The sequence below is a fragment of the Mytilus californianus genome, unplaced genomic scaffold, assembly GCF_021869535.1.
Source record: "Mytilus californianus isolate M0D057914Y unplaced genomic scaffold, xbMytCali1.0.p SCAF_6, whole genome shotgun sequence".
Classification (NCBI taxonomy): Eukaryota; Metazoa; Mollusca; class Bivalvia; order Mytilida; family Mytilidae; genus Mytilus; species Mytilus californianus.
The window spans coordinates 30,956,410-31,028,498 of record NW_026262712.1 but is presented as its reverse complement, the minus strand read 5'-3'; the positions used below and the strand labels follow the sequence as shown (position 1 = coordinate 31,028,498).

Below are 72,089 nucleotides of genomic sequence, written 5' to 3'. Positions count from 1 at the left end.
GTGGAACGAATCTATCCCATCGAACTAGAGATAAAGGATACTACAGATACAGTTAACTCTGCCTCATATCTTGACTTAAATCTAGAAATTGACAATGAGGGTCGGTTGAAAACAAAACTTTACGACAAAAGAGATGATTTCAGCTTCCCAATTGTGAACTTTCCATTTCTATGTAGCAACATTCCAGCAGCGCCTGCATACGGAGTATATATCTCCCAATTGATACGATATTCCCGGGCTTGTATTTCCTATCATGATTTCCTTGATAGAGGATTGCTGCTCACAAGGAAGCTATTAAACCAAGAGTTCCAAATGGTGAAGTTGAAATCATCCCTTCGTAAATTTTACGGACGCCATCACGAGTTGGTTGACCGTTATGGAAAAACCGTTTCACAGATGATATCGGATATGTTCCTTATGTCGTAACTACAATACCCTGCCCTTTTCACGAATGTGACCTACCGATTTAGACTATTGACCGGATTTGTAATAACATAAGAACACGACGGGTGCCACATGTGGAGCAGGATCTGCTTACCCTTCCGGAGCACCTGAGATCACCCCCAGTTTTTGGTGGGGTTCGTGTTGCTTAGTCTTTAGTTTTCTATGTTGTGTCATCTGTACTATTATTTGTCTGTTTGTCTTTTTTTTTTTTGGCCATGGCGTTGTCAGTTTGTTTTCGATCTATGAGTTTGACTGTCCCTCTGGTATCTTTCGTCCCTCTCTTATATGACAAGCATTTATGCGCACCAAAACAACAATTTTTAATGATATTATATTCCAGATGTATTTGTCAATCCTATGGAAGAGAAACAAAAAAAAAGTAGAATAACAGAAGAATGAAACATAAAAGTACAAAACGGATAGAAACACACACAAAGTAAATTGGTGGAACAAAAAACACAACACAAATTAAAATAACAGTCTAACAGTCGTGACTATTCACAGTAATCATGTTGACTAAACAACATGGTCACTTTCGACTATTTCAATAAGTCATATGGACTGCATTCAATTGTCAAACTGACAAATGTGCATAGTCAATTGAACAATCAAATTCGTCATAACGAGTATAACATATGGTCATTTTGACTTCCAAACATAGTCATAATTACCACCCTACTCAGTCAAATGTGACTACCCATCTAGTCAAACGACAAAGAGCATAGTCAAAATGATTAAAGTGCATTGTCATCTAGAGGACAGTCAAAATGACCAATTAAATTGGTCAAATTGACTAATTTATGTTTTCAGTGCATAATTGAATAAAGTTGACCGTTAATAGATATAAGAAGATGTGGTATGAGTGCCAATGAGACAACCCTCCGTTGGCCTATATACCTTTACCAAGGAAATGCAATCAACACTAAAATCGTTAAAGGGACAAAGCTGCCGACTTGCACCTTTACATGTTATACGAGTGTTCAAACGCCCGTTTACGGGACGTATTATGGTATACCGTTGTCTGTCCATCGTCAACACTTCGGGAAATAACTCAAAAACGCTTTCACCAATTTTCATAAAACTTTGGTGAATTGCTTATATCAGTGTCCGCTTGAGATCGTGTTTATTCGAATTAATCGGTCCAGGTTTTGCTTGTAGACCACTTTTTCACGTGAAATTATTCGCGATCAAATCGATTTACTGCTATGGTAATGAAACGATATGTGGAAAAAAAGAAAGAAAGAGATGCCGGCTACTGAGCCATGAGCTAATGTTCAGGTTGGAACCCCGGCTGCATGGTGTAGTAGCAATTTCTGAAGACAAACCGTGGTCTACTGTTACATTGTTTTTATTCCCTCTTTAATTTTTGTTTTTGTATATGAAACTGTTCGTATCGGAAAACTAATAGTGAACTTTGAACGTATATTACTGAGGTAATAATAAGGCCGAGATACAGCAAAAAGGGCTATGTATGGGCTTTGTTCATTGTTGAAGGCCGTACGGTGACCTATAGTTGTTAATTTCTGTGTCATTTAGTCTCTTTTGGAGAGTTTTCTCATTAGCAATCATACCACATCTTCTTTTTTATATGTGACAGATTTTGGTCAAACTTTGTAATACTATACAAATTTGTCTAGTTTTACTATTACCAAAAACCGAAAAACTAATGCATCTTTCTCTTTTAATTTTTGAAAAATTACTGAATTAGTTCTTTACAAAGTGATGCACATTTGTCTAGAAAGTACATAAAATCAGCGAAAAAACGATCTAAAATTTGTCTTATAATCATCAAATCTATAGTTATTAATCCATAGCTTGTTTTAATTGATAACCTGCTGATACCAAAATTTCTGCTTTAATAATGTGAAATTACTATTTTGACTTGAAGGACACATAATAGCTAAACCAAACTAACTTGAGTCCTTGATTGAAACAACAACAACACACAGACAATCAAACAAACAAAGAAACCCAGTATTCTTAAATTAATATTTATTTTCATTTTAGTTATTTCACGTATACGTATAAACTTAACAATATAGCACTATTTTATAGACTTAAAAGTGTTTCCAAAGTTAGTACAAATCCGGCTTATCGTCTGCTATTGTCCTTTGAAGAAGTTCTTCTCGTAATGTTCTTTTTGATTCCCCGGATGAAGAATAGCAGTTTCGACAGTGGTTGTTTACTATTTGAGTTTTTCTTCCGGCAATTCTTTAGAGATGCTGGATTGGTGGTCATCTCATTGAGATTAACACTGGTACTGGTACGAGGCAAATGGCGATTTCTGTTCCAGAATTCCGATGACGTCACTTCTGAGTCATCGTCACTGGAAAAGCTGTCATCAGAGTTAAATGTGCTTGATAACCTAGCTGACATACCAGTGGTGTCTGAATCTGAGTAGGAATTGTTGCTGTCGACATTAAAATATCTATGGTAGTGCTCTTTGAGTGATGCAGTATTTGTGCTGTTATCAATAGACCATGTCATGATACTTCCGGAACTAGTTGTCTCCTGGTTATGTTGTTGTATATCTGCTATAAGATCTTCCATCATGGTAGATGAGGCAAGCGGTGTAGACCGGTTTTTACGACTTCTGTTGTTTCTAAGGATGGATTCTGAACAATCTTCTATCATAGTGGATGAGGCTAGAGGCGTAGACGAAGAAGGTGGAACAGAAATTGTCTTAGCTGGTGGAACGGCTGCCTCTGAATTTTCGTACTGGCCATAGTATAGTATTCTAGAGAGTAGTTCCTCCTCATAGTCTATCTCTGGTTCTGATTGGTCGTCGCTGTCACATGGTTCTAAGTCAGTTGACATTAATGAGGTTGTGTAGATGTCGTTTGCATCGACACTGAAGCATTCTGATGAATCAATGTTATTCCGAAAGACTCCTGTTTCAGATTGTTTCTTTGCGGCAAAGCTTGATGTGTCCAAATTATTCTTCTGGGATGACAAGAAGGCAGCTGATAGGTGTCCTAGAACTGTTTCCATAGTAACGGCATCCTTTTCGAGTGATGGTTCTCCAACTTTTCCTTGAACCTAAGGAACAAAGAAACAAATATTATCATATTGAAATTATAGAGACAATATGAGTTTGATAAGAAATACTTGCTGAATTTTAGTTCAAATACTAAATAAATATAAAGTAATGTCTCGCGGGAATAATAAATATCTAAATTGTATATCTTTTTGGAAAAGTTTGCTCTTTTTTATATCAAATATGCGAAAATATGCACTCATGCCAGTCTATCAAGAATGAATAAATTTAATTACATCACCTTATTATCGAATCAAATTATAGAAAGAAAAAAAGAATCTATAGACGGTTTGTTGAGATTTGAAATTAAACTTAAATTTTGACATTATATTTTTTTTTTATTTTAATTTTTTTAATTTCTTTTATCTAATACTTAAGGCCTTTTCTTTTAGTTTGAAATAATTAATCCTGTGTCGTACAGTATTTGTATTAAAATTAATAAATATGTAATACTTACAATCTTTGACAAGATAGACAATGCATCTACACCAGCAACAACCGTGTTCAAATTTTCTTGGAGCAATATGTTGTTTATCTCTCGATTTGAAACTAGAAGTACGCTTTAGATAATCTTTGTATTTTTGTAGTTAATATTCATTCAGGTTTGTATGAAATATAATGGATTATGTTTTCTTTTTATACATATTATGTGTTAGTGTAAATGAAACCGATTGAGATCTCGTTGAGTTCGTGACTTTGTTGTATTAATACGAGTAAAGTAGACTCAAACTATGGACGACGATTTAATTTATTGATTACAAATTAAACTTAATGTTTGTTTTATATCAATCATAACATGTGTTTCCAAGAGTGCGCGTGCTCAATTACATAAAACAACAATAACGGTATATTTTGGATTAATTACATGTATATAAACATTAATTGAATGATAGTTTTGAATTGTACATTTCTCAAAAAGGAGAATCGGATACAGTGTTTGTAATTAATTAATCACCGAAGTATGGAAGGGAATATCCGCCTTAATTATACATTTCTTAATTTGCAAAATGCAATTTCTTTATTTGTAACATGCAGTTTCTTAATTTGTAAAATGTAATTTCTTAATTTGTAACATGCAGTTTCTTAATGTGTAAAATGTAATTTCTTAATTTGTAACATGTATTTTTCCATCCGTTACATGACTTTCTACATTTCTTGATTTGTGAAATGTAACCTCTTAATGTGTAAATGCAATTTCTTAATTTGTGAAATGTAATATCTTTGTTGAGTGTGACAGTTCTGGTTTTGCCATCGATATAGTTTTCGTAATAAATATGAATTTAACTAAGTTTCTGGGCTCGAAGTTAACCGAATTTTCTCAGAATTCTCACCTGTGTTCATTTTTATCTCCTTTCATTAATTATAAGGGTTTTAGGTCCATATTTGTTCAAAGCCTTTAAGTTTTCATTCATTTTATTCTTAGCTGATTTTACATTCAGACCGTAAGTGGGATTTACCTCGTGCAGAAGCGCGAACTCTTAGTAACTTAATTTCATTTATTTATTGATACATATTTTAGTCAATCAGAGCATTGATATGTAAAAATTATTCGTAGTCTTTCGGGTAGATAGTTATTTTTAGATCCTAAAAGCTATGCAGTTTACGAAGTTAAAACTTGTGAACTGTAAAGGGTTCATTTAAGCTTAAAAGGTCAGACTTTTTCTACTATATAAGTCCGTATATTTCTTATATTCATTGGTACATGTCTAAAAGCGACAGGTATGTTACCAGAGGGAATTGTGTTCAATTCTAGTTTTTGAGACCGTTTACTTAGTTTAGTACCGGGAGGGGGGGGGGAGGGGGCAAGGGGGTTCCAATAACAGGAAAACAGCAAATTGATTTGGTTTATAACTGATAACAAGGAATTGGAAAGGGATAAAAACAGATAACAGTAAATGAATAATTAGAATTTGAATAACTTTCTTAAAATATCTTGGATTTCTACCAATCTTGGACAGAAGCTTGTTTATGATCATAAAATAGTATCTAGAAGTAAATTTTGTAAAAATATAATAATAATCCTACTTATCCGTATTTTACCTATACATGGACTTAAGTTTTTCTGCCAGTTTACACTCTGTGGTTAAAGTTTTAAAAAAATTAATAACTTTCTTAAACTATCCTGGATTTTTACCAAACTTGGACCAAAGCTTGTATCTAGAAGGAAATTTTGTAAAAATTTATTTCTTGTATTTCTATATTTTACTTATAACATGATTGTATAAATGGACTTTAATAAGTTTTTCTTTCAGTTAACATTACATACAGTCTGCAGTTAAAGTCTTTAAAACATTTATTAGATTCATAAACCATCCTGGATTTTTACCAAACTTGGACAGAAGCTTCTTACAATCAAAAGATAGTATATAGAGGAAATGTGTTTGCCCCAGCCGTAGCGGAGGGGGCATTAAGTGTTACCCTTGTCCGTCTGTACATACGTCCGTCCGTATGTGCGTACGTCCCAAAGTTGGTTTCCATTCTCTAACTTCAGTTTGCCTCAACCAAATGCTATGAAACTTATACACAATGCTTATTACCACAAAACACAGATCAAGTTTGAATTTTGGTGGTGTCACTGTAACCGTTCTAAAGTTATGCTCCTTTACAAACGAAAAAAATTGCTGAATTTTTTGTTTCCGTTCTCTAACTTTAGTTTGCCTCGACCAAATACTATGAAACTTATACACAATGCTTATTACCACAAAATACAGATCAAGTATGAATTTTTGGGGCGTCACTTTACCCATTCTAGAGTTATGCCCCTTTACAAATGAAAAAATGCTGAAATTTTTAGTTTCCGTCCTCTAACTTTAGTTTGCCTCAACCAAATGCGATGAAACTTATACGCTATGCTTATTACCACAAAATACAGATCGAAGTTTGAATATTGAGGGCGTCACTTTAATCGTTCTAGAGTTAACTTATGCCCCTTCACAAATGGAAACATTGCTGAATTTTTTATTTCCGTTCTCTAACTTTAGTTTGCCTCAACCAAATGCTATGAAACTTGTACACAATGCTTATTACCACAAAATACGGATCAAGTTTGATTTTTGGGGTTGTCACTAAATTTTCTAGAGGTATGCCCCTTTACAAATGGAAAAATTACTGAATTTTTTGTTTCCGTTCTCCGAGTAAATTAAGTTTGCATCAACCAAATTTTATGAAACTTATACACAGTACGTAATACCACAAAACTCAGATCAAGTACAAATTTGGGTAGAGTCACTTTTACTGTTCTTCAGTAATGTCCCTTTATAACTGTATATGATATGCAAGCGTGGGCATCATCTGTGTCCCATGGACACATTCCCCATTTATTTAATAACTTTTTACCCATTTTGTTGAGCCTGCGACTTACATCAAAAGTAGGCGAGACACTAGTACTGGGTTCCCCGGAACCCTTACGAATTTTTGTAATATTTTAAAAGAAATGTTCGAATTTAATATGCACATACAGGGAAACAAGGATCGTTATCCCTATACGTAAAAATCAAGATAATTCTAAATACATGTTCATAGAAAAAGGAATTTATTACAAAGGATAATAATAATATATACTGTAATGGTCCTGGACCCAACTAATATTAAAATGCTTATGTGATGATCTGTGATTAAATATAAGAAGATGTGGTATGAGTGCCAATGAGACAACTCTCCATCCAAGTCACAATTTGTAAAAGTAAACCATTAATATAGGTCAAAGTACGGTCTTCAACACGGAGCCTTGGCTCACACCAAACAGCAAGCCATAAAGGGTCCCAAAAATGACTAGTGTACTGTAAACCCATTCAAATGTCTATATGTTAATTGAATCCTTCTTCGAATACGGGACCCAGGGGCGGATCCAGCCATTTATAAAATGGGGGTTCCTAACCTAGGATAAAGGGGGAGGGGGAGGGGGTTCCAACTATATGTCCCCATTCAAATGCATTGATCGTCCAAAAAAAAGGGGGGGTTCCAACCCCAGGAACCCCCCCCCCCCCCCCCTGGATCCGCCACTGTTGGGACCACCATGTTACTAGTGGAAAGATCCCAATTCAATTTCTACTGAAGATTGACTGTCAAGATGCTAACATTCCAATTTTCAATAACAGGTAACAGCAAATACGTTCTCACAATAACAGATAACAAAAAAACTAATAGTCCAATAACAGCTAACAAGGAATAAGACAATAACATCGAACAGCAAATATATTTTCAGAATAACAGATAACAATGAATTAAATTGCCCCAAAACAGCACAACAGTTAAACCCCTTGCCCCCCCCCCCCCCCCCCCCTCAGTACCAGAGAGGATTGTCTGTCTGGCAGTGTTAAGTTATCTCAGTCGGGTATGTTTCTCATGCCCGTTTACTAAAACCAAAGGTCAACATTTGGTGTATGGTAGAATTTTATGGTGTACATGTCTGTCAGACAGGTTTGTCTGACCTTGGCCGAATTTCATGGTTCATGGGTCAATATAAAAATAAGAAGATCGATGTAGCATGATTGCAAATGAGACAACTTTCCATCAGAGACCAAATGACATAGAAGTTAACAACTAATGGTCACCGTACGGCCTTCAACAATGAGCAAACCGATGGAAGTTTTTTTTTTTTATTAAATCAATTTTGTTTTAGCTAAATTTAATCATTTTGGGCTAGAGTATAAACAAATGGAGAAAATATTATGCAAAGTTGACTCTTAGATGAACTTGGCCATTCCCTAAGCTTGTGACTTTTCTTCTTATCCTTACATCCCTGGCTCTCAAATGTTTAGGTTTTATCGTTCCTGATGAATGTATATATCTAGCAAAGCGATTCGGACGCACGAAATTTATAAAGTGATATCTTCATCCATTACACTAGATTATCCAAAAGGACAATCAGTGGCTGATCCAGATATTTTCATAAGGGGGTCACTGACTGCCTAAGAGGGCGTCCATTCCAGTCATGCCTTAGTAATTCCCTATATAATCAACCAAATTTTTCCCACAAAAGGGGGGGGGGGGGTTCGGACAGCCTGCCCCACGCCACCCTAAATCCGCCTCTGACAATAAGACATCTATTGATATAGCATTCTAATAATAATTACGAACAGTTTTCAACAGATAAGTCCTTGTACCATATGACAAGTACTGACTTGCACCGGAACAAAAAATTTGAATACATTTAACAAAGGATACCTTTACCAATGAAATACAATCAACACCAAAATCTTAATAGAACAAAAACGCTAAAACACAAAGACAGTCGCTGACAAAGCTACTGACTTGGAATGGGCATGTTTACATGTTACGAGTTTAAACTAATACGTTATTATGGCAAGCCGTTTTACTATTTATTCTAACCTCAAGATAACAAAATTTTTTTTGGACCTTTTTTTGCATAAAAACATTAAATAATTGTGAAATGCAATAATATAACGGTTCCTGACTTGGAGCATGTATATTTTAAAGTTAAAGTGTCAGGGTTTGACATTTTTTATGCCGAATTCTCTCCATTAATTGTCTATAGTATATTAAAATGATTGGAAGGATCTTAACAGCAGTAGACCAATAACGAGAAATTTCAAATTCTAGGGAATAGGGCGTTACTTAACATTTCAATATCTCTCTATTTTAGATTAAGTTCTGGTTTCGTTGAACGACGCACATGATACAAGACAAACAAACACTGAAGTTTAAAGTTCTTTCGTTCTAAATATTGTAGGCTTTAATGTGGAAAACATGATTGAATATGAAAAATTTTCGTCATTGTACAACAGTACTAAATTAAAGCAATCATGTCACTGTCTAGTTCCGATAGGTGGTATATGGTACATAAATAAATATGGTGCTTGAACTTCATGGCAAAATGTAGGTCAATGTCACTAAGTTACTCACTCATGGATTTTGAAAAAATATGATACTACCATTTAGGCTATCCAGATGGGAAGTAAAAATGCTATACCAAATATACATGCTCTATGGTCGGGTTGTTGTCTCTTTGACACATTCCCCATTTCCATTCTCAATATTATGTTACTAGTATAAATGTACCTTAACGCAAAACCTAAAATGAACATAGAAATACTGACGGACTCTCATTTTCAATGAATGGTTAGATTAGAGTGGATTCATTAGAACCATTTCAGAGTATGTCTTTAATTAATGAATATGATAAATTGCCAGATTCAATACAATATTAGCAGATTACGATAGTTTTTTGTTTTGTTTTTTAAAAGGGGGGGGGGGGCGTACGCCCATTACGCCCTCACCTGGACCCGCCCCTGTGATATATCTTATAAACTGTATATATGAGATATCTTATAAACTATATAAGATATCTTAAGAATTATATAAGATATCTTATAAATCATATAAGATATCTTATTAACTATATAAGATATCTTATAAACTATATAAGATATCGTATGAACTATATGAGATATCTTATAATCTATATGAGATATCTTATAAACTATATGAGATATCTTATAAATTATATAAGATATCTTATTAACAATATAAGATATCTTATTAACTATATAAGATATCTTATAAACTATACAAGATATCTTATGAACTATATGAGATATCTTATAAAATGTATGAGATATCTTATAAACTATATGAGATATCTTATAAAGTATATAAGATATCTTATAAAAACAAGATTAATATTATAGTATATCTTAAAGTTCGAATAAATAGTATAACAGCTTGCCATATGTTATGTACTAAATCCTCCCTATACATCGATCATGGAATTACAAATGATTTTACCTGTTCATGTCTCGGCTGTATATAGACAAACTTATTTTGGCATTAAGAAAGATTGTAAAGTTTACATGTCCATCAATCTATTAATCTGACCTTGTTCTTACTTGAACTATTCGTTCGTCAATGTGAAGTGTTAGCGGGCAGGTTCATTTTAGAATTTATATAGGTAAACACAACTATATTTGTTGTTTAGCATGATTGTCACATGGTTGGTACAGTGTCCGGTTGAGATTGTGTTTATCACGGTAGGTGTAGTGTCTGGCTGAATTCGTGTTTATTTAAGTGAATCGGTCCAGATTTTTTTCGAGTGTAGAACAAACAGTATAAACATAAGGAGATGTAGTATGATTGCCAACTATCCACCAGTAAACAAATGAAGTGGATGTAAGCAATTATAGGCAACCCTACGGCCATCAACAATGTGAAAAAAACATACTGTATAGTCGGCTTTAAAATGCACCGACATCAAAAATGTGAAACAATTCAAACAAGAAACACAACGGCCTAGTTTATGATAAAACAATTTACAAAAAACAAATATGACAGACATGAACCAACGACAACCGGTGAACTGCAGGATCCTGACTTGGGAAAGACACATAAAGAATGTGGCAGGGTTAAACATGTCTGTGAGCCCCTAACCTAGGACAGTGGTGTAACAGCACAACATTAGAACACACTGTAAAAATCAGTAGCAGTTGGCTCAACTCAACAGATTGGTAAGAGGCACACAAAAAAAATAAGATAAAAAATAATGATAGAAAAAAAATCACCGCAGTTACTGAAAGCTAGTTAAAAACCAATTACAACTAATAAATAAATCATGTTCTCCAAGCCTAAAGTATCAATCAATGTCCCTTTAAAGATTTTATAAAATATTATTCTATCATAATCAGTAAAGAAAATTGAGCCTGTGGATTCTCGTTAAAAGTAATGCTCTTATTTATTGATTGAAACCACTTTTCAGTCGATCTTGCGCAAATACGGTTTAGAAATGACATTATTGCGATTGATGAAAATGGACAGACATGTGCGTTAATTATTCCGACTTCAGGAACTGTTGAACACAATTAATGCTATCAAAATTCAAAATGCGATTTAACATTTTTGAGAAACTTTTATATATACCGTCGTTTTTTTTTTCTTCTCAATAATAACATTTAAACAACACCAAACATGTTAACATGGTCATAAGTTAATGATTTACGGACAATCAGAATACGTTAAATCATACCTTGTTACGAATAAGCTATACGAATACAATAATTCGATTGTGTGATCTTTTATTAGATACTGAATTTCAATGGTGTTTTTAAACGTTGTGTTAATCTTATCTCACTGAAGAAAACCTTTTTGGGAATGTCACTTTTTTTCTGTTATTTACGGTACGTGGACTACATGTACTTCTTTAGCTGGTATTGAAACGATACGGAGAAAAAAAAGAGAGGGCGGTTTACTAATCCATAAGCAAAATTATAAATGGTCGGTTTCGAACCACGACTGGTGTAATGACAATTTCTGAAGACAAATCATGGTCTACTAGTACTGTTACAAGTATGAAATTGTCATTATTCCCTCTTATTTCTTGTGTGTATATGAAACTGTTTTTATCTGATAACTGTTACAGGCTCAATTTTAATATTGAACTTTGAACGTATATTTCGCAAGTAATGTTAAGGTACACATAGATTCGGCGAAAAACGTTCTGAAATGTGTCTTAAAATCATCAAATCTCCAGTTACTAATCTATAGATTTTTTTAATTGATAAACTGATGATACCGAAATTTCTGTGAAATTACTATTTTGACTTGAAGGACACATAAAGGCTAAACCATACTAACGTGAGTCCCTGATTGAAACAACAATAACAAACAGACAAACAGACAGTATTTTTAGAATAATATTTATATTTATTTTAGTTATTTCAATGAATACGTTTAAACTTAACAATATAGCACTATTTCATATACTTCAAAAGTGTTTCCAAAGTTAGCACAGATCCGTCTTTTTACTTATCGTCTTCTATTGTCCTTTGAGGAAGTTCTTCTCGTAATGTTCCTTTTGATGCCCCGGATGAAGAATAACAGTTTCGATACTGGTTGTCTACTTTTTGAGTTTTTCTTCTGACAATTCTTTAGTGGAGATGGATTGACGGTCATCGCATTGAGGTTAGCATTGGTACTGGTACGAGGCAAATGACCATTTCTGTTCCAGAAGTCCGATGACGTCACTTCCGAGTCATCATCACTGGAAAAGCTGTCGTTGGATTTAAATGTGCTTGATAACCTAGATGACATACCAGTGGTATCTGATTCTGAGTAGGAATCGTTACTATCGACACAAAAATATCTGTTGTAGTACTCTTTGAGTGATGCTGTATTGGCACTGTTTTCGATAGACCATGTCACGATACTTCCGGGATTAGCTGCACGTGTGTCCTGGTTCTGCTGTTGTATGTCTGCTATAAGATCTTCCATCATGGTAGATGAAGCAAGCGGAGTAGACCGGTTTTTACGTCTTCTGTTGTTCTTTAGTGTGGATTCAGAACAATCTTCTATCATAGTGGATGAAGCCAGAGGCGTAGACGAAGAAGCTGGAACAGAAATTGTCTTAGCTGGTGGAACGGCTGCCTCTGAATTTTCGTACTGGCCATAGTATAGCATTCTAGAGAGTAGTTCCTCCTCATAGTCTATCTCTGGTTCTGATTGGTCGTCGCTGTCACATGGTTCTAAGTCAGTTGAGGATGTATCGGTGTCGTTTGCGTCGATACTGAAGCATTCTGATGAATTGATGTTGTTTCGAATGAAGTCAGTTTCAGTTTGTTTCTTTGTTGCAAGACTTGATGTGTCCAAATTGTTCTTCTGTGACGACAACAAGGCAGCTGAAAGGTGTTTTAGAACGGTTCCCATATCAACGTCATTCTTTTCGAGTGATGGTTCTCCAGCTTTTCCTTGAACCTATGAAACAGAAACAAATGTTATCAAATTGAAATTATAAGACAATAAGTGTTTGATAAAAAAAGTACTTGCTGAATTTCAGTTCAAATACTAGTACATGTATATAATAATGTCTTGTGGAAAAATAAATATCTAAATTGTATATATCTTTTGGAAAACTTTGGTTTTTTTTTATATCAAATATTGGAAAATGTGTACACATATCAGTCAATTAAGAACGAATAAATTCAACTACATCACATTATTATTAAATTAATATTAGAAAGACACAAAGAATCTATAATATAGACGGTTTGGTGAGATTTGAAATTAAACATACTATTAAATTTTGACATGATATATTTACTTTAATACTTTAGGTCTGTTTTTTAATCTGAAATAATTAATCCCGTGTTGTACAGTGTTTGTGAATTCATAAATAAAAAAAAACTTACAATCTTTGACAAGATAGACAATGCATCTTCACCAGAAACAACCGTGTTCAAATTTTCTTGGAGCAACATGTTGTGTATCTCTCGATTTGAAACTAGAATATAAAATTGAGAATGGAAATGGGGAATGTGTCAAAGAGACAACAACCCGACCACAGAACAGACAACAGCAGAAGGCCACCAACAGGTCTTCAATGCAGCGAGAAATTCCCGCACCCGGAGGCGTCCTTCAGCTGGCCCCTAAACAAATATATATACTTGTTCAGTGATAATGAACGCCATACTAAACTCCAAATTGTACACAAGAAACTAAAATTAAAAATAATACAAGACTAACAAAGGCTAGAGGCTCCTGACTTGGGACAGGCGCAAAAATGCGGCGGGGTTAAACATGTTTATGAGATCTCAACCCTCCCCCTATACCTCTAGCCAATGTAGAAAAGTAAACGCATAACAATACGCACATTAAAATTCAGTTCAAGAGAAGTCCGAGTCTGATGTCAGAAGATGTAACCAAAGAAAATAAACAAAATGACATTAATACATAAATAACAACAGACTACTAGCAGTTAACTGACATGCCAGCTCCAGACTTCAATTAAACTGATTGAAAGATTATGTCTTCATCATATGAATATCAGGCACAATCCTTCCCGTTAGGGGTTTAGTATCATACCATCATAACATATATGAGAAGAACATAACCCGTGTCATGCCAACAACTGGTTTTTAAATAAATGTGTTTAGTGCCGATGCAAAGACCTTATAAGTGAATCAATATTAACGCCAAAATATGCAATCTTTAATGACCTGACAACAGTATCGTAACTATATCCCTTCTTAATAAGTCTATTTAAAGGTTTTGTTAGTTTCAGAGGTGAATACTGACATTTTTGTGCTTTATAAAGAATATTTCCATAAAAAATTGGATGTGAAATACCTGAACGTATAAGAAGTCTGCATGTTGAGCTATATTTACGAATGATGTCCTTATACCGATGATAAAATTTAGTAAATGTTTTGACTAGTTTGTGATATCGAAAACCCTGGTGTAATAATTTTTCAGTAATACATAAATTTCTCTCGTTAAAATCTAAAACATTGTTACATACACGAGCGAATCGTACAAGTTGAGATATATAAACACCGTAAGATGGTGACAAGGGAACGTCACCATCTAAAAATGGATAATTAACGATAGGAAATGAAAAATCATCTCTTTTATCATATATTTTAGTATTAAGCTTTCCGTTAATGATATGGATATCAAGATCGAGGAAAGGGCAGTGGTCATTGTTAGTATTAGCTTTATTTAAAGTAAGTTCAACAGGATAAATTTCTTTAGTATACATACTGAAGTCGTCATTATTGAGAGCCAAAATATCATCCAAATATCTAAAAGTATTATTAAATTTGTGTATCAGATGTTGTTTCGATGGGTCTTTACTGATTTTTGTCATAAATTGTAACTCATAGCAATACAAAAAAAGGTCCGCAATAAGTGGTGCACAGTTAGTCCCCATTGGAATTCCGATAACCTGACGATATACGGAATCTCCAAAGCGAACAAAAATGTTATCTAGTAAAAATTCAAGGGCATATATAGTATCAAAGCATGTCCAATTGACATAGTTTTTTTGTTTATTGCTACTAAAAAATGACCTAAAAGAGTTTGAACATATATATTCACATTCTGACTTTTTAAATGCCCATTTAATTAGGTGTGTGAATTTTTTCTTAATGAGAATGTGAGGCAATGTGGTATATAGGGTAGAAAAATCAAAACTTTGAACAGATTCAAAATCACCAATATATGCATGCAATTTATCAAGTACTTCCAACGAGTTCTTGACACTCCAAAAGTAATTAATTCCACTATTTTCGAAGGCCTTTTTTGAACAATTTATTATCAGGTTTTTGATTGTACCAAGTGTACTGGTAAGAAGAATAGACAATTTAGTAGTGGAACAATGGCTTGAAGACGAAATGAATCTATATTTGTAAGGTGTTTTGTGTAGCTTCGGAAGCCAATACATAGTTGGGACTTTCATTGTATTTGGTTCTGCTTGTAAAGCGGTAGCTAAAAGTTTATGTTTGTTACAGATGTCGTTTTCTGAAAATGGAGTCAGTTGGAATGTTGGTGAATTGGTGATTTCTTTTTTCAGAACCTCAATGTAAAATTTACGTCAAACAATAATAATATTATTAGCAGCTTTATCGGCCGGGACAAAAACAAATTCCTTGGCTAGTTCTTTTAGTTTATGTTTGATACGAGAAATAGGTTTATTGTGGTTATTGTTAAGAGTAAAATGTTCTTTAAAATGTTGAATACGTATATCAACTATGTTCATTACTGATTTAAAAAAAGAGTCCAAAGATTTTTTGTCAGCTTTTTCCCGTTTTATCCATTTCAAACAGTAAGTATGGAGTGAGTCGTGGATGATATTACGACACTCATTCCAATTAATAATTGACGGGGGACGATATTTAGGTCCTTTACTGAGGAATGATTTTAACTCTCGGTCTTGAACGATGTTAAGATCTCCTGTTATAACATGGGAAATGGGTCCATAAATGTATTCGGAATTACTGCAATTACATGAAGTAGGTGTATTTTCACTGATATTAACATCTTTACACAATTGGCTATAATTAAACACAAATTTCCGGGTAGATTTCTTGTAAATATAACAAATAAGAGGGAGCTCAGTATTATCAAAATATCCCGGAATTTGTTCTTTAACAGAATGGTCGTTAAAAATACCGGCAATATTTACAAAATCAAAACCTTTATTGACATACTTTATTTTAATAAACTGTTTTTTATGATCTTCAGGGCGATCAATTTTGGGAAACAGTTTAGAATAACAATATGCCATTATAATTTGAACGATTTCATACTTAGGACTGCTATATGAAATTGTGTTGCAATCCTCTAAAATTTTATTTATCTTATTAACCGGTAATGAACAGAGCTTTGTTAACAGATAATGTCTGCCGTTGTTTTTTGAAATAGAAATTAAGTCCGAAATATTGGTATGATTGGTCCGAAATTTTCTTTGATTGCGATTTTTTCTACGACCATGAGAACGGTTTTTACGAACAGTTTTAGAAACTATATCCAAAATGTTAACAGAATCGGTTCTTGATATATTACCAATTCCCATGATATTATCATTAAGACCGAGAGGGTAGACTGTCTGTAATTTTTTAATCCAATTTAATTCAATTATTTTCCGCGATCGTACAAACTTTGAATGAGATTCACCAGGCTGCTTATTTACTACTTCTAAAGGTTGAACTGCTAAATATTTAATAGGATGATTGTGCTTCTTAAGGTGTTGATAAATGATACTTTTGAATTTATTGGGTCTTTTAAAACGATACAGATGTTCTTGAGTGCGTTTAGATAAATATCGTCCAGTTTCACCTACGTACTGAATACCGCATCCCGGTTTGTTTCATGTGAGTAAATAAATTATACTGTTTGTTTTTCAAGTTATATCAGTTTCAAAATTTAAAGAAAATGTGCGACCATTAAACGTGGACCTTACCGTATTGTTGGTGGAAAGACGGGGACATGTAAGTCATTTTTTGGCATGACACTTATCGATAGAAGGGTAACCACGATTTTTATTGTTAAAAATGTTAGCGATGGTAGTATTTTTAGATAAGCGATAAAAGAAGTACACTTTAGATAATCTTTGTATTTTTGTGGTTAATATTGATTCGGGTTTGTATGAAATCTAATGAATTATGTTTCTTTTTATATATATATGCAAGGTATATATTTTTGTTTGTGTAAATGAGATCTCGTTGAGCTCGTTACTTTGTTGTATTGATACGAGTAGACTCAAACTCAGGAGGAGGATTTATTTAAGTGATTACCAATTAAGGCATAATGTATTTGTTAGATATTAATTACAACAGGTGTATTCAAGAGTGCGTGTGCTCAATTACATAAAACAACACTAACCATAGATTTGTGATTAATTAAATAATCTTTAATTGATGATAGTTTTAAATTGAACCTTGCTAAAAAAAAAAAAAAAGAAGAGAGATACATGCATGCACTTAATTATTCAACGAATTAACTTAATAACAATATGACCTGTTTGGCATACGATATTTTTACATACATCTGTATTTTCAAATAAGGAGATTTTTGTAAAATATTACAAAATTTGCAATTTCTTTAGAAACATGAGAAAAAAAGCGTTGGATTGTAAAACCACATTATTACTGATTGTATAATTTCATGTATATGGACAAACTGTATTTCTCATTTTACATTTCATTCTTGCTAAAAAAAAATTAATGTAATTGGAAGCATGAAATTCACCTATAAAATATTCTATTATTTGTTTACAAAAGCATGTAAAAAGATGTAAAATAAGTTGTAATGTTAAAGGATGAACAACTAAATTACGTTTCGTTATAACCATTTAAATGTTGCAAGCAGAAAATCCCAGAGTAACTATGTAATTTTGCACGATTTACTATTTACCTTCTTATAACAAAAATAAAACCAAAACTTATAACTATTACATATGCGTCCGAAGCGCTTTTCTGGATTTGTTTTCCTCAATATGGAACGCTCAAAGCAGAGAGCTATTGCATGATAAGACTTTAATCATCAAATTATTCATTTTTTTTCAATCTTAATGTTTCCCGCCACTATCCTTTTAAGCAAGAAAAAGGGCAACCAATGTTAACCACTTAAAAGAAGTAAGGCACATTATTTATGAGAAAATTTAGAAATTAGAACTGTATTGCTTTTTTTAAGAATTTGCCCAAATGCCGACCGAAAAATCTATAATGACAACTTTTAAATTTCTCCAAAATAAACGACAATTAATTTCCATTTTCCTACCTATATTATATATGAAAAACAGAATAGAGGAAAACGTCAATTGGACAGAAAACAAGCAACATATGAATACGTCACATCAGATTGAATGAAAAAAAAAACAAGTAGTCACGTGATATGAATAACAAAATGGCATACGTCAATCAATGACTATTCCGCGTTTCATACAGAATATCTTTCGTCGATACTTTTAAACCCAATAAAATTACAAATAAAAAGCATCCAATTGATATCATTACATGATCCTGATTCGAATGCTATAACTGAGGATTTGGATCGGGGGTCCTTAATTTCTTTACTCACGGTTTATTTATTTAGCCCATTAGTATCTACTCTTTATGATTTAGCACCCAATTATTCTCTATTCTTTATTTTTTTGCCTACTTTTCTCTATTCTGTATTTCCCCCCTTTAGTCTGCGCTTTTTGACCATTATTCTCTATTCTGTAAACCACATCCAGACCCTCATAACTGACGGGTTTTCTATTATAATCGAATAACTTGTTGCTGTCTTTTTGTTTCAGAGTATCAGATCCGTGCGCTCGTGTTTATTGTACATGTTGTTGAACAAAAATACAGTGTGGATGAAAGGCACATTTTCTTTCTTTCTTTGTAGAATGATATTTTAATTTTGACCATTGTCAGATTGAATTCTCGTGTAAGTAGTGCATATTGAACTTTTACAACCCTCCTCTAGTAATTTTCAAATGAAAAGTATTGTCTGAAGATTTTGTTTTGGTGGGCTGCGTTTACCCATTTGACTTCTTCATGTTCTTGTTAACAAAGGTGTGCAATTTTTTTTCGATGTCCTCATATATATATAGGAAATTAATAAATCTACTTCTAAGTATAACTGAAGAGTTGTGGAGGGTAGGAGAGTGTCATCCCGAATTCCCGGAAAAATTAACGCTGATTCCCGAACGCTTGCAATAAATACCGCATTCTTTCCTAGATCCCCAAAAAATTAATTATAAATTCCCAAGTCCCGATAAGTGTAAATCCCGAATTCCCACAAGAATAAAGGCTGCCCTCCCGAAGCGCTTTATATCAGTGATGGGTTTTTCGGACTTCATATTGGCTGAAATGTTTAAAGTTTGACTCGTATTTCCTCTTCGTATCGACTCTTCTGCTTTGATTTTCGTATTGTCCTCCGCCCTAAAATATTGCTTCATTTACAGATCACAGTGAGACGTAATGATTATATTAAACTAAATTAATCGCGAATGGAGAACTTGGAAAGGTAAGGGAACGACCATTTAACTTCAAGGGGGTGTATGGTTTTGTCTTAAAAAAATATTCTGATTCCCACATTGATGAAAAAAAGTATTCTATTCAAGCAGAGGACAAAAACAAATTTTCTGAATCCAGATTTTCCACATACCTTATAGTGTTAAATTTTGAACAAAATAATTTGATTGATAGCGTTGAAAAACAAAATAAAATTGTTCGCGCAAAATTTCTGACTCAAACAAAAAACCATAACCCCCCACTTGAAGTTAAATGGTTGTTCTCTAAGTCTTATTAATGGACAAACCAACTCGTTTTGCTGTACGAAATTTATTCTGAAGAACAAACTGCTGATATTTCTTTGTTGACAGCATGTGCTATTTTTTTTTTTTTATTGAAAGTACTTTTTGGTAGTCCAGCCAGATATCAATATCACAAGGGAAGCCGGCTTGATTTAAAAAAATTAACAGCCAAATATTTCTAAATGTTCATGTCACTACCTGAACAATCAAATTCATAATTCAAAAAACTTGTTAGTCCGAAGCGCTTTTTTTCTATTTTTCAGGAACGCTCAAAACAAAACATTTGAAAAACAGGTAGGTATGCTTAAACATACACTGAAACGTTATCTTGAGTCAGGCAGGCAATTCATCAATGGTTGATTAGTTATTGCTTAGAAGTTGTCCTATTTCACTGTTTTTACGAGAAGAGGAAATTATAGTTTGTTTTGTTGGTTCAAGGTTTATTACCTTTGAAAGTCAATGTTAAATTTATTCACAACTTCGTTTGAACTCGGTATAATTCAGAGCATAACATATAATACAGTGACCTCTCTAATGTCTCATAGTTTATCTTGTGTTGGTTGGTTTCTGTCTGATCGACGTATAACCAACTACCCCTTCTATTCATATGAATTTTATCCAAAAAAATACATATCAAAAATATATAGATTGACATAAAATAATGAGATATTGTATTATTTCCAGTGAGACAACTATCCAATAGAGACCAAATGAAACAGATTTCAGCAACTATAGGTCACCGCAAGGTAAGCAACAATGAGTAGAACCAATACCTTATAGTCAAATACAAAATGACTCGATATGACACAATTATAATGTGAAACAATTCAAACGTAAAAAAAAAGGTCCAGACTTATAACTGTTAAACACTTACCGAAAACTAAATGACAGACAACTATGCGCAATCCTCCTCTAACCTGGGAAAGTGGTGTAACAGCACAACATATGAGCAAACAGTTAAAAATCCGTAAGAAATTGCTTGACCCATCAGATCGGCATGAAGCACAAAAACAACTAACATGAAGACAAAAGACACAATGTTCAGATCTAAGAGGGGGCGGACAGGGGGTATCCTTCTCCCACCTCCCGCCCCCTATCTCCCACCTCCCACTTTTAGAATAATTTTTTCTCTCCCACCTCTTTTTTGTCTCCCACCTCCCTCAAAAGCTGTCCACCCCCTCATCTAAGAGTAGTCACAGTTACTAATCTGAGAGTAGTCACAATAACTAATCTAAAAGTAGTCACAGTTACTGGTCTGAGAGTAGTCACAGTAAATAATCTAAGAGTTGCCACAGTTACTGATCTGAGTGTAGTCACATAACTAATCTTAAGAGTAATCACAGTTACTGATCTGAGAGTAGTCCCAGTAACTAATCTAAGAATTGTCACAGCTACTGATTTGAGATTAGTCACAGTAACTAATCTAAGAGTTGTCACAGCTACTGATCTGAGAGTAGTCACAGTAACTAATCTAAGAGTAGTCACAGTAACTCATCTAAGAGTAGTCACAGTTACTGATCTGCGAGTAGTCACAGTTACTGATCTGAGAGTAGTCACAATAACTAATCTAAGAGTAGTCACGGTAACTGATCTGAGAGTAGTAACAGTAACTGATCTATAAGTAGTCACCGATACTGATCTGATAGTAGTCACAGTAATTAATCTAAGAGTAGTCACAGATGCTGATCTGATAGTACTCAAAGTAAAGGAGCTACCATTTGATTTTTATGGGGAGGGCTAGGATGAAATTTGAAAAAAAGGCAGGACAGGTGTTTTGAGTAAAAAGAAAAGGCAGGATGAGCGACTTTGCAAAAAAATAAAAAGCAGGATGACAATTTATGTAAAAAAAGTCAGGATAAACTAATTAAAAAAAAAAGGCAGGACCGAATAGAGTGAAAAATAAAATGACAGGACAGAGATTACAACTAAAAAAAATGCAGGACAAAATTTTTCATCCTAGCACCTGTGATTTATCTTTTCCCACCACGACTTCCATGAAAACTTCCAAGAATATAATAATGGATCCACAGTATTAGAAATTCAATTTGTACACTTAAATGGTTAAATCCACTGGTTGTGGTCAAGATTACAACATCATAAACCTGAATAAAAACTCCAGTACATGAATAACATGATAGAAATAAACCCTACACATGCTGGTTTACATGGAGAAATTTAAGAACAACGATAAAATAATTTGCCACATTCAATATTGTAAACCATTTCTTCGATGAACAAAATTGTTTACACTTTTAACCTTAGACGGATTTGGCTATTTTTTAGGTATTTTTTTGTCATATAGCTCTTCAACTGTTTCGCTTCTTATACATCCTTGGCTTTCAAATATTGGGCTTTGAGCGTTCCTGATGAAGATAAATCCAAAAAAGCGCTTCGGACTAATGAAATTATTTAACATGTTGTTTTCAATTTTTAAAACAGAATTTCTAATTATCTTATACAAAATGTGCTTCCGTCAACGCCTTTACACTCCAATAAAATTAGAAGCATTCAATTCTTTCATCGTACAAATTTTTATTGAACATTTCTTTACAAAGAAAACAGTAATTAAGGGTCCATGGCACAAGTTCATGAACTTAAAGATTACGAAAATCCATATAACTAATTTTAGAATGTATCGTTTATTATGCCTTTTTACATGTTATAATTCAAGGTTATTTGTTCATATACTTTAAAATCCGTCATTATTAAAAAAGAAATTGACTGCACAGTACTTGTTAAAAATTAACAAGTCAATATCTTCAAGCGTGACAAAAAAAGTGTGGAAAACTGATTATTTGAGTGAATTTTCCAAGTTCAAGGACCATAACTCTGCACAAAATCATTAGACCGGAACAAAATTCGAACTTGATCTGTAACTTGTCATGATAAAACTATATACCAATTATTAAATTAATATCTTCAAGCATGGCAAAAAAAGTGTGGAAAACTGATTATTTGAGTGAACTTACTAAGTCCAAGGACCATAACTCTGCACAAAATCATCAGACCGGAACAAAATTCGAACTTGATCTGAAACTTGTCATGATAAAACTATATACAAATTATCAAATCAATATCTTCAAGAACGAAGAAAAAAGTGTGGAAAACTGATTTGACGGACTGACGGTTGGACAGACAGACAGACAGATGGACGGAGTTCATCAAATCTAAAGTCCCCTTCGACTTCGTCGGTAGGGGACTAATTACTAAGCAGATGTGGTATGATTGCCAATGAGACAACTATCCACCAAAATTCATATGAAGTGGATGTAAGCAATTATAGGCAACCGTGTGGCCTAATATTCGGTTTCCTACAAGGAACAGTTACTGTCCATCATGTCCATACAACATTTCAAGCTCGAACCTAGCATTGTCAAAGAAAACCTGTGAATAAAGTTGACAAATACCATGAAAGATGATTTTTTGTCATAAAGTACTTTTAGCAATGATGCATTACAGCAAATGGAATAGAAAACCATAGGGCTAACATCTATGGTATGGACTCAGCAGTTAGCTCAGCTCTTAAATGTTTGTACATTTTGTACTAGGTTTTGTGTATTCCAAAAAATCTCTATTCGAGCATTACTGAAGAGACAATAATTGACCTTTTCTTATGTCAATGGGAAAAACCTTGAATTAGAAAGTGATACAGTATGAAGTGTAGACTTTTACAATTTTATATATGTTATGTACATTTACATCATTTTAATTGTTCAATTGACGCTATAAAGCATTGCCTTCTCGAATTGATAAGTTACGAGTAATGTGTTATTGTTGCTGTTGAAAAAGATCCCTTGAGGACGATCAAGACGATCAAAACCATCATTCCTGGCCAGAAGTTGTTTTGTTTTTTTACCATCAGCAGAAATTATATTCAAAGTCTGTTCCCTGTAATTTGCGGCAAAATAATTTCCGTAATTGTCTACTGTTACGCCAGAATCAGCAACATTCATCTTCCAGATTTCCTTTCCATTACTATCGCAGCATGCTATGAATTTACGTGTATCATAACATGTGTAACAAAACCTATCTTTATAAGTAGATAAATAACAGTCATCACTTGGAACATCTACTGGTATTGTTCTGATTCGACTTCCAACTGAATCAAATTCCATTATTCCTGTGTTTAATACAAGGACATACAGTCTGTCATCATGGTAAGATAAACCAGAGCAAGATTTACCCACATTTATCTTTTGCTTCACAACACCATCATCAATATTAACAATGTTTATTGTTTTGTCGTCACGACATGTTACGGCCACAGTATTCGTACTGATTATAGCAAGTCCAAAGGGAGACTTGCTGACATTGATAAGTGCCCTTCACTTGAATACACCAATACCATACTCTGATCTCCGTAGGTAAAAATCATTCTTCCATCATTGACAATAACACAATCTTGAATATATGATTTTTTGTCAAACTTAATCGTGCGTAGCAGTTCCAGTTTTGTCTCGTCAATATCTCTCATTGCAGCATGCATTGGTACATTAAGATGTGCTCTTTGTTGCTCCTGCTCAGTTAGGGAACGACCATTTGACTTCAAAAGGGGGGGGCATGGATTTTTCCTTGAAAAATAATCTGAATCCTAATTTGATAAAAAAAAATATTCTGGTCATACAGTTGATAAAAAAAATGGAGAATGTATCCCCATGGACACAGATGATGCCCCTGCTTGCATACATTATAAAGGGACATAACTCAAGAACGATAAACGTGACGCTACCCAAATTTGTACTTGATCTGAGTTTTGTGGTAATTAATACGTATTGTGTATAGGTTTCATAATGTTTGGTTGGGGCAAACTTAAGTTACAGAACGGAAACTAAAGATTTTGTAATTTTTCGATTTATAAAGGGGCATAACTCGATAATGGTTAAAGTGATGCCACCAAAGTTCAACTTGATCTGTGTTTTGTGGTAATAAGCATTGTGTATAAGTTTCATAACATTTGGTTGAGGCAACTTAAGTTAGAGAATGGAAACTAAAAATTTTGCATTTTTTTTCCATTTATAAAGGGTATAACTCGAGAATGATTAAAGTGACCCCACCAAAATTCAAACTTGATCTGTATTTTGTGGTAATAAGCATTGTGTATAAGTTTCATAACATTTGGTTGACGCGAACTTAAGTTAGAGAACGGAAACTAAATTTTTGTAATTTTTCCATTTATACAGGGGCATAACTCTAGAACGGTTAGAGTGACGCTACCAAAATTCAAACTTGATCTGTATTTTGTGGTAATAAGCATTGTGTATAAGTTTCATATCATTTAGTTACGGCAAACTTAAGTTAGAGAACGGAAACTAAAAATTTTGCAATTTTTCCATTTATAAAGGGGCATAATTCTAGAACCATTAAAGTGGCGCCACTAAAATTCAAACTTGATCTGTGTTTTGTGGTAATAAGCATTGTGTATAAGTTTCATAACATTTAGTTCAGGCAAACTCAAGTTAGAGAACGGAAACCATTTTTAGGACTTACGCACGTACACAAGTACAGACGGACAAGGGTAAAACTTAATGCCCCCTCCGCTATGGCGGGGGCATTAAAATTTTCTGAATCAAGAGTTTCCCCATACATTATAGTGTTAAATATTGAAAAAAAATTATTTGATTGCTAGCATCGAAAAAATAAAAATGTTCGCGTGAAAAAAAATCTAACCCCCTTTTGCAGTTAAGTGGTTGCTCCTTCATGAAAGCCATTTTGATGACTTGCAGTAGTTTAAAGATACTAAAGATGTCTCGATTACGCATTAGAAAACGTAGGCTGCAGCAGCGTGCTTACAGACGAAGAAAAAGGATTGAGATGTTAAGGATCACTACATTTCTATCTTTTCTGTTTGTTTCAAATGGTATTTCTTCCCCAAGGAGTATTTGGCAAAGGGAGGGGGTAAATGTTTTTTTTATTTCTAAGTGTATTTTTACAGATCTGAGACACTAGACAAACTTTACAATTTACCCCACACTTTTTTTAGTAATGAATTTATGAGTGAATCGTTGTTTGAGTAAAGACCAGTGGCAAATATTTCTGTGTACGTCCAGTCGATTCGGGAAGACCTTTTCAAATGAATTATGTGTTCAGCAATGATGATGCTTTGAGTCTTGATAAGGGGTTTATAAAGCTACGTAAAGTTTTTTCATAACAAATAAATATATCAAGTTTAGACAAACATTTCTGTAAAGAACTTTATTAATAATTGTTACATGTGTTATAAATATATATTTTATTCACAAATCGTTTCTTCCTTAAATATACATGATACATGTAAAACTAATGTTCTAAATGCTTAGTTTTGTGTACACTTAACCTACACAAGGCCTACATTGACTATTGACTGCATGAAGACAAAACATAATGTAAATTACATGTAAACATTGAGTTTTATCAACGGGAACGTAATTGTGTTTAGTTTACAAGCGAGTTACACTAACACAACACTGAGTTTAGGTCAATGTGAACACGGCCTTAGCAGATCCTGATATACATGTGGCTAGCACTCTTCATGTTTATAATTTAAGTACCCAGAGATAAGTTGGTAGGTCATATTTGTGATTCAAATGACGCGGTAAAGCCTGGCATACTTTGAAATACATGTTACAAGTAATGTTCTGCTGTTTTTGTCAAAGAACAAACCTTCAAGCCAATTTTTACGGGTTTTCAAAGGCTGTAGAAGTTGTTTTCTCTTCTTACCATCAGATGATACTATTTGCAATATGCCAGTACTGTATTCTGAAGCAATGAAATTTCCGTAATTGTCAACTGTGACACCGGAATAAGCAATGTCCCATCTCCAGACTGTACTTCCATTTTTATCACAACATGCTATGATTTTAGCATTATTATTACTTGTGTAACAAAACTTATCTTTATAAGAAGATATGTAACATTCATCAGTTGGAACGTCTATCGGTATTGTTCTGATTAGATTTCCAAATAAATCAAATTCCATTATCCCTGTCTTTGTGACGAGAACATACAAATTGTCATTGTTGTAAGATAAACCAGAACAAGGTTTCCCAACATTTATCTTTCGTTTAACAACACCTTCATCGATATTTACAATGTTTATTGATTTTTCTTCACGACAGGTGACGGCCACAGTATTGGTGTGTATCACAGCCAATCCAAAAGGAGATTTGCCAACACTGATTGCCCTCGACAGCTGTCCATCACGAGTATAAACTAATACATTACTTCTCACGATATCTGCAAAAATCATTCTCCCATCATTGACAATAATGCAATCTCTAATAACTGATTCACTATCAAAGGAAATCTCGCGTATTAGTTTCAGTTCTGTCTGGTCAATATCTCTGACTTCAGTTATTGGAACATTAAGCTGTGCTTTAAGAAGCTCCCAGGCTCCTACTTTAACTTGACAAGGATTTCTGACAACCTGTATTGTGCCAAAGCATTTCAAGTCAGATAACAAATGTTTTAGTTGTGAATCAGTAGATAATTCAAGAATTGACTCTTTAGCTACATCCTGGTCACATAAAGTTGAAATCCATTCTTGTTCTTCACGCAACTTTTCACCAACACTTTTTGTTGCTAAAAAGACTTGAACATTGGATAATGTTTCTTTAATCCGATGAATTGACTCTCCAAGACTTTTAATTTGTGTTTCTTTGTCCTTTAATTTTGAAAGTAACTTGTCTATTTCGGATATATTTTGGTCGCTAAAACTTTCTAACTGCTTTAACAAATCAGATTCCAACTCATCTAGAAGCATATTGATTTGTTTTCTTAAAGTTTTAATTTCCACTAAAATGGTTTTTCTTTGGTTTTTTATATCTTTAATATTTTGCTGTCGGTGAGTTTTAAGTTCAACAAGGGTATTAGCAAGCTCCTTAAGTCCTTTTTCTAAGTCAAACATCTCCGTTGAAGTTTTTGCATGTTGAGCAAGTTGTTCGATGGGTTTTATACACGTACATTGTTTATGATTTTCTGGTATACAAAGAGCACAGGCAGTGGAATAGTGATCTTGACAAAAAAAAGTTAATTTTTGATTATGTTCCTCACACTCCAGCTTTATTAATGAGGAAACTGATTCCACTTCTGCGTACTTACTAACTGGTATGGTCTGGTGTTTATTGCTAGCTTTGCTGACTTTATGGTGTTCCAAGCAAGAGGGGCATAGTCCATCATCACAATCAATACACCAGACAACTGCAATTTCTGTTGTATGTCTAGCTTCACACGGACCACAAAATTTAGCCTCAGATGCCATATTCTGAAATATAAGTATTCTACAATCATAAAAACAATAAAGGCATAACAGTGGTTCCAATTTACTGTTTTACTGGTCCCAATTCACTTCTTTGATAATACAGTCACATATAATATTCAAAACATGAATTTAAGGAATTCAATATTCATGATATTTGCATATAAACATGATTATCATGATTACGAATTCAAGAATTGAAATAAAGACAATGCTGACTGAATTTGATGAGATTTAAGATGATGCAAATCTAACGTACAAAAAGACTAATATTTATTAAAGGAATGACTGATCTATATACACACATATTGATTCATTCATCTGTACACATGCACTATGGCAATGTATGGTGTAAATTGAAGGTATATTGTATATTATCTTAAACACATCCTTGATCATGTTGATAATGAAAATAAAACCGCCAAAGATTCTCTTGTTTCTCATACAATGTCATATATTAAAAAAAGAAATTTAATGTATGTTTCAATATTTATTTATTAAGAATAATAAATATTATTGGTTTTCATCAAGCCTGCAACTTTTGTGGCTAAAGCAAGATATAGCATTATTAGCATTCCTTCATTCGGTCATTGGCGTCCACAAATATTCACTCTGTGGTCATGGTGGTTAAAGTTTTTGAAATTTTAATAACTTTTTTAAACAGTTAAACGTTAAAAAATCCTGGATTTCTACCAAACTTTGACAGAAGCTTGTTTATGATCATTAGATAGTATCCAGAAGTATATTTAATTTGTGAAAAAAAATTCCTGTTTATCCGCATTTTATTTATAAAATTAAAATGGACTTACTTTTTCTGCCAGTTAAGATAATTACATTCACTCTGTGGTTAACTTTTTTATAATTTTAATAACTTTCTTAAGGTTTATGATCCTTTCTGTACCATGTGAATTACGAAATTTTCAAACTGCAATAGTATCAAAACAGCAAAAATATTGAAAAATAGTTATGGGCCATTTTGTACATATACCAAGGGGAAACTTCGTACAAAGCATGATTATTTATTGTTTCATTGCATTTAATAGAAAAAGGGGATTTTTTGGCAAATAAACCCAAGATTTTTGTAGAAAATCCACAGACTTTAAATAAGAGAATTTTGTTATAAAATTTTAAACATAGACATGATAGATTACCATTACTCTCTTGTTTTTCTATGATGTGCTAGTCTTCATTGTTAACAAAAAGTTCTATACAACCTTTAAAATAAAAAAAACCTTGTGCTGAGTTACTAAAGTCGGGCGCACCCGAGAAGGTGTACTTGAATTGGTCCATTTTATATTTGTTTTAACCAATATCTATTAAATTTAATTGAATGATAGGACAGTTGGAGAGATTGAATGATTGAACAGTTGGAGGGATTGAATGATTGAACAGTTGGAGGGATTGAATGATTGAACATTTTATCAACTTGTTTTATGGAAATCATTGCTAGCACTAGTACTGCATGCAATAATCCTCTATCTACCAAGCACTGAATTGCTAAATACGAGATTACAAGGGGAAAGGCTGTGGATTTTCTACAAAATTTCCATATGTTTAGCATTGAATGAACACAAGGCTACATAATCCTTAATTAAAATATGCTGGATTTCTACCAAACTTGGACAGAAGCTTGTTTAGATGTCAGATCATAAGATAGTATCCAGAAGTAAATTTTGTAAAAAAAATCCTGTTTATCCTTATTTTACTTATAAAAAGACTTTTCTGCCAGTTAACATTTTTCAAATGTACATTCACTTGAGATGTGGTTAAAGTTTTAAAAATTTTGATAACTTTCTTAAACTATCCTAGTTTGTACCAAACTTTGACAGAAGCTTGTTTATGACCAAAAGCAAGACACATATATACATTGTAGGACACATTCTAACAATTTATCTGTTATTTTTGTGAGAGTACTAACTAGTGTTATGTGTAAAAGCGTATATAGGAACCTACAGCCGTACCAGGGGAATATAAGTAAGGGGGAAGGAAACCAATGATACTATGCTTGGAAGATTTCGTTCGAACTTCTCTGGGTTTGACTATAATTTATGACAAAATATCAGAGCTGTTCGAAAAATAATTTGTGTCATGCTATTGGTTTAAAAGTTTTGACGGAAGTATGACAATAAGTTATAACATGAATATTTATATATTTGAACTCTGTTTTTCTATCACTAAAAGGTCAATACACAGTTTTGTTTATCTAGGCGGCGTATTAATCACAACCACGCGCCACCGTCGTTCCTCCATTATACTGTTGTAGATAGTATAACCATTATCGACAGTGTTTTTTTTTATTAATTAATTTGTTTTTTCTGCTTTTTGCTTCTTATTTTTTGTGTGTGATCGAATTAATAGAAGATAGTTTGTCGTTAATCTGCAATACTTCATGTACACGCGGCCTTATGCTTGGTCCGCGGTGTATTCGACTGACTGTTTCATTTTACCAAGGATTTGATTTCACTATACAAATCCTGGATTTTACCATAGATGTGTGTGTTTTTTATACAGCTATGATTTTACGTACGGTTGTTATTTTCTCTCTTGTTACACTAGTCCGAAAACGTGCGCATTATCCTTTTTTTTCAAAGGTTTTTGGTGATATTTTCATTTTTCTTTCTTTATTTTTTTTTTTTGGGGGGGGGGGGGGGGGGTGCATTTGATAGTAAAAACGGTATATAGAAAATAAAATATAAGAAATAGTAAAATAAGCAATGAAAATATCAGAAAACAGAAATAGAAAGTATTGACTCCGAGGTCATAAAATGATTGGGCTATGATATTATAATTCATGCAATTTAAATTTTATGACTCCCTTTCTATTTCTTTTTAATAATCGCTGTAGCCGTAACCTTTGATATTGGTATTGTGTTTGAAGTTTAACACACGGTTTTCATTACCTTTATGGTTTATTCCTTTTCAAAGAATTTGTCAGTTTAACTGATTGTATTTTTTCTCATTATGAATTTAAAAATTTGAACTCTCGGTAGGATATGCAGATATACGAATGAATATATTTTGTATAAATTCATGATTTCCCTTAATACGTTATTTCATGATCATATCTTACTTTTTTAATACACGGGTTGGCAAGCGATCCGATAGGTATTTATTTTTCTTTCATTGGATAAATAATCCTACTTATTTGTATTGATGACGAAAAGGGATGTTACCACAGATGTAGGCCAGCCCTACATGCATTTGCTCCAGTTCCAATGTGTGTTTTCAAAATACCCTTGAAGAGTAATATATATGCATTGCTTTACATCATATTTTACCCTTTTTTCATCTTCAAAATGTTTCATATACCATTTCCGTTGCTGATCCAGGATTTAAAAAAAAAGGGGGAACCACTAAAAAACATCAGGAGTGGGGCATACAGTCTATATGCAATAGACATGTAGTCCCATAAGGGTGGGCGGGTCCACTTGTCTACCCATCCCCTCACCTCAATCCAATTATGTATGGATTAAGGGAGAGGGCGTAGAATGCGTACGCCCCCTTTAATTGGATAATATATCATTGTTTAGCATTAAATCGTACAAGCAATTCTGGACCGCCCCAAATCTTTACAAATTCTTTTGATTCTTGTTTTGAAAACACACTATCAGAATCGGAAACGAAAATAAAATATGAAAGCCAGCAACCAACGACAATCACCGAAATACAGCAGCACCTGTGTTGAAGACCCAGTGGCGGATCCAGAACTTTTCATTAGGGGGGCCCGCTGACTGACCTAAGGGGGGGCCCGCTCCAGTCATGCTTCAGTGATTCCCTATATAATCAACCAAATTTTTCCCACGAAAGGGGGGGGGGGCTGGATCCGCCTATGAGACCCATTGGTGTGGGTCTCATTGGGGTCTAAGCGTGACGCGGGATTGCCGATTTTTTATAAGCGTGACACGTGAAAGTCAAATTATTGAAATAATAACGGGAAATGAAGTCTAGCGGGATACGGGAAATGAGAATTGCTTACGTACATAGTGTAGGCGGGATACGGGAATCTGTCAAAACAGTAAGCGGGATCCGGGATCAGAACCACCCAATGAGACCCCCATTGGTGGCTATGGGCTGATTTCTGCACTTTGGTCGGGTTGTTGTCTCTTTTAACACATTCCCCGCTTCCATTCTCAATTTGATCCCCCATGACATGGGACAAACGCATACAGAACCTGGCAGGGTTAATAATGTTTGTTAGTGCCCAGTCCTCCCTGTGACTCGAGACAGTGGTCAATTTAATCCATGACCCACTCTTTGTGACATTTTAAAGATAAACAAAACTTCGTCAGAAAGACACAACAAAGTATATAAGTTCAGCACTGATCCTGATATGAAGCTGTTATCAGTCACAGCAAAACGGTAAACTACAGGCTCAATGCGCCTAAAATGCTGATCTTTTTTTGTTTCAACTCGTCTTTTATTGACATACAATATTTAAGCAATATTTTACACACCACTAAGCACCATCGATCATGTCACTTTGGTTTGAATTGGTTCAGTAGTTTCAGGGAAGCTTTTTTAACTAGACAATAGTCTCTGTCACTCACTTGGATCTACATAAACTGTTATCACAGAGATATGTCTCGCCTTTTTGTAATTTTGATAATGCAAATGTTGAAATTCAAATAGCAATACTTTCACAGGTAAGTTATGCAAATATTCAAAGTCGATGAACCATGACTGAAGGTACATGGCTAAACAATCTCCATGGAATGAGATGTGCCAATGCTAATACAACTGCATACCAAATACCATTGACTTATTAAAAGTCGTTCCCTTTAAACAAACCTAAACACAAACATTAACTTGTAAACTATGTAAAAGTTTCAAAGTCAATGAACCATGATCAGGGGTGGGGCTATATAATCTCCATGGAAACGATACTTGCAAATACCAATACATTTGCATACCAAATATCATTGACTTAACATTAGCAGTTCATCTTAAACTGATCTAATCACAAACTAATACATGTAAACTAAGCAAAAGTTTCAAAGTCAATAGACCATGACTGAGGGGGCGGGGCCAAATATTCTCCATGGAAATGAGATGTGTTAATGCTTATACAACTGAACACCAATTAACATTGGCCTACCACTCATGGTTCCCCTTGAACTGACCTAATCACAAACTAATACATGTTAACTTAGCAAAATTTTCAAAGTCTATAGACCATGACTAAGGGGGCGGAGCCAAATAATCTCCATGGAAATGAGATATGCCAATGCTTATACAACTGCATACCAAATATCATTGACCTACCACTAGTGGTTCCCCATAAATTGACCTAATCACAAACTAATACATGTAAACTATGAAAAGTTTCAAAGTCAATAGACCTTGACTGAGGGGGCGGGGCCAAATAATCTCCATGGTAATGAGATGTGCCAATGCTAATACAACTGCATACCAAATATCATTGACCTACCACTAGTGGTTCACCATGAACTAGACCTAATCACAAACTAATACATTGTTGACGCCGCCGCCGCTGACGCCGGAAACAGCATACCTATGTCTCGCTTTTTGACTCCGTCAAGGCGAAACAAAAATGTATTTGCATCTTCAAAAATGACCACTCTCTTACATTATAGACCCCATTCTAATTCAGCACTCATTTCTTATTTGTTAATCAATGCATATTGCTGATCATTTTGGCTGGTTACAGTTTCTCTTTTAAACTACTATTGAATTTGCCCAAAATGCAAAAATTGATTAAATCACTATTAAAGGGTAATATTTCCTTAAAGACTCATCCAAAAGTGTTTGCTGTGTACAGACTGACCAGAATAAAAATCAACAAAGTTTATACTAGACACCATAAGAACCATTCACCTCAAGTTTGGTAAAAAGTTTACAATGGACAACAAGTAAGTTTATACAGTAGTTCAGTGGCTTTATGGGGATGTGAGCTAAAAGGTTTACAGATGACAAACAATGAACTGAGTATGAAGACACAATTAGTCACTTTTGCCAGATTAGCTTAAAAAAAAGGATTCTCTCACAACTCATCTATTTTTAATGTGTGTATATGTCAATGTATACATTGTTTATTGTATTAATTTGAGTATTTTCTTGATCCAAAACAAACTTGTTTCATAGGTGGCTTTCGGTTGTTGTCTGCTCTTTGGTCGGGTTGTTGTCTCTTTGACATATTCCCCATTTCCATTCTCAATTTTATTGTTTCATAAGTTTATGACACTTGCCTTCCTCATGTCAGGTCAAACTTGATATCATTATGATGCCAATGATGATTCCAACAGTCTAAATTGTTATCAGGTCAAATATTTGCAATATTACAAAGCCTTAATGCAGATTTTTTAAAAATTTGTTGGACAAAATGATATATTTTCAAAGGGAATAAAAACAAAGAAGGCAAAAACAGCATTATTATTTAAAACATATAAAACTTCTGTATCAGACAATTACTTTATTTTTGGATATATTGTAATGTATGTGTCAGAATTAGATCCTATCAAACTAGCTTAAGCAGTAAATTTTTTTTGTTTTAAATATGTACTACTTTCCAGTATGTTCTTTTTCGACTTAACCCAATTGAGTGGTGTTACATCTTACAAAGTCTATCCAAATTATTTTTGCAAAGGGGCTGTCTTCAACTTGCAGTAAAGTGAGAGTTTTTTTGCTCCGAGTTGAGGTCTCACTGTGACTTTGAGATGAAGAACAGCAATAAAAGCACTGTTCCTTTGCTTTTTTGTTGTGCATTTACTGATTTTGTGTCATGGATGGATACTTCATATCATTTGTTTTTCTATTAATATTGAAAATCTCTAAATCCAAGTCACTGCACCATATCCTAGGGACAGGTCCTCAAAATAGTTGTCAAACTGATATGTACTGATAGTAATACAACTTTAAATTAAATATCAATGATCTATCACAAGTAATACCTGTCAAACTTACTAACTTAAGCAAAAAACTTAACAATTGTTGATGCCAGAGCCATCATCGCCAGAAAAGGAACCCTTATGTCTCACTTTCCCGGACTTTCATCGCAGGCGAGAAAAACATATATAGTCGATTGATTATAGCTTCTCATACAAAGAATAAAATTATTAATGTTTAAATAACTTATTAATAAAAAGTCAAGTAAAGATAAAGTCACATATACATGTACATAAAACTATTTAAGCTTAGTTTTCAGAATGAATTCAATTAATTTGCTTTCATACACTCAAATGGAAAAAAAAAGTTAGGTCTTTAAATAGGAATATAGAACTCCTTACACAATTTATTCCTTGTGAAGAAGCTAATGAGGAATTGAAGAAATGAATTAATATCAGTCATTTCTTATGATTCAAAACAGCATCTGTATGTAACTCCTTCTTTCCACTACACAAACTTCCACAATCAGATGAGTTTCCTGCAAAAATTGAAATTGAGAGATGAAATAAAGAATAAAACATTTTATAGCAGTAAAAGGTAAACTGTTTTATCAAAATCAAAACATAAAAACTTTATTTTAATTTAACTACAAATGGTTCAGTGGCCAATTACAATGCAAAATATTAATACCGATTTAATTTTACTATTGAAATGTCCCCTATTCAAAAAGAACAAACAAATTTACCACTGTGAAAACTCACCTATTTCACCAGTACTATAAAGACTGTTTAATATCTTTATCCAATCAGTTTTCCCACTTAAGTGACCAACAGTGAACAAACAATCTGTAAAAAAAAAAAAAATGGAAATATTACACTACCAGTAATATTCTTTGAACTGGAAAAAAGTTTTTTGTTCAAATAATGTTCTTTCATCCATTCTGTTATGTCAGGGTCTTGTATAAGGTATGGGTTTTACTCATTGTTGAAGACCATTTGTTGACTTATAGTTGCTTTAATCCTGTCATTTAAACTCTGTTGGATAGTTGTCTCATTGGCAATCATACCACATATATCCTTATTTTATACAATACTTGTTCTGTGCATTTAGTATATGAAATTGTTTGAGAAATTGAAGAAATTGATTTTTTTTTCTCCTCTTAAAATAACTCAGGGTTTTTCTGTGTAAAATGTTTATATATGGCAATGGTATTATGAAACTACAATGTGTTTGAACTGTTCTGTGTAAAATTAAAATTAAATAAAACATGACAATATTGACAGATAGTTTCCAATGTGGCACATATTTTATCTGTCCAAGGACAATTATATATTACTTGAGAAAAATTTGTTGGGTTCTTATATACTTCTATGTATTAAATATCTTACAAAATGTAGTCAAGAAATCCCTAACAATGTAATTTCCCTATAATATCTATTAACAAGCAGCATTATCCATAACTCCTGTAAAAACAATTTGACAGCACAGTTCCAAGACCTTGCTGGTATTAACCTTTGATAATGATTTTAATAACTTCTGACACCAAAAAATGTACAATGTATACCTACCATCAGATGGACGCAAGGTACAAAATATTCTATATCCCCCATCCAGCATGGGTCAAGAAAACAACAACCACATTACCCTGTACAACATGCATTTATCACCAACTTCTGGGGGTATTGCCTAACCTTAGAAAACCAGGTTTATAATAATTTGCCAACCCTGTAAAATTCAATGGCAAACTTTACATGTTATGTAATGTGAGTATGAACACTGCTTTGTGCTAGACAGACGCACTTTAGCCACTTAGTCAGCTTTTTAACATGCCATTTCTACTGTAAACATTCTACAGGAAGACATGAGCGGCTTAAGGTATCAGACATTTCACAGAGATGGATTTTGCTCCCCGCCCCCAATGGAGCTACATTCATTGACATTTATGGTTAATTAATATATATGATACAGACTTGTTTCACTCCAAACATTATCTAGCTTTGGGTGTTTTCAACTCTAGGATCTGCATCAGTTTAATTATTGTCCTCAGCTGACCAAGTATTTACTCTAGTTACCCCTCAAAGCAGAGGGTGCTTAGCAGAGAAGCAGCAAAACCATTTTTCAAGTCAATAGATTGACTTGGCCCCAGATCCAACTTATAACTTCCCATGATTCATGCCTGCACACTACAGTTTAGTAACATTTTGTACCTGACATTACTACAAGACATCTGAGGTAGTTCATGTACATTGTACATATACAAACTGTATATATACATGTTTGTGTAAATGTAGAAGCAGCCTGCACTGTTAGCCACTAATCCAATTCCCCAGACTAGTAAAATTTTATTTGGACTAGTTAATTTTCGCAAAACTTTGTTCAACTTTAGACACACAAGGAAAATGTCTGAATATTTGCCTTCGGACTAGTAGTTGGAAAAGATTTTGGTGCAGACATATACATGTAATATATGAGCTTTTCTATTGTGGTAATGTGAATAAAAAAGATACAGCCAGGGTATATATCAATGTATGATGAGACAGCAACCATATGACACAACTAAATGACATCTAGGCCCTACATGTACATATAAATGTGGGATAGATGATCAGACGTACGGCACATAGTCATCAATATTATGATGGAGTGCGGAAACTAAAAGAAGAAGAAGATGGACACATATATGATAGCCAAGGCAGCTGACCTTGGCTATGGATTATACCTTCAGATAACTACCAGACACACTGCATAACTCAACATCCAAGCTGAACATGTATATTGTTTTGTACATCATGCATGTTAAACACTAATTATTGCATTACATATGGACTTTATGGTTGTAAATTGCAAATCACTTTTGCTTCTGAACATCCTTTTCAGAATTAGGGACTATTTCTAGAGTTGGACATGTACTGGGTGGTAAACAATTATTGACGTTGTGTTTCATTAGCATATCAATAAAATAACAACATATCATCGCGGCAACATGTGCAACTGAAAACTCGTTATTTTGTTTACCGATCTTACTTTTTCAACATATAACATCAAGTAACAATAATATATCAATTATATTTTAAGTTATAACTTAAAAAAATATGAAAGTATATCTTTTATACGCCAGAAAATTGAAAAAGTTGAAATCCCCATTATCTTGGGATTTCAATTTTAACATTTTTCAATAGCACAACTTTTTTGCAGTCAGATTTAACATATTTGCACCGTGTGATTATAATAGGCATATAGATAAATCGAAAGATCATGATCTAAAATAAATTATGGCAAAGTAACAAGTCATTCTTCTTCATACGATCTGCATAACCAACCTTTTTGTAAACACAAAACTAGATCTTCCCCGGATCGCCGCCATGTTTGCATTAGATTAATGAGTTCTTTCCCCTTACTGGCCGTACAGGTGGAAATAAAAAAAATGTTGATCAGCAAACTAACCGCTTCAACCAAATACGTAGGAAATGTACATTTTCCGGAATTTAAAACCGTTTGAGTTTTCAACAATAAATAATGATGAATCAATGAACCCCTCTTTATTTTCAGCCAAAAGTCTAACTAGTAAAATCTTCCACGTATATTTGATTAGGTATTCTTGTTTCCAAGAAGGTATTTACAAAAAGGAAGGAAAGTTTGGCGAGGTTGTAGAAAATGGGGCGACTTTTTCTGGGGCGATTTGGTAATGGGGGTGAGTTGTCTTGCTTCCGGTCAAAGAAAAACAATAACATGGCATCTGTTCCAACCAAGTCGTGTGTTTCAACTAAATGCAGCCCTGACACTTCCTCTAAGCAAATTGATCTTCACACTAAGAGAAGTCACGGTGGCTCAGAAACTGACACCCCCTCCGACAACAGAACTGAAAATATCAAAAAGCGTAGAGGCAACAGGACGGACAGTGATAATTCTGATGGCATTTCCACAGAATGTCACCAATGTAGCATAAGCAAAAATACTTCTGAATGGACACTACAATGTCTATCAAACTTTCATATCGAAACGGACATATCCGTACCATCGAATGAACTGATGGGTGCATACGAAGTATTCACAAATGGCTATTTATATTTCATAAACAATAAAAATAAATGTGCAAACGTTGTAAGCAATTTTGGATCACGCAGTGAAGAAGACGAACAAAAATGTGATTGTTACAAATATGCAGTACATGATGTATTTAATATCGACTGTCATCACATTGATGAAGTTACTGATGAAGACCTCCATGACCTCAAGCAGATTGAAACAGATTTATGGATTGATAATTTTGTTGAAAGAATTACTAGTACTAAACAACGCAATGCTCGTGAAAGGTATTATAAGACCCTATGCCAACTTTTATATTTGTCTGGGATTTAGAAATATATGCAGCTGGGTTTCTGTCATTTCGTCCGTAATCTTAGCTACATGTAGTGCTCCCCAGAATCAGGGTTTGTTCGCCATAAATCATGGTGGCTCCCTTTCCAGTTCGCTCTCTTTCACGTTCACACCCTATTTAAAAGTTAAAGGTTTTGTGTGTTAAAATTGTAAAATCATGGTTAGCATGGTCAGCATGGTTAGTGTTAAAATTCAAAAATAAAATGAAAGATAATCATGATAATATGATTTTATTGTTTTAAAATCAAGTTACATGTTGGAAAACAGAAACAGTTTTCTTTTAGCATGTTTAGTGTTTTGAGAATTATATTGACGAAATGAAAAATGAATATTGTCATGATGATCAAAGGCCAAGTTCATACATGTACATCTAAGACTTGTAACAACTTGTAAAAGAAAGGTGACACTATGGCATTCATTGACATTGAAGCTGTTTAAGCAAAACCCTCCACTGGCACCCTGCCCCTTTAAATTTCAATCTGGAGCACTGCCTAATGTATATTATGTATACATGTTTATAATAACATTGCATAAAATTGAGAATGGAAATGGGGAATGTGTCAAAGAGACAACAACCCGACCATAGAACAGACAACAGCAGAAGGTCACCAACAGGTCTTCAATGCAGCGAGAAATTCCCGCACCCGGAGGCGTCCTTCAGCTGGCCCCTAAACAAATATATATACTAGTTCAGTGATAATGAACGCCATACTAAACTCCAAATTGTACACAAGAAACTAAAATTAAAAATAATACAAGACTGACAAAGGCTAGAGGCTCCTGACTTGGGACAGGCGCAAAAATGCGGCGGGGTTAAACATGTTTATGAGATCTTAACCCTCCCCCTATACCTCTAGCCAATGTAGAAAAGTAAACGCACAACATGGTGGCTCCCTTTCCAGTTCGCTCTCTTTCACGTTCACACCCTATTTAAAAAGTTAAAGGTTTTGTGTGTTAAAATTGTAAAATCATGGTTAGCATGGTCAGCATGGTTAGTGTTAAAATTCAAAAATAAAATGAAAGATAATCATGATAATATGTATGTTTCATTATGATACGTTAGTTTGATTGGCTAACAGTAATCTCGCGTCCTTCTGAAATTGACATTCATTACACAATGAAATGTAACATTCATGATCATGTGATGATGACACAAGGTCCCACAATAAAGTGCACAGGTAAATTAAAGAAAAACTTGAAAGAAATCGTGTTTTCATAATCCTAGCTAAAAAATGTAATTATAAGTATTGAATGCTTCTTTTTGTTATTTCAAAGGGTTGTAAAAGCGTTGACCGTGCGCACATTTTTAGAATGAAGCTCTTCCACGCTTCATACAAAATGTACTTCGGTCAACGCTTTTACACCCCAATGAATTTACAAAAAGAAGCATTCAATTCACAAATACCTTTTTTGAAATTACAATGTATAACAAAAAATCTAAATAACAGTAACATATTAAATAATTTTATGTACCTGAAACACTTTTCTGGATTTATCTTCATGAGGTATGCCCAAAGCCTAATAACATGAATTAGAAATTGAATAACATTTGAATGTTAAGAACAGAAACAACAATCATGATTTTCAAGCTCCAAAAAAAATATTTTTATGCCCCCGCCGTAGCGGTGGGGGCATTAAGTTTTACCCTTGTCCCTCTGTACATACGTCCAAAAATTGGTTTCCGTTCTCTAACTTGAGTTTGCCTCAACCAAATGTTATGAAACTTATACACAATGCTTATTACCACAAAACACAGGTCAAATTTGAATTTTGGTGGCGTTGCTATAACCAATCTAGAGTAATGCCCCTTTATAAATGGAAAAATTGCAAAATTTTTAGTGTCTGTTCTCTAACTTAAGTTTGCCTCAACCAAATGTTATGAAACTTATACACAATGCTTATTACCACAAAACACAGATCAAGTTTGAATTTTTGGTGGCATCACTTTCACAGTTCTAGAGTTATGCCCCTTTATAAATGGAAAAATTGCAAAATTTTTATTTTCTTCTAAACATGCTAAATATCAACTACAATCAATGCTTTATACAATGCAATTTCTAATTTTGACTTCCACTGATAAGACACAGATCAAGTTTAATTTGGGTAGTGTCACTTTAACCATTATTGAGTTATGCCCCTTTATAAATTGGAAGATTGCAAAATTTTTAGTTTCCATTCTGTTACTTAAGTTTGCCCCAACCAAACATTATGAAACCTATACTCAATATTCATTACCACAAAACTAAGATCAAGTACAAATTTTTTGTTTCCGTTTTCTAACTTTAGTTTGCCTCAACCAAATGTTATGAAACTTATACACAATGCTTACTACTACATAATACAGATTAAGTACGAAATTTGGTGGCGACACTTTTACCATTCTTGAGTTATGTCCCTTTATAAACACAAAAATTGCTGAATTTTTCGTTTCCGTTCTCTAACTTGTTTGTCTCAACCAAATGTTATAAAACTTATACACAACCGTTCTAGAGTTATGCGTGTTTACCATGTTTACACATAGAAAAATTGCAGAATTTTAGTTTCTGTTCTCTACTTAAGTTAGCCTCTACCATTGTCTACCAAATGTTATGAGACTTACACACAATGCTTATTACCACAAAACTCAGATCAAGTTCAAATTTGGGTAGCGTCACTTTTACCGTTCTTCAGTTATGTCCCTTTATAACTATATGATATGTAAGCGGGGGCATCATCTGTGTCCACATGTGGACACTATCCACATTTATTTGAAAAAATAATACCAACGAAATTAGCTTTGTAAATACATTGTGTACTTATTAATAGTTGTCATTAATATACATGTACATTGTATACATTTTTTGTACATGTATATATATATGTAGAATTTTTTTTGTAGATGTAATTATTTACATTTAACAATTCACCATCTAACCACAAAATTCACAAAATTTTATTCATGAAAATATAATTATTTTGATATATATATTTATACATCTTAAAAACATATAATGATATATAATTAATGCATGGTACCGTACATGTGATATGCAAAAGTGACTATACACCTGATAAATGATCTCAAAATCCTGGCTAAATCCCGGTAAGAAAGAACTTATCTGTTAAACAACTGATTTATTAGATTTCATATCTGCATGTAGTCCTACGTTATTTCTCGGGTGGGGGATATGTATTCTATACATAAAATAGGGAATGGAAATGGGGAATGTGTCAAAGAGACAACAACCCGACCAAAACGTAAAATAAACAACAACATGCCTGTATCAATCTAACTTATTATTTATTTTTTTCGTTTTTTATTGTAGAATTTGTAGAGATTTATCTAGGCACCTTAACATGTTTAAAAGGCAGCTTATCTATATGCTTAGAAGACGAAGAGGAAATGATTTAAGAGAAATATCTGAAGGAATGTATCAAGAATTATTTGTTTCATTTGCAAGAATATTTGGCTTAAATATTTTGTAAGTATTGACTTAGATTAATCATATTACCTGTAGTATTTTCATTCAGTTTCAACAAACAGATTCAGAAAAATATTTTTGAAAGTTTGAGTATTTAAAACAGTAACATATTATTCAGTAACATAGTAAACAGACTTTACAGTATAACATGTATAATCCCGCTGCAAATGTTTGCACCTGTCCTAAGATAGGAATCTGATGTACAGTAGTTGTCTTCTGTTTATGTAGTTCATACGTGTTTCTCGTTTTTATATAGATTAGACTGTTGGTTTTCCCGTTTGAATGGTTTTACACTAGTAATTTTTGTGGCCCTTTATAGCTTGCTGTTCAGTGTGAGCCAGTGCTCCGTGTTGAAGGCCGTACCTTGACCTATAATGGTTTACTTTTATAAATTGTAACTTGGATGGAGAGTTTTCTCATTGGCACTCATACCACATCTTCCTATATCTATTTACAGTATAACATGGATATATATATGTGTATTTTTTTTTATTCGTATATTGGTATGACATCGTCGTCGTCCAAAGACACATTGGTTTTCGCACTCTAACTTTAGTTTAAGTGAATGAATCTCTATGAAATTTTACCATAAGGTTCAATACCACAAAAGGAAGGTTGGGATTGATTTTGGGGGTTATGTTACCAACAGTTAAGGAATTAGGGGCCAAAAATATCATTTTTGTAACTTCCAGGCATAACTTGTGTGTTAGTGTATGGATCTCTCTGACATATTGTACCACAAGGTTCCATATCACAAAGGGAATTCTGGGTCACACAGAACAGAAAGCTATAAAGGGTCCCAAAAATGACTTGTGTAAAACCATTCAAACGGGAAAACCAACGGTCTAATCAAAATAAAAAACGAGAACCGAAAAACACTTATGAACCACATCAACAAACGACAACTACTGAACATCAGCATGTTTAGAGAAAAAAGGTGACGTGGGAATCAGTCAATGAGTTATCTCTTAGCTATATCATCTTGTTGATTCTATTATTTCTTGTAGGAGTGGTTCCAATGTTGAAAAATACACATCACACATAAACGACAGAGATATTGTTGCCTTACCAAATGGATTGATATGCCATCCTACAGATGTTAATGAGGATAAGATATGTGCTGTCATTAAGGTAAAAATAAGCTTGTAATTTTATTATATTTTTCATGTTGCTGCAGAAATTACTGATACATTTTGTTGTACATATTATATACATTAAATGGACATATAAAAAAGAAGATGTGGTATGATTACCAATGAGACAACTTTTCACAAGAGACCAAATGAGACAGAAATTAATAACTATTGGTCACCTTACGGCCTTCAACAATGAGAAAAGCCCATATCACATACACTGTAGTCAGCTTTTATAGCCCTGAAATGACAAATGTAAAACAATTCAAACAAGAAAACTAACAGCCTAATTAATGTACACAAAAATGAATGAATAACAAATATGTAACCCAGCAACAAGTGACAACCACTGAATTACAGGCTCCTGACTTGGGACAGGCACATACATACATAATGTGGCGGGGATTGACATCACAATTGAAAGTGCAATGTCAGTTGTGTATATTAAACAATGCAGGAAATCAAAATGGCATTTTTCATGTTAATAAGTGTCTTCATAAACCATGTACACAGACTGGAGAATAGTCTCTTAAGATAAGGTAAGCTGTCTCAGAAAACCAGTGTAAGCTCAATTTCAGACATTGTGAAAAAATAATTAACCGTTTTCTGTGTATTTTGTTGCACACACTCACAGTATTTGATGGACCAAACACGCAATTTGACAGATCAAAGAATAGAAAAAATATTTTGTTTAACAGTCAATATTTATATGAAATGAAAAATCATTTCTCAAATTGTAGCATAATGTTGATATTTTGAATATAAACAAAATTCTTGTACATGTATTTATCATAAATCCTATTTTACATCTGAACTTTCCTACCACTTTAATTTCCCTTTCAGTTGGATTTAATCTATTTTTCCATTCACAGGTGAAGGGGTACAGAGAAGATGAAGGCAATGATTATGTCAGTGATTTGAGAAGTACAAATAATGCATGTTATGCCCAACACATTGGATCTTCCCTGAAAGGCCAACTTGGTGGACAATTCCTATGTACTTTACCATTCTCAGTCTTTGGAAATCATGGAATGTATGGATTCCTAGTACAAGGAACAAATGTAAGTCATAGAAATCTTTAAAAAGATAATATTGAAGTGTGATGGTACCCAATCAAGGTGAATGCAATTATCACTACAATGCACAGCATTGAAAAATTTGAATGTCCCTATAGCTATAGCCAGATCATGGCATGTACAATGTATGATGAAAATGTTCACCCCACTGAGTCTGAATTTGAAGTGCAAAGATGATTATAATCCAAAGTTTAGAACTTATACTTTTATGTTAGATAATTTTTTATGCACTATAATAAAGGACTGGTTGGTGTTTGCTGATGTGTTTCATAAGTGTTTCTCTTTTCTTGTTTTTTTTTTATATAGATTAGACCGCTGGTTTTCGTTTGAATGGTTTTACACTAGTCATTTTTGAAGTCCTTTATAGCTTGCGGTTCGTTGTGAGCCAAGGCTCCTTGTTGAAGACCATACTTTGACCTATAATGGTTTACTTTAACATATTGTGACTTGGATGGATACTTTTTAAGAGTTGTCCCATTGGCACTCATACTACATCTTCTTAAGGTAGTTCAGGGGTATAGAAAAAAAATGACAGAATTTTCTTATACTTTGCCTAAATGAAGATTTTACTATGCTTTTTTCAAAAAAATGATAAAAAGTATGGGTCACCACGCTATTTTTCAAGGTACGAGTCGTTCAAAATTGCCAAAATTTGCTTAGATTGTTCATGAAAAACACATTTTTGTGCATAAAAAGAAATCTATGAGACAAAATTTTGAAATAAAGTATGTGAAGATAGGTTTTATAATATATTTTAAGAAAATAAAAAGAAAAATGGTGTCACTGCACTTGTTTTCTTGCTATAAGTAAAAAAAGAAAATTTCCCTATATGTCCAGTATAAATTTTGTACTAAAAGAGTTATCTCCCCTTAAATGGCGTATTTGAAAAATTAATTCTAAAAGCACAAATATTTGGTATTTGTTAAAACATTTTCGATAATGCAATGAAAAACTAAGTTTTCTTTATATAAATAAGCAGTGTAACCAATAAATTGCAAATCTGTCTCCAAATTTGCAGATTAGGGCAAAGAACTAGACCGATTATTTACTGTGATTGTACAATTCAAGATGGCGATATACCGTATAAAGGGTTATTTTGGTTGTAGTTTTATTTTGGTTTAATTGGTTACATCAAATAAAGTGCCAAAATTAAACACACTAAAAATTGAGACCGATAAAATGTTAATTATTGGGGAAAATATCTTATGCTATTTAACTTCCGTAGATTTCCTATAATTCTATAAATAGCCAAATCTGCAAATAAATACCGGGCATAATTTGACTACAACACTATATGGTTTTTACTTAATTGTCAATTTTCTGAAATTGTTAAGAAAACACAATATGAATTTGTATTCACACATGTCATAAATATGCCAGGCTGTTGCTGATTAGACGCCGTTATTGGCAATTAGAATATCAAAACTCCTTGTATTATTTTATCTTCTATTAATTAATGTGTACTGCCAGAGGCATAAAGATTAAAATTTAAATCCTTGATCGTCAATCATTAACATGTACTGCAATTGAGATAATGATTAAAATTTATTTCATATGATTTTTGTAAAAAATAATCTATTTAAAGTCACTTTCTTTTAGCTTTCAACCCCACGATACGGAAATATTTGCAATTGCATTTGTATCCGATTCCTTCATTTAGTTAACTTTGTTGTGTTTCTAGTTTGTGTAGGTCATTGATGATTTGTCAATAAATGTAAACGGGTAAATAAGGGCAAATATGAATGAGCTCACACACTTCTATTTGTTCCAAAATTAAACACATCAATTGGACGAAGCACCAAAATTACACACGCCAAAATAAAACACATGCCTTTTGAGTGAAAACTGCCAAAATATCCTGACGCCAAAATTTCCCAATTTACGGTACCCCTGAACTACCTTAATATATCTATATATAGCTATTAGGCTTTACGTGCAGGCATTATAATTATGTGATGAAATTGCAAAGGGGAGATATTGAGATCTTAGATTCTGCCACATTTCTGCGGTGTAGCTGTATTATTATCATCAATACTTCAAAAGTTGACAGATAAAGTTTTTGAAATATTATTTACCATGTTTACTATGTAAAACATTCATAGAAGTTCACAAAACTAAAGCAACCAAAGCAATGTTTTGAAAATAAATCTTTGTGGACTACATGACATAGTTGTCACATATATACAGGCATAAATATCTTTTGTCTTGTGTTTTTGTTTCACCTGCATAGCAGAGTTGACACAAAGGGATCCTTACAGTCATGCATTGTCCTCTGCATTGTTCACACTATAATTTATCTGTGCTCTTAAACCAAAAAATTAATTTCAACAAATTTCAGGAAATCTTCATAACATAATACCAATGCGCATCTCATATTTTTTTTCCCACGACAAATAGAGACATCTCCATTATGAAACAGAAAGTTTTGTCTTGATTGATTAGGATGAAACTTATATAGTTTGAGATAAAGGAAAGGGGGAGAAGTATATTTATTTTTGAGGTTAAAGATCAAAATCAGTAGAAAAACTTGAATATACAATGTATACCTGAACTCCCATACTACATTTAATTTGTACTAAATGATCCCAAATTATTCCCACTCCTTTTTTTGAAACCCAAGAAATAATTCTGAAAAAAAGTAAAGTAAGAGCTGCACAGTGGCATTACGTCATGAAGATTCTGTGAAAGTTATAATCAAATCCATTTACTACTCCATTGGTGAAGTTGAAATCATCCCTTCGTAAATTTTACGGACGCCATCACGAGTTGGTTGATCGTTATGGAATAACCGATTCACAGATGATATTGGATATGTTCCTTATGTCGTTACTACATTACCCTTCCCTTTTCACGAATGTGACCTACCGAATTAGACTATTTACTGGATTTGTAATAACATAAACAGGATCTTCTTACCCTTCTGGAGCACCTGAGATCACCCCCAGTTTTTGGTGGGGTTCGTGTTGCTTAGTCTTTGGTTTTCTATGTTGTGTCATCTGTACTGTTGTTTGTCTGTTTGTCTTTTTATTTTTGGCCATGGTGTTGTCAGATTGTTTTTCGATCTATGAGTTTGACCGTCCCCTGGTATCTTTCTTCCCTCTGGTATCTTTCGTCCCTCTTTTACTAGTTTTGGAGGATGTGGATTGGAGATGCACATATACCAATGTAATATTAGCCCAAACAATTTGTAATAAAGATAACATGAAAGTTTTGTTGAAATCTTATCACTGGTTTAGGAGAAATTGCTGGACTGATTAACAGTTGGATGGATGGACATCTTGTTTACTCTATACATCCACTTCATTATGCAGGGGTATGAAAAATATGAGGTTTGGAGAGCGAACTTTAAACTTGTTTAGTTGAAATTGTGTTTTGGTATGGACAGTTTGTTTATTTGTTGTTCTGTTCGGATAAGAAAATAATATTCTCTTTTCAGGTGATGCTGACATCTTTTAAACCAGAGGATGGATATTATACAAATTTATGTAATGGAAATTTGCAGAACAAAGGAGCAGTAATGACATACAGCAAAGAATATAATCTTCTTAGAAAAGAAGACAGAAGACAGTTGGTACAAACATTCTTAGACATGGGCAAATTACTAGAATATTTCTAGGTAAAATAATTGAATTAATTGCTTTAGTCCACATTTAGTTGTAAAATGCTCTTTGTATTAAAAAAGAAAGAAAGACAGCTATTTGTTTTCATCAAATCAGGTCTGACAACAACACAGCTTTATATCACATTTACTCATCAAAAGAAACATTGATAATAAAAACAGGAAGACAACTATAGATTCACCAAATCAGACAAAAACACAGAAATGCGACTACAGTAACAACTTAAATATAATTTATGCTTTCAATCTTTTGTTGAAGAGATTAATAAGTGTCTAATTTTAAATAATTTAAACATATGGAGACTTCCTGGTTAACATTTAATATGGTTACTTATAGATCTATAGACATAAAATTAATAGACTTAGGCAGGGTTCGACACTAACGCTAGTCCGCTAGCCCGAGGCTAGTACAAATTAGGGAGGACTAGTAAAGTTTTCATCACAGTAGTTTGACGGGCTAGTCAAAATTTTGTTTAAAACTTGAAATTTCACAAAATTTTAATTGTCTACAAATCCCAGATTTTTTCCTGACCTTAGCAGTCTTTATTGTACAGTTTATTCACGAATATTGTGATTGCTGTCAGACATTTTTTAACATGAAAGGTACTTTTTGGGGAGGGGAAAGAAACGAACACAATGATGGTACTTAATACATTGAAAACCACGTGTGTTACAAACGCCGTGATGATTCTTATCAGAAACCTGGATCTCAAAAGTGCTTTCATAATATCAAAATAATAACATGAATACGAAATTTACATATATTACTACCGATACCATCACTGTTTGGCAAAAATGTACAACTTATTGGGAGGAATTTTAAGCCATTTTTTTTTAGTAATTGGGAATTTCCTCTAGGGGGAAAAGCTGTATTTCGAATGTAATTTGAGGCAAACAATATCACTGAATTATTGTCCTATATACAAAATTAAAGGTCTCTGCAAGGATTTGTATACTATACAAATCCTTGGTCTCTGGTAAAAATATGCAGATTTTAGGAATAAAATATTGTCCTGCAAAAAAAAAAAAACTAACAAACAACAAGGGAAAAGAAGGACTCCATGAAGAATTATGACAAAAAAACATCAAGGGCAAACCTTTCCTCTTTTGTGGGTGTAATTTTAAATCCCTTACTTATCCATCTTCATTAAAGACACTAGTAATAATGATAAATAAAATGAGGATGATGATGAAGTCATGATCTAAAGGGGTCTTCAAAATAAGTTGAAAACATTCTTGATATAGATGATTAAAATATGAAAATATTTTTTTTTTGGGGTATTTTTTATTAGCAAACCAGTGAAATTTCATGAAACAAAACATGTTCAAAACCCTCTTGAAATGCTCCAGAACACAGGATTTAGCTTCATTTGTATCAAAATTTTCTGGGGGGGCATGCCCCCAGACCCTCCTAGATAGGGTCGTGCCTGTGCCTTCGGCACTTGGAGGACTAGTGAATTGGGAAGAGGACTAGTAGAATAATAATTTCACTAGCCCTGCAGGCTAGTACATACATTTAGTTAGTGTCAAACCCTGGACTTAGGAATTCTTTTTGTTTGGATCATGACAACATGACCAATTAAAATTAATATTTAAATGCAGTACTTAACTCTAAATAAAAATTTCCAGAAGACGCAGGAAATGAGATACTAGTTTTATTGAACAATTGGAGTTACTTCTCTTTGTTCTTATTTTCTTCTCCAAATCATTTTTATTTATTTTTTAGGGAAGGTGGGGGTCCTATGTTTTTGCTTGAGTTATTTCATTTAGCTCAATTTTGGCTTGGTTTGAAAAAGGCTTTGAGATGCAGCAAAATTTGATCAATGTATTGTTTTTCAATTCATTCATTCAGAACACAAGGTATGTCATGTTAACAATTGTCAAGCAAATTAAAGACTCCTAAAAATAACAAGATGATGTAGATGCTACAACATTTAATTCATATAAAGCATTAATTAGATCCTTCAATTTAAGCTGCCAGGAAGAAGTCACTTCTCCCTTAAATTCTGAAGTGTGATGACTTGAGTATTGAATTGACTGCAAGCAATTTATCAGAAAAATACTGAATTTTTTGCACTGGATTTATGAAAATGTACTGAAATACTGAACATGACCAATGGTTAATTTTTCAGACAATGCATATGATGTTTAGATCAAAATGAATGTTTAAGACTAAAATTCATTTACTAGTGATGTTATGGAATGCTTTATGCAGCAATAAATTTGGTAATGTATTTGGAAAATGTTATTTGACGAAATCATCAAACAGATTCAACAATGTCACAACTATGACAATACTGTTAATTCAGAAATAAGTTTGTGCATTCATAATATGTTTTTGGGAAAGGGACAAAAATGCAAGATTAATTTTTGAAATTCTGGAAAATCTGCATACAAATATTTGAATCAGTTATCAGAAACTGAGTTTTTTTTATATTATTGTGAAACACAACAAGTTGCATTATTCCCTTTAAACCCTTACAATAATTTCTGAATTTACAATATTTTAGCAAGCAATTGACATGGGCTGTTCAGAAGATTGCTAAGCAGTGATTATACTTTCTGTATTCACAGCATGTAATATTTTATCATTACGAGGTAAAGTAAATTGTAGCTTATCTTTTGTAAGATGTAAAACATTCAACAAAATTAATGGGATTAGAAAAGAAAAAAAAAATGATGCATTTGAATAATTTTCCCATCTCACTGTTTGGTTTCAGAAAACAATCCTGTCATTCATTGAACATTTACTGGCAAATATCCAGCAGTTAGATTGCATTGGTGGACTACTTGTCAGGGTTGCTTTTACCATTTTCTGCTTTTGCATCTGTCTGCAAAGGAGGAATATTACCATCCAACAAGAGCATCAAGAGGTATGCTATGAAGAAGAAGGGGTAGAAGATCAGAACCCCATTTCGCCTGAGCAACAGACTTACCATCCAGTAGATATAGATAATGTGATGGTAAAAAACCAGAATGGAAGAAAAAATGACATTGACAATACAAGTGAAGCTATATATATATATATATCAAGTAGAAGTTTATCCAGTGCTAGTGAACATTAAGATTATGGGAAAATTCCTATGAACCTTACAATTTAATATACTCTTTAAGGCAAAGCACATGTGTGCAGTATTAACACTTTATATACTGAGAACAAATGTATAAATACTGTTCTGTTAAACCACATGGCACACAATGTTATTTTTTTTAAATGAAAATCAAATTGTCATTTGTTTGAATACTCAGCATTTCTGCTTATGATTTACAAGAAACAGAAAAGAATTTTTGTTTTGAGCAATGTTGAAAATAAACTCATAATTAGATATTAAATGAGACAAAGACAACTGTGCCTTTTAACGACGTAAAGATTTGAATTATGTACAGATTTTTATTTCCATACATTAGAGACATCCTTACTTTAAACTTTACTCATAATTTTCTTATGTACAGCACGTTCAAACAAGATTTAATATGGATTGTCTCCCATCTAAAAGCAGGATCTAAGCTAAAAAAGAACCCCAAATTCTCAAATGTCCATCACATGTATAGTAAGTTTTGTCTGATAGCTCTGACACAAACATAATGAAGGATTAATTTTAAAAGTAGGGACAAGCTTCTTAATATTACTTTTCATTTGATTGTACTGGCCAGTGAGATCTGGGTAATAGCTAAATTTACCAAGCCCTCAACTGCATATCATTTTGAAAAGGTCTAGGCTAGGTTTAGAAATACATACTCACAATAGGTCTTAATATGTACATTAGGTTGACTGAACACCTTGAATGAAAATATTTGTACACAATACATCAACAACAATGCATATATTAATCATTTTTGTCGAGCCTGCGACTTTTGTTGCAACGGCGAGACATAGCGATCCTACATTCCGTCGGCGTTGTCTTCGGCGGTGTCCACAAATATTCACTCTGTGGTTAAAGTTTTTGAAATTTTAATAACTTTCTTAAACTATCCTGCATTTCAACCAAACTTGGACAGAAGCTTGTTTATGATCATCATGATCATAAGATAGTATCCAGAAGAAAATTTTGTAAAAAAAAAAATCCTGTTTATCTGTATTTTACTCATGTATGGACTTAGTTTTTCTGCCAGTTAACATAACATTCACTCTGTGGTTAAAGTTTTTCAAATTTTAATAACTTTCTTAAACTATCCTGGATTTGTACCACACTTGGACAGAAGCTTGTTTATGATCAAAAGCTAGTATCTAGAAGGAAATTTTGTAAAAATGTATTTCCTGTTTTTCTGTATATTACTTTTAAATGGACTTAGTTTTATTGTCAAGCCTGCGACTTTTGTTGCAGAAAGCTCGACATAGGGATAGTGATCCGGCGGTGGCGTTAGCTAACTTTTTAAAAGTTTTATATTTTAGAAGGTGGAAGACCTGGATGCTTCATACTTTGTATATAGATGCCTCATGTTACGAAGTTTCCGTCAGTCACATGTCCAATGTCCTTGACCTCATTTTCATGGTTCAGCGACTACTTGAAAAAAAATTTCAGATTTTTTGTAAAGTTAAATTCTCTCTTATTATAAGTAATAGGATAACTATATTTGCTATGTGCATACCTTACAAGGTCCTCATGCCCGTCAGACAGTTTTCACTTGACCTCGACCTCATTTCATGGATCAGTGGGCAAGGTTAAGTTTTGGTGGTCAAGTCCATATCAACATAATATCAATGATTAATAAAGAAGGCAAGACATTTCCGAGTGTGCACTCTTGTTCCGGTTAATATTACGTACAGTCTGCAGTTAAAGTTTTTAAAACATTTATTAGATTCATAAACCTTCTTGGATTTTTACCAAACTTGAACAGAACTTCTACAATCAAAAGATAGTATCTAGAGGAAAATTTTTAATAATTTTTTCCCCATTTTTGTTGAGCCTGTGACTAACAGCAAAAGTAGGCGAGACACTGGGTTCTGCTGAACCCTTACAAATTTTTTTTTTTGTAATACAGCATATCAGTTTTATTTGAACCATTTTAGCCAGAATCATTTCTTTTGTAAACAACTCAATTTTATTTCAGTAAAAACTATCTACTGTAAATTCAGAAATTATTGCGTGCATTTGTTATTGCAATTTCGTAATTTTAGACTAAAATGCGATTTTAATTTTTGCGATATTGAGAAAAATCCTGTTTAATTCATATAAAATATTTCAAAATGAGAGTTTAAATTATTGCGATTATAACCCTGTCACATTTTTCGCAATAATAAAAACATCGCAATAATTTCGGAATTTACAGTAAAGTTAAAATGAGTCAAAATTGATTTGTCAACATTTGACGCAACTAAAGACAATTCTCAAGTCTATAAACTGCTTTGATACTTGTGAAAAGAATTACATATAAAGCGGACTGCATGAATATCTGCATAGATATTTAAGCATTGTTTATCCAAACTATGTTTTTCTAGTGTGATGTACCTTACATCACATAATAATCATTTAAACGATAGTTATGAAACTTCATTACAAACCCAAAACAAAAATGGTTCATTATGTAATTGGTGAAAACTTATCAACATGATCAATTAGAGATAGATTTTTTGTATTCATATTTTACATAATGTCCATTTTTAGTTTCTAATTTTATATCATGTTTTATTGATTTATTTTAGATGATGAAAAATAATTGGTATAAGCTGTGAATCTTGTTTTAGTGTCATTGATTATTTTTATCTCTTATTATTTAAATCAATTTGCTATTTTCGTTTCAATATCTTATTTTAGATACATTGACCTTGTATTGACAAACAAGTGTAAATTCTTCACTCAAAATACACAGTTTTTACATCTCGGTCATGTTCTTAAAATAACAGAAAATTTCACCAATTTGTATGTTTCTGTCTAAATAAAGGCAATAGTAGTGTAGAGTATCACTGTTCAATAGTCATAAATCGATTAAGCAAAAACAAATCAAGGTTACAAATTAAAACTTAGGGAAACACATCAACTATAAGAGGAAACAGAAATACTGAACTGCAACAAAAACAAACGCCAACATACATAGAAATGGACTATATATTTGATAACCATTGCCATACACCTGACTTGGTACAGGTCATTTAAAGAAAAAATGGTAAATATATAGCTTTTCTGTCCATTCGTCATACTATTAGTTCTGTATGACAGTTTAAGTACCACTTTGCCATAAGATTTCAAAACAAGACTATAATATAAAGTGCCTATTTAATTTACTATTTCTGAGTTAAACACCTATAATTGAATAGTAAAAGTAAATGCACGCCAACTGAATGGATTCTGAATAAATTAGAACATGTATCAAATTATAGAATTTCCAGACAAAACAAAAATAAATGCAAGAAAACATTATGATGGTTATAAGATACAAACTTATTGTGCACATTATGTTACTGGAGGCCATTGAAATGATTATCTCTGAAGTATGCTGATAGATGTGAATAAAAAAAAACATGCAATGTTTTAAAAGTTTTATTTGTAATTTACTAGAATTTTCTTTCAAATTATGAATTATATCAATTGAATGATAACACATGTACTTGTTTTGAAGATCCAAATAGCTATCAACCATAATGTATTATTTTTTGCAGTTAAATTTAAAAGGTATGTCCCTTAATTTTCTTTAAAAAAAGGTTTTATTTTCCTTGATAACACATAGTACTCATTGTTATAATCGTTTGTCTTTGGGGGGATAGAGATTGCATAATATGGAACCATAAACCCTGTGGTACTGACTTGATATCTATATCTTCCAAGATTTATCACTACCTTTTAGATACACAAAATATAGTGCATTAATGATAATATTCTTTTTATACATCCTATCCACTAAAATGTCCAGAAATTTATCAATGTAATACATGCTCAGATATTCAAGTCACAAAATGACGAAAATTGCATACCTTTTGCAAGGTGCAGGAATCTAATATCTGATAAAAAATATCAATGATGGCATTGTTAAAGTCATCTTTATAAATATTCCTTTATCCAGAATTGATTGTAGTTTAATCAACAATAACTAATGTACTAATGGTTAATACAATGCAATATTTGATTTCATTTCCAAGTGATAAATTAAAGCAATCTTTACTCTGCAGTAGCTACAAGCACTTTGATTTGTTGTTGTATTTTACTCGTTTCACAAGGGACTCGTAAGATACCAAAGGGCTAACATGGCGTCAAAGATTATTTAGTTAGGTGAAGAATTATTTCAATGAACTTTACCTTTAATACTTAGAATATTCAAGAACCTCAATTTTTTTTTAAATTGACAGTTTGTGGTATCCAAATAAACCTTGATTGATTCGCCTTAATTTTGAAGTCAAACATTATGGAAGTTGCCATAGTGTAATGGTGTGATTCGATTTTGTTGCATCCAATGGCATTTGTTATTCATGAGTTTAACTGCAGGCCCTGGTTATTGTTATCATTTCATCATTTATAAATGAACGCACAATTAAAAAGAAAAAAATCGTATTTTATCTCGAGATGCAACAGCACAAAAGGCATTTTGTTAGGTCAAAGTATCCAGCGCTTGTCATAATCAATGATTTATGTCTCTCCTTGACGGAGTCACAAAGCGAGACATAGGAATGTTGTTTCCGTTGTTCGGCGGCGACAATTGTATTAGTTTGTGATTAGGTATAGTTTACGGTGAACAACTTGTTGTAGGTCAATGATAATTTGTATGTAGTTGTATAAGCATTGGCACATCTTATTCCCACGAAGATTATTTGGCTCTATCCCCTCACTCATGGTCTATTGACTTTGAAACTTTTTATTAGTTTTCATGTATAAGTTTGTGATAGGGTAAGTTTATTGGGAACCACTAGTGGTAGGTCAATAATATTTAGAATGCAGCCGTACAAGCATTGGCATGACTCATTTCCATGGAGATTATTTGGTACGCCCTCTCAGTAATGGTCTATTGACTTTTAAACTTTTGCCTAGTTTACATGTATTAGTCGTGACTAAGTCAGTTCTAGGGGAACCATTAGTGGTAGGACAATGTTGATTGGTATGAAGTTGTATAAAGACTAGCACACCTCATTTCCATGGAGAATATTTGGCCCCGCCCCCTCAGACATGGTCTATTGACTTTAATACTTTTGATTAGTTTGCATGTATTAGTAAGTGATTAGATCAGTTTAAGATGAACCGCTAATGTCAAGTCAATGATATTTGGTGGGAAAATTTATTGGCATTTGCAAGTCTAGTTTCCAGATTTTATAGCCCCACCCCCTCATCATGGTCCATTGACATTGAAACTTTTTCATAGTTTACAAGTTAATGTTTGTGTTTAGGTTTGAATAAAGGGAACGAATTATGATAAGTCAAAGGTATTTGGTGTGCAGATATATTAGCATTGGCACATCTCATTTCAATTGAGGTTGTTTAACCATGCACCGTCAGTCATGGTTCATTGACATTGAATATTTGCATAACTTATATGTTTAAGTATTGCTCTTTTAAAATAACATTTGCATTATCAAAATTTCAAAAAGGCGAGACATATCTCTGTGTTAACAGTTTATTGATTAGATACCGATCACGGGTTTCCAGCTGAGAAAATGTCTCAAAATGGACGATGTCGCTCATTTTTCTGTACAATTACACTATAGACGGTCATGATATCACTTTGCCCGATTAATAACAAAATGAAGACTACTGACCTCATCAGTTGGAGCCATTGTGTGAAAACAAAACAAAGAAAAAGACACTCATTTTTCATGCAAAGAGTCCTACAACGACGATTTTTTACACAAACCCGGTCGGCTTGTTACCATAAATATAGATTCGTCTGATGAATAATTTTTTTAAAGCGCTCTCTGCATTTGTGAAAAGATAAACAGCATTTAATCATGATAATGTGAACCAGAAGAAAACAAAACGATAAAAAACAAACCCGATAATAATAGTCAAATAAGGCGTTTGCAGAGGATACCTTTCTAAATTTACTTTAAAAAAAAATAAAATTGAGAATGGAAATGGGGAATGTGTCAAAGAGACAACAACCCGATCATAAAGCAGACAACAGCCGAAGGCCACCAATGGGTCCTCAATGCAGCGAGAAACTCCCGCACCCGAAGGCGTCCTTCAGCTGGCCCCTAAACAAATATGTATACTAGTTCAGTGATAATGGACGTCATACTAAACTCCGAATTATACACAGGAAACTAAAATTAAAAATGATACAAGACTAACAAAGGCCAGAGGCTCCTGACTTGGGACAGGCGCAAAAATGCGGCGGGGTTAAACATGTTTTTTGAGATCTCAACCCTCCCCTATACCTCTATACCTCTAGCCAATGTAGAAAAAACAAACGCACAACAAGGATTTTTTAATGGATATAAATTATCATCAATATCATTTAGCATTCAATTTGTTTATTGCTAACAATAAAACGTTCCAGTCCAGGAAATTATTGTTCTGGGCTGAGCATGAAAATATATTCATGCAACATACTTTAGTCTGGAAGAAGATGTGTCTTATGCATTAGTTGTAATTGTTTTTTTTACTAGATTATACTGTTCTAGTTTAGCAAACTATTTATATGTACTTGGTGATTTTCTCGAAAATATAATATGTCGATCAATCAACGCATACATAAAATAAATGAAGCTAGTTAGAAAAATTGAATCACGGAAATAATCAATTGTTTGACCTTTGGAACTAAATACAAGGAAATAAAAAAAAATGAATGGACAATATCTGATTATTTTAAAAATAACGGTGTCGACAAAAACGAATGACATATTAATTCCTGAGGACAGTAAGACCCTTAACTGATTTCTTTTTATTCAAACGCAAAATTGGATGCTAGCTACATAGGTAAAGATTTATAAATATATTTTCAAGTGATAGTTACATTAGCGAATCTTTGCTTACAATTTACTCATTTAATTTCAAAAACCTGATATTTCTTTTGGGTAACAAAAAATTGAAACAAAATTGAGAACATTTTCTAAAATCTGATTATTCTCTACTTGTTTTCATTTTCCATTTTCATCAGCATCTCCCTCTTCCACGTATTTCTTTAATCAAACGGATCGAATTTCAAAATCATTCTACAGTTGTTCTCTGCTTAGTTTTACTTTAAATTTCCCAATAAAGAGGCAAAGGAAACCAAAAAATAGGCATATCAATACATTGCAAACAAACTTAAAACGCCATTACAGAAAAATGTTAAATGACAAGACAGAAAACAAAACATTAATTCGAATATGCGAACGAAAATTTTTGATATACAATAATAGGTATTTTTTTTCTACAAACGTAATTTACCTAAACTTAGATAATGCAAACATATCATCTTCTAGTATCCCGAAGTCACTGATCGAGATAAAAAGTGGGAAGGAAATCCATACAATTCCAACTGTGCCCATCTTCTTGCTGACTGGTTCCTTTATTCTTATGAGGCTTACTTCATACAGGAACCTCTTAGGAAGAAAGAAAAGAAGTTAGCAGTATTTTTTAACTTTACCTTCCTCTATACAGATAATGTTCTCTCTCTAAATAATAAAAACATTGGTGACTATGTTTAACCCATCTTTTTCCATCGAGCTTGAGATAAAGGATACAACAGATACAGTTAAGTCTGCCTCATATGTTGACTAACATCTAGAAATTGACAATGTAGACCGGTTGAAAATAAAACTTAATGACAAAAGAGATGATTTCAGCTTCCCAATTGTGAACTTTCCATTTCTTTGTAGCAACATTCCAGCAATGTCTGCATACGGATTATATATCTCTCAATTGATACGATATTCCCGGGCTTGTATTTCCTATCATGATGTCTTTGATATAAGTTTTTGCTCACTAGGAAGCTATTAAACCAAGAATTTAAAATGGTGAAGTTAGAATATATATTCCCTCCGTAAATTTTACGGACGTCATCACGAGTTGGTTGACCCTCATGGAATATCATTTTCACAGATGATAGCGGATATGTTCCTAATGTCGTAGTACAATCCCGTTCCCTTTTCACGAATGTGACCTATAGAATTAGACTTGTGACCGGGTTTACTAACATGAGCAACACGACGGGTGCCATGATTAAACCCCAGTTTTTGGTGGTGTTCGTGTTGCTATTTCTTTAGTTTTCTATGTTTCTTTTGTGTACTATTGTTTGTCTTCTTTTTTAGCCATGGCGGTGTCAGTTTATTTTCGAATTTTGAGTTTGAATGTCCCTCTGGTATCTTTCGCCCATCTTTTTTAACAGTTTGATGTGTCTTCGTATATATATATATATATATATATATATATATATAAACAAGTCTAAATTGAAAACAACGTTCAAACCTATAATTGCGTTGGATAAAAACCGCAATTTTTATACGTGTGCATGCAAAACAAATTTCTTGTTAGAGGGGTCTAAATACAGCACAAACAACATTTTCCAAAAGACCAAAAGAGTGAAAAAGTATATTTTAACAAAACGCATTTGACTAACAGGTTTAACAACAAATGTTCTTAAACCCTGCTGACTGCCATTGGCGATTGCCAAATAAACGGATCACCGATGTAATAAATGGATCTTAAATATAAATTTAATACTAAACAGAAAACAATAAACTTGCGGAAAAGATGTTATACCGCAAACAAAAGGTGCAAAGGTTTTTGTACACCATATCCGGATTTCGACAATTAATGTCTCTTCAGTGATGTTAGGAATCGAAACGGTATTTGGAAAGCCATACAATTTACCTCAATTCTACGGAAAAGTGACACTGCTAAATATATATATATATATATATATATATATAGCTAAATATTTAGCAGTGTCATTTTTCCGTAGAAAACAAACAGTTTACCCTTGTTAACATACCTTTAGAACAAACTTAAGAACAATATAAGAACTTTTACAAACGCTAATTCTGTTATAGATAATGCATATTTTAAGGTTTTTCTTGAAGTATAACACACCGAGGGGTGTCAGGATTGGCCAAATGAAAGACCGACCGTAGGGATCGAGGTCTTTCTTTGTGCAATCCTGACACCCCGAGGTGTGTTATATGACAAGAAAAACCTTAAAATATGCATTATCTGACTTTTGTATGCCTACATTAAGTTATTTCTTTCAGAACGATAGGTCATTCTTTTGAACAATCAACCCGGACGATACCAAGTTTCAATGAGATTTGCTTCAAGGCATAAAATAATGACTTGTATCAGGTCATTATTTTCCTGATTAAAATGCAAACTTTAATTTACTTGTACATTAAGTTCGTTTGATAGCTATCGTGTGGTGTTGCCAATTGAGGGTTAACTGTTTAATTTTTCATATTTCATAGGTTTAAGGCAGAAACAGTCCGTTATTCCGTTTATTTGACTGAAATACCAAAAATTATCATTGACGCACATATTAACTTCCGAAACAAATAATGTGAAATCATACTTTGAACTATAACACGGTCGGTCTTTCATTTGACAAATCCTGACACCCCTCGGTGTGTTATACTTCAAGAAAAACCTTAAAATTTGCATTATCTATAACATATACCGTCAAAAAATTTTATTTTCTGTGAAGATTTGCATTAACTTGATTCTTCAAAAGAATGACCTATCGTTCTGATCTCCATGTAGGTATATAATAAATTATTATAATCTGGCTCTCGAATTTAAATTTAAATTAACAATTACCACGTGATATTAAACATTTATATTGAATTGAAAGTAATATAAAAGGTGACTTATTGATCTATTGGACCGGGTGTATTATGTAGGTCGGATTATATTTTGTACAAAATTATATATTTATGATGATTTACACATGTCACTATAATAAACAATTTACTGACTTGCTTACTTATAAATATACGTTTAAACATGTGAAAATTTTAAGACTGACATTCTCCATGGGATAACCCGTGATCATACAGGGCTAACTAAAGACAACAGTAGTATACCGCTGTTCATTATTCATAAATCGATAAAGCGTAAACAAATCCGGTTCATAAACAAAAACAGGGAAACACATCAACTATAAGAGGAAAACAAAGGAACAACAGAAACACTGAACTGCTACAAAAACAAACGTTAACGTACAAAGAAACGGAATATTTGATAATAACTTCCATATTCCAGACATTGTACAGGACATTTTAAGAAAAACAACTTAATATGTATACAATTCATCTCAAGTTTAGCCCAACAATGTTAGATCTTCAAATTGGCGTTCGCAAAGTTTTGTTCTTACTTCAGCGGGATTCGAAACCTTGGTTCTGTGAAATCATGGCAACACCGTGACCAGCACCGTAGACCACTCGACCACCTAGGCTACATAAACATGTAGCTTACGGTGGACGTCGTAAAAACTAAAATAACAACAATACCTAAAATTCAAATCTGAATGTCCCTTATCATATGCAAAATCAAAAGCTCAAACACACCAAACGAATGGATAACAACCCCCATAATCATGATTTGTGACAGGCATTTTCTGAAGGACAAATGGTGGAGTAAACCTGGATTTATAGCTAGTTAAATCTCGCACTGCTATGACAGTCGCAAACAATTCCGTTTTATTGACAACAATGGGTGAACTTTCCTCGTCGTCTTTATCTAGGGTTGTTCATGGTTATTTTTAAATGATTCAAGCCTACATATGTATATATTTCTTTCATTTTCAGCTGTTTCATCAATGTATAGCAGTAAAATCTCTGTTTTATGATAGACATGCGTAAAACAAAGCGTACATTTGTGGAAGAATTGTGCGATGTAACATTTTCAACTTCAACTTAGTTTTGCTTAGTTTGTCATTAAAAACTATTTTATCTCAGTAAAAAAAGAATATAAAAGTTAGATAATATATAATAACTTCTGTTATCTATACTAATCTGAATATTTTGACATTTTTAACAATTCATAACATTAACTGCCGAATGTACTCATTTGATATGATGTTTTAATCTTTTTCAGAGTCCAGTTTTATGAATAAGACGGTCTAAGCCAAATGCAGTTTTTCAGAAATTTGTCCATGTTGGTAGTTATCCTAGTGCCGGTGTTTTCGGGTTAGTAATATTTCGTAATAATTAGAATTACATTTCTGTATACGTCATCATAATTGTTTTAACACGTCAAACAATTTGATAGTGTACAGATATGTCACGCTTAACGTTTAACAAATATCGCCACATCATAGTTCACTTACAAAGCATGTTCATGTACCTTTCAGATCAGCTATAAAAAAAATCTCGCGCACCAAGGCTTTAATGAAACAGTGATTTTTTATGGATTTATTTTTATAGGTTTATTTTTCATGTGTGTTTTTTGATTGATTTATTTTGCTCTGTATGAAAAAAAAACATGAAAGTAAAACAAATGGAAACGAATGACACAAAATAACTTTGAATTTATGAAAACAAACTTTATCTTCCCTTTTCGGTTCCTATATTAAGCTGCAGTTTCTATAATTATTTTATTTGCGTCATTTGGATGTATGTGTGTTATTCATATGATACTTAAATTATGAAATGTATAAAGTGAAATCACAAAAATACTGAACTCCGAGGAAAATTCAAAACGGAAAGTCCCTAATCAAATGGCAAAATCAAAAGCTCAAACATTTCAAACAAATGGATAACAACTGTCACATTCCTGACTTGGTACAGGCAATTTCTTATGGAGAATATTGTGGGTTGAACCTGATTTTATAGCTAGCTAAACCTCTCACTTGTATGACAGTCGTATCAAATTCTATTATATTGACAACGATGCGTGAACAAAACAAACTGACATAATAGGTACAAATGTCAAAATTAGGGGTACAGCAGTCAAAATTGCGTTATAATCTTAATAACCATAAAAACAAACTGCCGAATATTACAGTAGACGGAAATAAAAATACTTTCCGTTTAGTTACAAAATTCTACGTGACTTTTTGATTTCTGTTTCTTTCCTTAGGTGTCTGGAACAAACTATATATTGTTTAACAATGGAGCAATGAAAAATCACTAGTTAAATAAAAACGACCAAACTATTAACAAAAAAAGACACATCAGGATAAAAAACAGAGTCATCAAAACACTACTCATATTGAACCATACTCGTATTGTTCAATATGTGTAGTGTTTTTAAAATTAAATATAAAACTCACGGACTGAATATCGTTTTCAAGTTTAAAATTGCATTCATATTAATTCATGAAAAGTAAGCAGTTCCTGTGTTTCTATTTGCATCCATCATGTTGTTCATTGCAAGCAGAACAGTTATTTGTCGTTTATTTATTTACTTAGTTATTAAGCAATGGAAAGTTCAAAAGAGTAAATGTGAAATCATCTGTTGTGTCGTAAAGTTTTGTTTTTACAATGTAACATGTTTCAGGTCTTATACATGCTTGGCTTTCACATATTAGGCTTTGCGCGTTCCGGATGCAGGTAAATCCAGAAAGGCGCTTCGGACGCATACAATTTATATAATGTGTTGTTTTCATTTTTTACAAACAGACACGAGAGCGTTTTTGCCTCGCATTACAAAACTATTTATTTATGTTGATGAACACGCTATCTTCAATTTATAACCAAACACAGTTAATTCTTTAATCTATCAAAAATTGAGAACATACCAGGAGAGATGAGAAGGCATTGTATATGGATGATCCGATAGTATGGGTTATTCGAGATTGTTTAACTATTTCATGTGACATTTTCGTTTTACCGCGCTTTACTCGTGACCCTCAGACTGCAGTTCAATTCTTGTTCGGTCACATATTCTCTCATATTACTGACATTTATGAAACTGAGACCCGAATGAAATTGTCAGATAATTAACATGATTAAAGAAAATAGTATTGTCTTTTAGAGAAATCTGTCGTTTTCTCTTAAAATCCACATAAACCTCAAAACAGACACTCACATTAATTAATGATGCTGTAAATATTGCAACGCATTCCATTACTTGTCTAAAATTACTTTCTTCATCTTTTTTGTGGGATTTGAAGATTTATCATAATAGGAACGCAATATAATAAACAAGCATTTTAAAGAATAGTAAATGTCAGCTGTATGAAACTTTTATTGAACAAATTAAAATCCAATAACATACTCCTGTTTTAAATGTACATTTTACAGAGTTTCCAAGAACAAATGATACTGTTTACGTTGGAACAGGAGAATCAGTTGTCTTATTCTGCAATGTTACTCCAAACAGTTTTGCTCCAAACTGGATAGGTCCAGGTGTCGATAAAGGCGTTTTGTACGTGTACTCAGTTGGACTTAGTATTAACCTAGATCTTCAAAATTCACGAAAACTAGAAATTATGGCAAACATGAGTGAAGGAAAGTATAATTTGAAAATAAAGAACGCGTCTTTAAACGAGGAAGGTCTCTACATGTGTAGTTTTGTTTATCCAGAGGGATTTATCAAGCAATACATTCTTCAGCTGAAAATAAAAGGTACTTGAAAAATGATTTATATGTATACTAGGCGTATTTAAACTATTTATATATCTAATTATATAATATGTAAAACTAACGCTCAACGACTTTTCTGCAGTCGGCACACATTTTTTGGCCAGTTGAACATTAATTTTGCATTTAAATGTGGACATATCATTGCGAGCTTATAACCGAACTGCACTCAAACTATTAAAAATAAGGTCCCTACTATGTATTGGTTACCTAAACTTCACAAAAATACAGTAAAATATTGTTTCATCTCGGCCTCTAGTAAATGTTCTACAACTTATCTTTCAGTGCTTTTAACAAGTTCCTCTACTACTATCAAAGAGCTTATCGTAAACTATTGTTATAAAATATATGAAAATAGTGGAATTAACTATTTTTGGAGTGTAAAAAATTCTTTGGATGTTTTAGATAAATTACGTGCTTTTGATGGTCCTTTTGACTCTTCTACTCTTTACACTACACTTCCACACAATCTTATCAAACAAAAGTTTTCCTATTTAATTAAATGGTCGTTTGGTAAATCTGAATGCAAATATATTTGCTGCAACTCATTTAAAGCCTACTTCTCTAATGAGAAAGGTAAATATGCTAGATATACTTACTGGAGGTATGATGAGATGATTGGAGCTGTTAATTTTCTCCTTGATAGTATTTATGTACGTTTCGGCAACAAAGTTTATCGACAGGTTGTAGGTATTCCAATGGGCACTAATTGCACCCCTTTAATATCAGACATGTTTTTGTACTGTTATGAATCACAGTTTATGACCAAACTCAGTAAAGACCCGTCTAAATTGCATTTAATTAATAATTTCAACAACACTAATGTTAAAAAATTTTGATCACTTCTGGCACACAACAGGATGTTTGAAATAACGCGAGATTCACATGGTCGCGATGGTATAACGAGATAATTTTGAAGTTTCTTAAGTTATTTATCAAACTCGTACGTCAAACACGCGATTCTACACCAGAGTTGATGTTAATCTAGCCATTCGATCACAGGACTTAAAATATTTCAATCCTTTATGAGTTGATTTAGCATACATAAATAAAATACAAAAATAAGTAAGCAATGAACATGGTTGTTTAATTTGATGTATGCTTTTTTTGTGCTTTTATGTTAAATATTTGTTTGTTTTTGTTCTGATTGAGATTGTGACATGGTGATGACTGCTGTACCCCTATTTTGACAATTTTACCTATTATGACTGTTTTGTTCACGCATCGTTGTCAATATAATGGAATTTGATGCGACTGTCATACAAGTGAGAGGTTTAACGCTCTAAAACCAGGTTTAATCCACCATTTTCTACATAGTAAAATGCCTGTACCAAGTCAGGAATATGACAGTTGTTGTCCATTCGTTTGATGTGTTTTATCTTTTGATTTTGCCATTTGATTAGGGACTTTCTGTTTTGATTTTTCTTCGGAGTTCAGTATTTTTGTGATTTTATTTTTTACTTAAAACCTTTACTAAATTCTTCCATAGATATAAAGATTTGGTTTTGAAGTTTGGTTGTTCTTGTAGAAAACTTATCTCAAACGGGATAGCACATCTTCATTTTTACGGAAATATTGTTTACCGTGCCAGGAAATTTAGTAACGATTCTGGTAAACTTATCGATCCTTTAAATAAACAAGGTTTCTACATATAAAAATGCCTGTACCAAGTCAGGAATATGACAGTTGTTGTCCATTCGTTCATATTTTGGACGTCATTCTTTGCTCCTTTCAATTGGTAAACAGATAACAAAAAACAAATCATGAAACTTCGAAATGGAAAAATACTTAATACTAAACTCGTTCAAAGGGTATCTACACGTCTCAATCTTCAAAATCGATTATTTAAAAATACTACAATCGCTAATATTTTTAATAACAAAAATCGTGGTTACCCTTCTATCTATAAGTGCCAAAAAATGACTTACATGTCCCCGTCTTTCCAACAACAATACGGTAAGGTCCACGTTTAATGGTCGCACATTTTCCCAAATTTTTGAAACTGATATCACTTGAAAAACTAACAGTATTATATATTTACTGACATGAAACAAACCGGGATGCGGTATTCAGTACGTAGGTGAAACTGGACGATATTTACCTAAACGCACGCAAGAACACTTTTATCGTTTTAAAAGACCCCATCAATTCAAAAGTTTCATTTATCAACACCTTAAGAAGCACAATCATCCTTTTAAATATTTAACAGTTCAACCTTTAGAAGTAGTTAATAAGCAGCCTGGGGAATCTCATTCAAAATTTGTACGAGCACGAAACATAATTGAATTAAATTGGATTAAAAAATTACAGACAGTCTATCCTCTCGGTCTTAACGACTATATCATGGGAATTGGTAATATATCTAGAACGGATTATGTTACCATTTTGGATAAAGTTTCTAAATTAGTACGTAAAAAATTGATCATTCTGTTAAAGAATAAATTCCTGGATATTTTGATAATACTGAACTCCCTCTTATTTCTTATGTTTACAAAAAATCTACCCGGAAATATATGTTTAATTACAGCGAAGTGTGTAAAGATGTTAATATCAGTGACAATACATCTACCTCGTGAAATTGCAGTAAATCCGAATACATTTATGGCCCCAGTTCCCATGTTATAACAGGAGACCTTAACATCGTTCGTGACTGAGAGTTGAAATCATTCCTCAGTAAAGGACCTAAATATTGTCCCCCGTCAATTATTAATTGGAATGAGTGTCGTAACATCATCCACGACTCACTCCGTACTTACCTCTCTAAATGGATAAAACGAGAAAAAGCTGACAAGAAATCATTTCTCTTTTTAATTCGGTAACGAAAATAGTTGATATACGTATTCAACATTTTAAAGATCATTTTACTCCTAACAACAACCATAATAGCCCAATTTCCCGTATCAAACATAAGTTAAAAGAACTCGCCAAGGAATATATTTTTGTTCCGGCTGATAAGGCTGCTAACAATATCATTATTGTTTGACGTAAATTTTACATTGATGTTCTACAAAAGGAAATCACGAATTCACCAACATTCCAACTGACTCCATTTTTGGAAAATGACATCTGTAACAAACATAAACTTTTAGCTATCTCTTTACAAGTAGAACCAAATACAAGGAAATTTCCAACTATGTACTGGCTTCCGAAGCTACACAAAACTCCTTACAAATATAGATTTATTTCGTCTTCAAGCCATTGTTCCACTACTAAACTATCTATTCTACTTACTAGTACTCTTGGTACAATAAAAAACCTGGTTATAAATTGTTCAAAAAAGGCCTTTGAAAATAGTGGAATTATTTACTTTTGGAGTGTCAAAAATTCGTTGGAAGTACTTGATAAATTGCATGCTTATATTGGTGATTTCTAATCTGTTTAAAGTTTTGATTTTTCTACCCTATATACCACGTTGCCTCATAATCTTATTAAGAAAATTCAAACACCTTATTAAATTGGATTTTAAAAAGTCGGAATGCGAATATATATATTCAAACTCTTTTCGGTCATTTTTTAGTAACAACAAACAAAAGAACTATGTCAATTGGACCTGCTTTGATACTATAAATGCCCTTGAATTTTTAGTAGATAACACTTTTGTTCGCTATGGAGATTCCGTATATCGTCAGGTTATCGGAATTCCCATGGGGACTTACTGTGCACCACTTATTGCGAACCTGTTTCTGTATTGTTATGAGTTACATTTTATGACTAAAATCAGCAAAGACCCATCGAAACAACATCTGATTCAAAAATTTAATAACACTTTTAGATATTTAGATGATATATTGGCTCTCAATAATGACGACTTCAGTATGTACACTAAAGAGATTTATCCTGTCGAACTGACTTTAAATAAAGCTAATACTAACACTGAACACTGCCTTTTCCTGGATTTTGATATCTTTATCTTTAACGGGAAGCTTAATACCAAAATTTATGATAAAACAGCTGATATCATTTCCTATTGTTAATTATCCATTTTTAGATGGTGACGTTCCCTTGTCGCCATCTTGTGGTGTTTATATATCTGAACTTTTTCGTTTCGCTCGTATATGTAACAACGTATTTGATTTCAACGAAAGAAATCTCTGTATTACTTAAAATTATTACACCAGGGTTTTCGATATCACAAACTAGTCAAAACATTTACTAAATTTTATCATCGGTACAAGGACATCATTCGTAAATATAAATCAACATGGAGACATCTTATACGTTCAGGTATTTCACATCCAATATTTTATGGTAATATTCTTTACAAAGCACAAAATGTCGGCATTCACCCCAAAAGCTAACCAAACCTTTAAACAGCCTTATTCGGAAAGGATATAGTTACGATACTGTTGTCAAGTCATTAAGGATTGCATATTTTGGTATTAATATTGATTCACTCATAGGGTCTTTGAATCGGAAATAAACACATTTATTCTAAAACCGGTTGTTGGCATGATACGGGTTATGTTCTTCTCATATATTTTATGATGGTATAATACTAAACACCTAACGGGAGGGATTGTACTTGATTTTCATATGATGAAGACATAATCTTTCAATCAGTTTAATTGAGGTCTGGAGCTGGCATGTCAGTAACTGCTAGTAGTCCTTTGTTCGTTTATGTATCATTGTCATTTTGCTTAGTTTCTTTTGTTACCTATTCTGACATCGGACTCGGACTTCTTTTGAACTGAATTTTTACTGTGCGTATGGCTATGTGTTTCTTTATTCTACATTGGATAGAGGTATAGTGGGAGGGTTGAGATCTCACAAAACATGTTTAACCCCGCCGTATTTTTGCGCCTGTCCCAAGTCAAGAGCCTTTGGCCTTTGTTAGTCTTGTATGTTTTTTTTAATTTTAGTTCATTTATATGTTTTGGATTTTAGTGTGACGTCAATTTTCACTGAACTAGTGCACACTTTTGTTTAGGGGCCAGCTGAAGACCACCTCCGGCTGCAGGATTTTCTCGCTGCGTTGAAAACCCATTAGTGGCCTTCGGCTGTTGTCTGCTCTTTTGTCGGGTTGTTGTCTCTTTGACATATTCCCCATTTCCATTCTCAATTTTATTAATAATTCAACACTGTAATTAGATCATTGAATATTGTTTTTATTGGTATTAATATTGATTTAATTATCAGTAAATTGAAAGCAAACTAACTATTTTTGTTATATACATATACACATTCATGGATCTACAATATGTCGATACCTGTATCTTGGCATTGCACAAGGTCATGTGTTTCTCTGACTGTTGATGACGTCTTTACACTGTTTGGATGTGTACTGATTGATAATTTAGTCTTAGATGCATGATTTTTTTTATTAGTTGTTAATGGTTTTGAACTAGCTGTCAGTAACTGCGGGCACTCTGAGATCAGTACTTTGTGTCTTTTTGTTGTTGGGATATACAAGTACCCGGCCACGTCCACTCTGTGTAGTATTTGTATTTGTATCCATCTGATGAGTTAAGCATTTTTTTCAACTGATTTTTATAGCTCGTTCTTATGTTGTACTGTTACACCACTGTCCCAGGTTAAGGGGAGAGTTGAGATCCCACTAACATGTTTAACCCCGCCACGTTATGTATGTATGTGCCTGTCCCAAGTCAAGAGCCCGTAATTCAGTGGTTGTCGTTTGTTTATGTGTTACATATTTGTTTTTCTTTCATTTTTTGTACATATATAAGCCGTTAGTTTTCTCGTTTGAATTGTTTTACAGTGTCATTTCGAGGCCTTTAATAGCTGACTATGCGGTATGGGCTTTGCTCATTGTTGAAGGCCGTACGGTGACCTATAAATGTTTATTTCTGTGTCATTTGGTCTCTTGTGAAGAGTTGTCGCATTGGCAATCATACCACATCTTCTTTTTATATATTATAGCTTGCTGTTCTGTGTGAGCCAAGGCTCCGTGTCGAAGGCCGTTCTTTGACCTATATTGGTTTACTTTTACAAATTGTGACATGGATGGAGAGTTGTCTCTTTGGCACTCATACCACATGTTATTATATCTATACAATAATTTTAGGGAAAATGAACCTTTGATTTTTTTAAATAGTCTCAAAAAATGATAGAAATTTATTGACATAGATGAAAAGATGTTATAAGATTGCCGATGAGGCAAGAAACTAACATAATCCAAATGACGTTATTTTAAACAAAATGGGTAACTGTACACTCTTGTGTTTATGTTTAGTTTATATTTATATTCATATCATTTCCTTTATTTTACTGACCTGTACTGTCAAAGACGTTAAAACAAGTTTATTCATTGTTACCTTTATAAAGACAAAACACAGAATCATGGTGTTTATTCTTTTTTTTTATATAGGTGTAATACCACCAAATCATGGAACGTCACATCCGGTTGCATCCGGTTGCATACGAAAATAGGTCGAAAAAATATTCCCTTGAATTTGACAGTTTAAATAATTCTACATTTTATTGCAGTAAAACATTTCTGGGTCATAAACATATATCTTGGTTATTTCTTTATGTGAAACAAAGATAAATTCTGCACATTTTTTTTATAAAAGTGCAAATTTAACAAAGACTAATAGGGGAAAATCAATTATGGTATTACACCTATACTATCCATGAACATGTCACTTAAACTTTATCATAATAGTTGTTGAATGATTTGGTGTATTAAAATGATTTTCCTTTAGAATTATTTATAATATCGCCCTTCCACCTTTGTTTATTTTTTTCTAACCACATTTATTCCCACGCATTTGCACTGTGTGGTTGACGGATTTTTACGAGTTATGTCATGAGTAAGTCACCGTCTACGAAAAAGCTGTGGGTTACTTAGAGAATGAGAACAGTGTAATGTTACAAAAAACTTTTTTGAAGATGTGAATAGAATAAGGATTTTATTAAAAATAGAGTCTATGGTTACTTGTTGTAAAGCAAACCTTA

The 72,089-nt window shown here is 33.0% G+C and overlaps 3 protein-coding genes across 4 annotated transcripts; 1 reads left to right on the top strand and 2 right to left on the bottom strand.

Annotated features, from left to right (window-relative positions):
- Window positions 1-773: 773 nt before the first annotated feature.
- Window positions 774-3,261, bottom strand: LOC127705561 (uncharacterized). Its single transcript, XM_052209887.1, has 2 exons — window positions 2,706-3,261; window positions 774-799 (listed from the first exon to the last, which is right to left on the bottom strand). Exons 1-2 carry the CDS (start codon window positions 3,259-3,261, stop codon window positions 774-776), a joined length of 582 nt encoding a protein of 193 aa, XP_052065847.1.
- Window positions 3,262-26,224: 22,963 nt separating this feature from the next.
- LOC127705158 (uncharacterized) lies at window positions 26,225-38,536 on the bottom strand. Of its 2 annotated transcripts, none has more exons than XM_052209406.1 (2): window positions 38,496-38,536; window positions 26,225-28,251 (listed from the first exon to the last, which is right to left on the bottom strand). In XM_052209406.1, exon 2 carries the CDS (start codon window positions 28,246-28,248, stop codon window positions 26,572-26,574), a length of 1,677 nt encoding a protein of 558 aa, XP_052065366.1. In that variant the 5' UTR covers window positions 28,249-28,251; window positions 38,496-38,536; the 3' UTR covers window positions 26,225-26,571. The 2 variants fall into 2 exon arrangements, with proteins under 2 accessions (XP_052065366.1, XP_052065367.1); XM_052209407.1 differs by lacking the exon at window positions 38,496-38,536 and adding an exon at window positions 30,164-30,198.
- A 260-nt stretch (window positions 38,537-38,796) lies between these two features.
- On the top strand, window positions 38,797-54,485 carry LOC127704671 (uncharacterized). The gene is made up of 6 exons (XM_052208809.1): window positions 38,797-39,401; window positions 42,771-42,926; window positions 43,934-44,057; window positions 44,932-45,120; window positions 48,572-48,751; window positions 51,475-54,485. The coding sequence occupies exons 1-5, from the start codon at window positions 38,818-38,820 to the stop codon at window positions 48,749-48,751; spliced, it is 1,233 nt and encodes a 410-aa protein (XP_052064769.1). The 5' UTR covers window positions 38,797-38,817; the 3' UTR covers window positions 51,475-54,485.
- Window positions 54,486-72,089: the final 17,604 nt, after the last annotated feature.

What these genes read in the sequence shown, in the direction of transcription:
- LOC127705561 (XM_052209887.1), bottom strand. Translation starts at nt 3,261, where the DNA reads ATGTCAACTGACTTAGAACCATGTGACAGCGACGACCAATCAGAACCA. An exon ending in TCGCCATTTGCCTCGTACCA is followed by an intron (nt 800 to 2,705) that starts GTACCAGTGTTA and finishes TCTCTTCCATAG; the next exon opens with GATTGACAAATACATCTGGA.
- LOC127705158 (XM_052209406.1), bottom strand. Translation starts at nt 28,248, where the DNA reads ATGGCATCTGAGGCTAAATTTTGTGGTCCGTGTGAAGCTAGACATACA.
- LOC127704671 (XM_052208809.1), top strand. Translation starts at nt 38,818, where the DNA reads ATGGCATCTGTTCCAACCAAGTCGTGTGTTTCAACTAAATGCAGCCCT. An exon ending in CAACGCAATGCTCGTGAAAG is followed by an intron (nt 39,402 to 42,770) that starts GTATTATAAGAC and finishes TTTTTATTGTAG; the next exon opens with AATTTGTAGAGATTTATCTA. An exon ending in TCCTAGTACAAGGAACAAAT is followed by an intron (nt 45,121 to 48,571) that starts GTAAGTCATAGA and finishes TTCTCTTTTCAG; the next exon opens with GTGATGCTGACATCTTTTAA.